The sequence below is a fragment of the Aulonocara stuartgranti genome (genome assembly GCF_965226115.1).
Source record: "Aulonocara stuartgranti genome assembly, chromosome: 9".
NCBI lineage: Eukaryota > Metazoa > Chordata > Actinopteri > Cichliformes > Cichlidae > Aulonocara > Aulonocara stuartgranti.
In genome coordinates this window covers 15,480,477-15,552,565 of record NC_138960.1, presented here as the reverse complement: position 1 = coordinate 15,552,565, position 72,089 = coordinate 15,480,477, and the positions used below count along the sequence as shown (strand labels likewise).

The 72,089-nt window shown below is 40.4% G+C and overlaps 3 protein-coding genes and 2 long non-coding RNA genes across 5 annotated transcripts in view; 3 read left to right on the top strand and 2 right to left on the bottom strand.

Moving 5' to 3' along the window:
• Positions 1–21,811: 21,811 nt before the first annotated feature.
• LOC309713685 lies at positions 21,812–24,090 on the top strand. Its single transcript, XR_014278644.1, has 2 exons — positions 21,812–22,313; positions 23,146–24,090. It is a non-coding gene; the product is annotated as an uncharacterized lncRNA (long non-coding RNA).
• A 3,713-nt stretch (positions 24,091–27,803) lies between these two features.
• LOC309713993 (histone H1-like) lies at positions 27,804–29,601 on the top strand. The gene has a single exon (XM_082546011.1). It carries the CDS (start codon positions 27,836–27,838, stop codon positions 28,220–28,222), a length of 387 nt encoding a protein of 128 aa, XP_082402137.1. The 5' UTR covers positions 27,804–27,835; the 3' UTR covers positions 28,223–29,601.
• A 12,186-nt stretch (positions 29,602–41,787) lies between these two features.
• LOC309714819 (serine/threonine-protein kinase pim-2-like) lies at positions 41,788–47,444 on the top strand. The gene is made up of 9 exons (XM_082547526.1): positions 41,788–42,018; positions 42,647–42,889; positions 45,070–45,204; positions 45,322–45,416; positions 45,558–45,605; positions 45,709–45,927; positions 46,035–46,215; positions 46,302–46,472; positions 46,562–47,444. The coding sequence occupies exons 1-9, from the start codon at positions 41,958–41,960 to the stop codon at positions 46,651–46,653; spliced, it is 1,245 nt and encodes a 414-aa protein (XP_082403652.1). The 5' UTR covers positions 41,788–41,957; the 3' UTR covers positions 46,654–47,444.
• On the bottom strand, positions 45,787–66,678 carry LOC309714820. Its single transcript, XR_014279040.1, has 4 exons — positions 66,604–66,678; positions 66,160–66,337; positions 47,897–48,055; positions 45,787–45,873 (listed from the first exon to the last, which is right to left on the bottom strand). It is a non-coding gene; the product is annotated as an uncharacterized lncRNA (long non-coding RNA).
• A 4,625-nt stretch (positions 66,679–71,303) lies between these two features.
• The window catches only part of mc4r (melanocortin 4 receptor), a 1,673-nt gene continuing 887 nt past the window's right edge, over positions 71,304–72,089 (bottom strand). The window contains exon 1 of the mRNA XM_082545486.1: positions 71,304–72,089. This exon is cut by the window's right edge and continues 887 nt beyond it. Within this exon, the coding sequence (XP_082401612.1) occupies positions 71,579–72,089 (511 nt within the window). The 3' untranslated portion in view covers positions 71,304–71,578.

The window sequence follows — 72,089 nt, the reverse complement described above, 5'->3', positions numbered from 1 at the left end:
ATTTATGTTTGTCACAGGTGACTGCTTCATCAAAATCTTGAAACAAGACACTTTTTGATGATGTCCTGAGCTTGTTAGCTAACTTTTTAATTTAGCTGCTGTTTGTCTCTCTCATTGATATCATCTTTGGGAAAGCTTGCATCTTAAGGAGTTCACTTAAGTGGCAGTAGCTCAATACAAAGCCCATGATGATCAGTGGTAGCTCTACTTGACAACAATTGCTTTTAGGTCGTATATTAGAGTTCAGTATTTCAACAGAAACCATAGTCTTGAAATCTTGAGAGATTAAAATATTTTAAAAAATGCAAAAAAAAATTTCTGTTACATAAACTGTTTAATTACTCTAAACTGAAATACTGCATTTCTTCATCTCCACAGGTCTCTAAGGCAATACACTTATTTGAGTTGGGGAATGACCGTGACAACATGTTCTGATCTCGGGGCATTAAATCCTATTCGAGATGCTGCTGGCATCTCACAGTTACGCACAAGCTGTCCCTGGACATTAGTGCCTTGACGTACTGGCTGCAGGAATATTGGACGCCTAGAGATAGGAGTCTTCTCTGCAAGAACGACAAACTCAAATTTGGAGGTGGTCACAAGTTAGTCAGCCGGGAAGCCTTGGCTCGTTTTGCTTTGCTTTCACTGGATTAATCATTTTGGAGGTTAAGTTTAGGCATCAGAAACTACTTTGTTAGGTCAAGGAAACATATACCTCTGCATGTTTTGTCACACAAAATGTGATGAGGAGAATGACGCCCATTTTACTTTTTGATATAAATACTTAAATGCCAAAAGACACTTTCTGCATATCTGCAAGATGCCAACAGCTCTGACAAAACAAGAATTTTTGACACCTCAGGAATGATGCTTAGCCAGGCATAAAGGAGCAGAGCCAACTGTGGAGAGGAGCTGGTTTGGGTTTATCCAAAGCTACATTTTTTCTGCAGCAGCTTGATAGTGAGGACACACAGAGAGGCAAACATCAGCTTCATTGAAATTTTATCTGTGTGCCTCAAGCCCAACCCCCACCTACAGCCCAAACTTATACATTTGTTTGGCTCCTAAGGCAGTCAGCATGGCTGACTTGTTTTCATGTTTCTTTCATCAGTGCATAATAAGTAAGGAGTCTATGCAAATTTTGTTGTTCAAAACTTCTCTTTGTTGGCTGCGCTACCACACCCACATGAATTAGAGCATGTCATAAATAAATATAGTTTTTGCAGTGCTGAACACAATCAATGTACAAATAAGTTTGAGCATTTTTAAAATCATATCATCTTAATCTGTGTATCATGATGCGTGCTGGAAGCTTCAAAGATGCTTATTTCATCCTTTGTTTTGAGCATCATGTGCTTCAGTGACAAAACTGTCCGTATTTACTGTTTGCAGAGACAAACCAAAGCAAATCAGTGCTCTAGTGATTCAATGCCTTCCTATTAAACATTTCGTTTTACAGAAGTTTGTTGATAATCAGCAGTGTAGGCAGCCGTGCATGACTACTCTGGAAAAACAGGAAAAGAATGCAAACAGGGGAGGATGATCAGCATGCCAGCAGCGTAGACAAGAGAGCAGCACAAGGGGGGAACTCACATGTCAGTCCCTGTCAAGAAGAAGAGGAGGGATCTTGTGCCTGGTGACCTCTGGGATAGAGGTCAGACTCCTCCAGATTTGCTGTGAATTCTGAGCACGGCAGTCATGCAGAGAAACAGAAGCTCAGCAGAATGCAATCAGGTTACCTACTGAGGACAGGCTCACATTATTTGCTCCTCATCTGTTCAGACAGGGAAAGTAGAAGGTGATAACATATTGGCTGATGATGCTAAAGTAAATATTGACTAAACTTTGCAGGCACTATCTACTGCCAGAATGACTTGGCGCAGCAGTTGAAGGAGGTTATTATATTTTCACTAAATATAATAACTTGTCATCCTTTGAGCATTTCCGAGCCCATTCTGAGGAAATTTAGTTTCCTCTGAGAAAAGTGTTTTGTTGGCGCTTGATTTTGGGGTTCCATCTCAACGATATTAATATTAATATCACTCTTTCTCCTCCATTTGCTTTAATTACACAGATGTAAAATGCCAGATGGGAGATAAAAGCTTGCGAATCTTCTCTTTTTCTTGTAACACAGCTATGCACAAACAGAAAGTCTGTGATTCAGCAACTACAGATTTGATCAGACTGCATCCCTTCTGACCTACTTTGATAAACCACCAAATGATATGAGTAAAACAAATAAATAAACAGAAAACCAAGCTTATTCGTTTTAGTATGCCTGGCTTTGTCAAAAAGAAGCAGAAAAATAACAAGGTTTTCTCATTTCAGACTGTCACATAATGCCACCCCGGATCTGTCAAGGCACCAAAGCTCTGTATTATGAAGCAAGCTCAGCACATCCAGCACACCTAATTTCCTTATCTGGCTTGACTTAACCTAACACTGACATTCAGGCTAAGCGGTCACAAAAAGTGGTTATCAACTTAATAAGTCAGGCTTTTTCAGTCTGACATCTGACCAATCACAAACGTGGGCATGTCCACTGGCAGCACAGCAGCTCAGTTTAGGGAGGAAGATAAAATCACAAAGTCTTCAGATGCTCTTAAATAACTTTAGCACCTCGGACGAGCTTTGCATAGAGGTCCAAGGACTCTTCAAGGAATGGTGAGACTATCTTTTGAAAAACTGATCAATGGGTGTACCTACTGAACTCTAATTTCAGCTCTAACTTTGCAGCAGGTCTCTGCTGTCACAAGTTTATCAGTCAGAAGACCGTCCTTTCCTTTTGACTTTTCCTTTTATTTCCCCTTTGCCATTCACAGATTTTTGGATTTCAACTTGATTTTTTCTTTTGCTTTCACTCATTCATTATGTTTAAGCAATAAATATGTTAGTGTTGGTTAGAGTTTAAAGAACAATCTCAGTTTGGATTGGAATTTGTCCCTTCCCTCCAGTAACCATGTAGAGTGGCTTGCAAAAGTATTCGCCCCCCTTGAACTTTCCCACATTTTGTCACATTACAGCCACAAACATGAATCAATTTGATTGGAATTCCACGTGAAAGACCAACACAAAGTGGTGCACACGTGAGAAGTGGAACGAAAATCATACATGATTCCAAATATTTTTTACAAATAAATAACTGCAAAGTGGGGTGTGCGTAATTATTCAGCCCCCTTTGGTCTGAGTGCAGTCAGTTGCACATAGACGTTGCCTGATGAGTGCTAATGACTCAACAGAGTGCACCTGTGTGTAATCTAATGTCAGTACAAATAAGGCTGCTCTGTGATGGCCTCAGAGGTTGTCTAAGAGAATATTGGGAGCAACAACACTGTGAAGTCCAAAGAACACACCAGACAGGTCAGGGATAAAGTTATTGAGAAATTTAAAGCAGGCTTAGGCTACAAAAAGATTTCCCAAGCCTTGAACAGTGATGGTGGGCTCCCACTTCAGGTCCTGGGTGATGGTGGTACCCAGGAAGCGGAATGAGTCCACAGAGGTGATGGGGGTGTCAGTCAGGATGATGGGGGGAGTGGGGCTGTGTGCTTCCTGAAGTCCACAATAATCTCCACTGTCTTCTGGGCATTCAGCACCAGGTTGTTGTGGCTGCACCAGGACACCAGACGTTCAACCTCCCTCCTGTAGGCAGACTCATCCCCGTCCGAGATGAGTCCAATAACGGTGGTGTCATCTGCAAACTTGATTAGCTTGACAGACTGGTGGGTGGAGGTGCAGCAGTTGGTATACAGGGAGCAGAGCAGAGGAGAAAGAACACAGCCCTGAGGGGAGCCGGTGCTGATGGTCCGGGAGTCCGAGACATTCTTTCCCAGCCTCACATGCTGCTTCCTGTCCGTCAGGAAGTCAGTGATCCACCGGCAGATGGGATCAGGCACATTCATCTGGGAAAGCTTTCCTTGGAGATGGTCTGGAAGGATGGTGTTGAAGGCAGAGCTGAAGTCCACAAACAGGATCCTGGCGTAGGTTCCTGGGGAGTCCAGATGCTGCAGGATGAAGTGAAGGGCCATGTTGATGGCGTCATCTACAGACCTGTATTATGATGATTGTTGCACTCACTGTAGAGCTCAATACAGAACAAATAACAAAATCTACATATATAACCATAAATGGCTTAAAAGTATTTATGACACAAACTTCATTGTAATAAACTCTTTGATATTTATACTTTGCATCCAGAAATGCATACACTATTATATATTGTACATATATTTATTAGTTTCAGGTTGGCCATTCTTGTATTTTGCTCGTTTGTGTTGTTGTGTTTGCACATCTCTGTTGCTTGTGGGGCTCGCACACAAGAATTTCACTCGCATGTGCTGTGCCAGTGTGCCTGCACATGTGATGTGACAATAAAAAGTGATTTGATTTGATTTGATTTGTTCTGATGGGACATCGATTACGTATGAAAACAATGTCGACATCTGTCCATCAACAGTTTAAGTTTTCCATTACTCCCAACTAATTTTTATCCAGGACAGAATGATGCCATTTCCATCATGTTTGCTGGGACTTTGCACATAACACAAACCACCTTCTATGAAAACAAAAAACATTATTCTTTTACCCAGAGAATGAAAATGACCTTAAAACCCTTTCAAAAATGTCATTTTATCCTGACATTACATGTGATTTTCTTTCATGTACTATCTCACGCAGTGTGCATTTTGTCTGTGGTCTCTCTGTGCTCTGCTTTTTCTCCTCTCATCTCTTTCCCCTTAAACCCCAACCAGGCACAGCAGATGGGCGCACCTTCCTCAGTCTGGTTCTGTTGGAAGTCTCTTTCTGTTAAAAGAGACTTCTTGCTTCTCACCATATCAATTGCTTACTCATACGGGGTAGCTCTCTTGCTTCTATCAGAGGTGTTGCTTTAATGAATGAACTACATGAGGCCTCCGAGTCTTAGAACAGCTTTAAATTGCTAAAATCAAACATTTTCCTTTGCAGGGAAAATGACATTTGCTTTCAACTTGTTTTCCATCTGGTGACTGATATCTTTTCCTTAAATGGCCTTGGGCTATTTTTTGTACCCTTCTTTTCAATCACAAAATGCTGACTACCACACAGCTTGCAGCAGTGATTTCCTACTACTCTTTTCCACACCTGCATCCCGTTGCTGTAACATTCACTGTATGTTGGTTCATGGTCCTTTCCCTCTTTCTCAGAACCAAACATAAGCTAGCAAACAAGGACAGAGATACACAAAAGTTTTCAAATTCCCAAACTTTTCATGCTTTCATTTAGACAAACACACAAAGGCTCCTGATAGGGCTGCATCTCAGACTTCGATACCTCTTTACTACTTTACTTCATACATACAAGATGTATATAAATACTATCAAAGACTTACACTTCTCTTTCCACATACATGGCTCACTTGGCTTTTGTAGCTGCATGTGTCTATGTAAACATCTAATTTACCTGGTACATGATGATCTTAGACAGCCTCCTGCACCCTGCCTTGATTCACAGGAATTATTCATATTGTATGAATTCGTTTGGTGATTATTATGGAAATGAGCGGGTTGAGAAGACAGTTGGAAGACAAAAGAAAATCCCAGATAAAGCGCTCAGGACAGACCGTATTAATATCAAACACTGCTACCTGCAGAGATGAAGTTATTAATTATGATATCATGTTTTATGTAAAAATGTAAGAATTGTTTTGCTGTTATTGTCACCTTTCCAAAAAGCTGATACAAAACTAACTTCATATTGTGTCACAGGCCTAAATGCATTTTTTCCCCCTGATTTTGACTAAAAAAACAAAACAAAACAGACCATAAAATGTTTAAAAATGATCAGATTTCATGAGCAGGTAGTCAAAACATATTGCTGTCAATCCAAAATGTTTGTTTATTAACTCTGTTCTAATTCTCACACACATTTACAATTCAGTTTGATTTCAAGCCAATTTTATTTATATAGCGCCAAATCACAACATCAGTCACCTCAAGATGCTTTGTAATATAGACTATGTGCACGTTAGCATGTTGTCCATAGACAGACTGAGTCCACTCTGAGAGTAAGTTCATAACCAAGTAGTTTAAAAGCATACACAGATACACACACCTTATGAAGGGATATTTGTGGTGAATGATGTCAAAGGTAATTCTCAGTTGAAATGTTTTTAGTAAAATAAATGCCACAAAGTATACAGTGTAAAATTAGTGTCTGATGTAACTAATACTGTTTAGATCTTTATCACTTTCCCTTTGTCTGCTTTTGGTACGGTTTCCTACAGCTTGGAACAGAGTCAGAGGACATAGGCGCAACAGAGGAGGGAGATGAGGATCAGTCCACTATGGGAATTGAAGAAGATGTCCTTATGTCTTCAAACACCACTAGCCCAGTTTCAGTGAGCCAGGAAGAGGAAAACACCTCAAACAGTCCACCAATCTCAGAGTCCACAGGTCGGCTTGTTAAAAGACCTAGAGTGCAAAAACATGCACCAAAATCAACAGAGCACAGCACTGAGATGACCAAACTTTCCCTGCTTCAGCAGGTCCAGCAAACGCTATCAGCATCTAATGCAGATTCTGAGGAGCTGTTTGGCCAACAAGTAGCCTCAGAGTTGAGAAACATAAAGGACAGAGCTCTACAGAGCTGCGACTCAAGAGAAACATCATGAACACGATTTATGACACGCAGGAGGCTGAGCAGGGAGGCCACCATTCTCAATTTGCAGGTTCGCAGGTTAGGCCACCTTGGTATCCCACCCAACCTCATCAGGTCCAGCCCCCCCCAGACTGCCAGGCCCCATCAACCCAGCCAATGTCCTTTCTGAAAATGCTCAACTCTGAGTAACTTAAATAATACATTTCAAACAGTTATATCTAAGAATATTTTTGAGTTTACTAGTTCAACTTTACTAGTTCCTGCTGTAAACACAGTCCATTGAAATTACAGCTTCATTCAAATGTTTTAAATGTTCCAACAGTTAATTCAAATTGTACATTAGAATTTTCTTGGTGACACTATTACTATGTGTCTTTCGTACCTCAATTTTGTGGAGTGTTGCAGAACTATTTGCACAATTTGATGGAAGATATTCTTGTATTTATGTAATAAAGCAAACCATTTTTGCAATTTCCCAGAGGTAGATTTATTGTTGTCAGTATTTACAAAGGGATTTTTTTTTTTTATTTAGTAAATTTTGGAAAGTAAACAAGGCAATTTAAACAAAAAAACAAACAAACAAAAAAAACCTTCTGTCTTCCTACACCATGTCTTCTTGCCATGAAACACTCCCTCCAGGTGAGACAAAGTACTCGCAAAGGACATCTCGTTGTTTCTTTGCTTCCACTGAGGGGTTCTGTGCAAGGCCCATTGAAACTGACTGAAGCTCTCCCTCCCTTCTCCATGCACCTTCGACCAGCTGGTGGTTGGCATCCTCAGAATCCACATAGCCAGGTGGTACATAGGCGTCAGATCTGTGGTCCCGGAGATAGTTGTGCAGACAAAGACACGCAAAGATAATGGTGACAACCTTGTCTGGGTCCAGGCAAATTGTTGTTCTGAACACTCTGAAGCGATTCACCAAAATTCCGAAAGCGTTCTCCACAACGCGACGTGCTCTGGACAGACGGTAGTTGTATATTCTCTGATCGGTGTTAAGGTTTCGAAATGGATATGGTTTCATGAGATCTGGTCGGAGGGGATACAGTAAGCATCATCTCCAATTAGCATGTGTGGCATTATAGCATCAGTGCCTGGCAGGGTATCAGCAGGGGGAAAGTTCAGCGTGCCTGTGTCCCTTGCTTCTTTCAGGTCTGAACACTCCTGCATCAGAGACCCTACCTTGTGTCCCTGCGCTTGCATACACAAACTTGTAATTGGCATCAACAACAGCCATAAGAATGATGGAAAACCTGGACTTGTAGTTAAAATACATGCTGCCACTCTTGGGAGGGGGTTGGATGAAGATGTGTTTACCATCTATAGCTCCCAGGCAGTGTGGAAATTGCCACTTGTTTGCAAAGTCTCTGGCAATGGCCTTCCACTCAGACTCGGCTGGTGGTGTCTGTGAAAGACAAGTAGAAAGTGATACAGCAAAAGAATATCTGGTGAATTCATGATTTCCTTTCTTAACCACACATTCAAGGCACTGTCACACTATGAGTTCACTTTACTTTTTTATATACACGTGTAACAAAGACTGAACAAATACATTTGTGACTCAGAATTGTTTTTGGTGAAAACTTGCTGTATTAACTGACAATGTGCAAGTCAATCTTTCAATAGTGTGAGCATGGGTTGTTAGGTATTTTAGTACCATGGTAGCATTTACTGGATATTGTTTTATAGTGACATTATGCAGGAAAACTCTGTCATTCAATAAGGCCCCTTTGTTTTAGTTATTTTTCTCTCTGACCCAAGAATTGATGTGTAAGACTCACAGGCTGGTACCCCAAGGTCGAAAACACCACAGAGATGAGACCACTTCCTTACTCCCATCCTCCCTTTTTCTTTATCTCCTGGAAAAGGCTCGTTAAAGGCTAGGTGGTTTGTTTCAGAATTCACTAATGAAAGAACTCTGTATTTTATGTCTAGGAGTGTATTTTGCTGGGATGATCATAAATTATAGCTGAACTGATAAACTACACACAGGATACTTCTTTGCTCACAAGGCAGGAAGACGTTTCCTTATTTGGTCTGTACCGGTTTGAACTGGGAAAGCTGACACACGAACCTTTTTTTCATCTATATAAACTGCTGTGTATCAAATAAACCTTTGAGTCGATTGGGAAGGCAACCTAAAGCAGTCTCTGTTTTCTTGTTCTCCCAAGCTGCTCCCGAGCTCGTACTAACACGCTGAATGGCATACCTGAGTGTTACTTTAAATAATTAGGAATCTTAGAAGGAAAGGACAGAACTCTGCTTATCGCTCACGCCACGGAGGAAACCCGGGAAGGCAATTTCCTTCAATTTTGGTGTCAGAAGTGGGATGGCTGACAGAAGGTAAATATGCGTCTTTCATATTTATATAGAGACCATATTATACCTCTCTCAGTGATCGATCCATAAAAAAAACGGGATATGCTGACGAAGTTTCACTTAGTGATCCAGAGAGATACACTGACGACTTCCTCAGTCCCCGAATAAAGTAAATTAACCCTTGTCTGGTGTTGGTGGACACAGGAAGTTGCCTGTTGTCTTGAATATTTTAATTTTGTTTAAAAAAAAAAATAATAATAATAATTAATTGTTTAATTAAACGTACGTTAAAAAGTGAGAAGTTGCTCACTCAAAAAGAGTGACACAGGAAGTTGCCTGTTGTCTTAAATACTTCTCGTTAAGTGAGAAGTTGCTCAGAAAGAGTGACACAGGAAGTTGCCTGTTGTCTTAAATACTTCTCGTTAAGTGAGAAGTTGCTCACCAAAGAGTGACACAGGAAGTTGCCTGTTGTCTTGAAACGCACGTTAAAAAGTGAGAAGTTGCTCACTCAGAGAAAGCTAGTAAATAATTAAATTTAATTTTGTTAAAAAAAAAAAAAAAAAAAAAAACGAAAGAAAACTGAAAACGGGTCTCACAGACCCGATTACCATACAAGGGTTAAAAGCAGTAAATTAAAAGCAGAAAGACACAGGAAGTTGCCTGTTGTTTAAGCGAGAAGTTGCTCGTTAAGCGAGAAGTTGCTCGCTAAGTGAGAGTTGCTCACACAAACAAAAAATTGCTAGCAATAAATTTAAAGTGACCTCAGCTGTGCCGCAGCGAAAATACTAACATAAATCCTCCTAGCGTGTAAACCCCTCTGGAAATCACTGAACATGGGTCAGAATTATTCAAAGACCACAGACAGGTCCGATAAAAAATCTAAAGTACCTGTAAAACCAAAAATTAATAAAATACAAAATAAAGTCTCAAATAACGGCTCAGTATAACTCCCATTTCCGGTTACGTGTAACCTACGTCCGCGAATCGGTGAAGACGTCCATGATCACGTATCCAGAACATGCGGGAGTGCTTATGTGACTGACTTTGTTTACAACTTAAGAAGTTCAATGCATTCTAATTTATTTCCGGAGCCTTATCCCGAACGATTATCGCCAGAAAACAGGTCAGTAGAAATGTTGAATATCATTTGTGATAAGAAAAGTAGTCTGCTTAAAAAGTCCTGTAGAAAATATATGATAGAATGCCGCGACGTGATGCATCAAATGTTACCGCTATGGACAAAAGGAGGGTAAATAATGACAAAGTCGCCGATTTCTTTAAGAATCTAAAGAAATTCCTGCTAACAATGTCCAGAGACAAAATTGACTTAAATGCAGTAACTATGTGTAAACAGAAGCCTGATGAATCCATCCTAGTATTCATAAAACGCTTTATGCACTGTTGGACAAGCTAGAGGTGCAAATTTAGCTCAGTTTTCCAGCAGCCGCAGACACCCAAAGCAAAAATGAATTTGTGTATTTAATTTAACATAAAGGGTGAAATGTTTGCTGACACTGATAACAGCTTATGTTTTCTCTGCCCTATGTACCGACATGATGGAGAAGGAACATCCTCTGTGTCAGCTGGACCCTCAGCAGAGAATGAACTCAACATCCTTTTGTCCGGTACTCTATGTCACACACTGTGCCAAAAAAAAAAAAACGTGTACAGACGCCACTAACAGGTAATCCCATGACTGGGAGCCACACTTTTGTTTCTCTCACACTGTTCAACAACATGATAACTGCTCACACAAGTGAAGGTCAAACAGTGATTTTGTTACATAACTCAGACATAGGTTACGAAATATGTCGACACATAGATCTAACCTACCCTATCCACTGTACTATTTCTGCAGTTACATTGCCAGCTGAATACCAGAATATGACATTGTGGTCTAAAAGTGAGAATGATATAGGATTTATTGACTGTACACTTTATCACGTACACCTATTAAAACACAACAAGCTAGTATATGTCAAGCAACATCCCCTTTCCACGGAAAAAGCCGCAGCTCTAGATGTCATCATAGGAGATTTATTGACTACAGGAGTAATAAAGCCCACACTCCTGTCAATCCTGTGCCAAAGCCTAACAAACCTGGCGTATGGCGTTTCATACAAGACTTAAGGCAAATTAATGCAGTCAACATTCCTCTGCCACCTCTCGTTTCAGATGTTCACAGCATATTGACATGTATTGCATACACATTTTCCCGTGGTGGATTTATGCTCCGCTCCTTTTTCTCATGAAGACACACAGCCGTTATTTGCATTCACACATAGAAATAAGCAGTACACTTGGACTCGTTTGCCCCAAGGCATGATGGACAGCTCTGCTGCTTTCTCAATGGTGCTTCACTCCTCCAGGGCTGCACCCTGATCCACATGTGGATGACCTCCTCCTCTGTGCTGAAAGTGAAAAACTATGTCAAACTGCTACACACATGCTTCTCCAGCACCTCCAAAAGACTGGCCACAAAGCATCAGCAAAGAAAATGCAGTACTGTCAGACTTCTGTTCAATATTTGGGATTCACACTGTCTCACGGAAAACGTTCCATGACTGCAGACAGGGTCAAAGCTGTGACCTCTGTCCCTCGTCCCACTACACAGAAGGAAATGTCGTCCTTCTTAGGCATGGTGAACTATTGCAGACAGTGGATACCAGACTGTTCTTTTCATGACCACATTCTGCGTGACTGTTGTAAAAAAGACAAGCCTCCTCGAATACTGTGATCCACAGAAATGACTGTCTCTTTCAATGCATTAAAGGGAGTGCTGACCTCCGCCACTCAAAGGTGCTGCCTGAATTGTTCAGGGAATGCCGGCCTGCCTGAGGGCAGTAGCAGCTTGCTCTATCATGATAAGGGACTGCGAGAAGCTTACACTCTCACATGACACTATTCTACACACCAATCACCAGGTCACGACCATTCTAGCAAACATAACTACACAACACATGCAAATCTCACTATAAAAGCGAGCAGCACACCTGATTCGCCAGCACATTTATTGATACTATTCTGTGTTCTTCTGACCGACAGGATGGCTCGGACAGGCTTGACGATCATGACTGCATGACACGTATACAGGAATCCACAGCACCACGTCCAGATTTAGAGCAAACACCTATCCCAGACTCAGCCACGGTTTATGTGGACGGGTCCTGTTCAAGGCCGAATGACAACTCATTTCTTTGTGGCTATTCAGTGGTAACAGTGCCTGACATCATACTAGAGGCTCACTCATTACCATTTCACTCAGCACAAAAAGCAGAGCTCATGGCTTTAATACGCGCCTGTGAGCTACATTTGGATAAGCATGTGACGATTTACACAGACAGTCGCTATGCATTTGGCGTTGTGCATGACTTTGGCACATTGTGGAGACAGAGAGGATTTAGATCTGCTGATGGAAAATAAATTGCTAAATTGTGATTTTGTTCAAAGACTTTTTCAGGCTATACAGCTGCCATCGGCCGTTGCAGTTGTAAAAACGAAAGGACACAGTACAGCTGACACAGACGAAGCAAGAGGTAATGCCTTAGCAGACGTGACAGCCAAGGCTGCAGCTGCATCACAGCTCCCACCTCCGCAGGAAGTATTATCTGTGCCCCTACAGCTGCCACTTGTTACACTCCCAGACTATTTAGAAACAAATGTTGATTTAAAATTCATACAAGAGCAAGCATCTGCCTGTGATTACACCTATTGGGAGAATAATGACTGTACCTTAGATGACAGAGATGGCTTATACAACATCTTAAGGGTTTGATTGCCCTCTCATATTCCCTGATGCCAGTCCTTGCCCGACATTTTCACTGTGTGAGTCATGTCGGACAAAGAGGGGTAATAGGGGCAATAAAATTAAGATTTGTAATTGAGAAAACATCACATGCAGTAAAAGCATATTAGCAACCTGTCTAACATGTGCGCGAACTAATGTAGGTAGCTCAAAAGCAAAACATCAGCATTTACCACAACCAGATTTTCCATTTCATACATTACAAATTGATTTTACACATATGCCAGCACAAGGAAGCATCAAGTACTTACTGGTAATAGTGGATCAATTTAGTAAATGGGTAGAAGCTTATCCAACCTCAAAAGAAACTGCAGAAGTAGTCTGTCAAAAGTTGAGCAATGAAATAATACCCAGATTCGGAATACCTCACCAGATTAACAGTGATAGAGGATCTTCATTCACATTAGAAGTAATTCAAAAGTGTGCTAAAACTTTAATGACCTGGGTCAAATTACTTCCTCAAGTCCTCTGTGAGATTGGAATGACTCAATCTGCAGTAACCAAATTATCTCCATTTGAAATAAGATTATTTCCAACACCATGGTCAGCTTCCAGAGGGGCACCGCTAGTAGAAGGTGATGTATATTGCATTGTCCACTGATGTTCACAACCTGATAGAAAAACTGAATAATAACTATCAGAAAGTTTGTCTCTCTCAGCCTTTCCCCTCCACAGTTCCACCAGTGGAGACAAGGAGACGCATGTTGGAGAAGCCACTAAAACCAAGGACTCTCTGGGAGGCCGCGCGTGTTCCAGCCCCAGACTGTACTGGCAGTGACGAAGAACCAGCATCCTCACAGACGGACAACCTCAGTGGATTCATGCCAGCAGGGTTAAGACCAGCCCAATCGGACCATCTCAGGCGTCGGATCAAGCAGACGACATCTCCGGCGAGCCAGCACCCGGATCCAGAGCAAATAAACACACGGGTAGATGACATCTCAGGCGAGCCAGCGCCAGGATCCAATGTACATACACACACAATCACTGATTAACACACAACGCCTGAAAGAACAACAACAAGGTACTCAAACATCCAGCAGGAATAGAAAGCCAAAAGTACCACATGATGTCTAACCTGATAAAGCCAGACTCATTTCATCCTGATAATGGAGAAAATGAAATGCCCATTGTCATCATACGACGCTTATTCAATGTCTCTCGAACCTGGGACCAGGCCAGGAGACGACTGAAGAACTGTTTTTCTTATATATTGTCTTATATATTTAGGTTATTTATCATATCTATCGCATTAACCTTAGGATTTTTCTTTGCTATTTTGTATTGTAGACTGCAACCATGTTCACATTTCTGCAGGTCATATTTTGCTGACTATACCTCATGCTCCATTTTGCAAGACACCTACTTAATGCACTCCTCACGCTCCCTAAAATCAGTAAATAGCAACATAGACGCCACTAATAAACCATTTTATGCACCCTCTAGAACAGGAGCTAACGCCTGGTATGAAAATGCCAGAACAGCCGCTCGTGATTTAGGAAACAGTAACTGTTATGTCTGTTCAAAGGCTAATCCAGAACAGGTAATAGTAGGATACCCCATATCCGGTTTCCCCCTCACTGAGGGACTAGAGAAAATCAGCGGAAATAATGCTCTCTTTAAAGACGCTTTACAGTTGACTCTGAGCCCTCTCGACTGCTTACTTAGACACACACACACACCAACTAACCCTGAGACTCCATTAGGCGAATTATTGAAGTTATCTAATGACACCGCAGGGACCTGCGCCCCAATGAAACGCCCTGAGAATAGGTTAAAGCCCTCACTGCCCTTAGGACAGATCCCTCTCCATTTTAATACTAGTATGATATGTCTGCGCAGACTAAAGTTAACTGGCCCAGACACACACATAGATTATACAAAGGATAACTATACATTCTTCTCTGACTCCCCAGGTGCACGCTGTAATGAGACATGGCTAGCTGTCTCTATGGCTGAAGTTGTATCATATCTGGAGGAACACACACACAGTTCAAGTTCGAGCAGAGACTCGATCATTGTTCCCCCAGACGGTGTATTAAATGACACTGACTGGGGGGAGTTAGTTAAATCACACATGGTCACGCGCCTGACCAGACCAATCCCACATGCTTATTGGTTGTGCAATAATACCCTTAGATTAGCTTTACCTGTTGATTGGACCGGTACCTGTGGTCTAGTAACCGTTGATGTATGCTGTACTTTCATTCCCAATAACACCGCCCCTAACGGTTCATTCACACAAGCTATGAATAAACTTGAAGCATTGCAGATAGAACTAATTGCCAATACAGGTCACGGTCAGTGGCTACATAAGTGGCTACATAAGTGGCTACAGGACACGTTTGGAAGATGGAAGAAACTAATTGTAGCCTTTGTAACCGTTGCAGCATGTTTTTGATGATTATTGTCTGTTGTGTGGTACCCTGTGTACGTTCAATGATAACCCGTATAGCTACTAGTACAGCTACTTCAATGTATTTGCAATTGGCACAAATTGACCCAGATTATGTGTCAGATGTTACCAATGATGTTCCTGATGTGTATATTGAACATTAGGTTGTGAACTATTACATTTTATGATTTGCTTTTTATATTATGTTATTACATTTGTGATTTTTCCTTTCTATTTGAGTTATTATTTTTAAAAATAATAAAAGAGGGGAACTGTTAGGTATTTTAGTACCATGGTAGCATTTACTGGATATTGTTTTATAGTGACATTATGCAGGAAAACTCTGTCATTCAATAAGGCCCCTTTGTTTTAGTTATTTTTCTCTCTGACCCAAGAATTGATGTGTAAGACTCACAGGCTGGTACCCCAAGGTCGAAAACACCACAGAGATGAGACCACTTCCTTACTCCCATCCTCCCTTTTTCTTTATCTCCTGGAAAAGGCTCGTTAAAGGCTAGGTGGTTTGTTTCAGAATTCACTAATGAAAGAACTCTGTATTTTATGTCTAGGAGTGTATTTTGCTGGGATGATCATAAATTATAGCTGAACTGATAAACTACACACAGGATACTTCTTTGCTCACAAGGCAGGAAGACGTTTCCTTATTTGGTCTGTACCGGTTTGAACTGGGAAAGCTGACACACGAACCTTTTTTTCATCTATATAAACTGCTGTGTATCAAATAAACCTTTGAGTCGATTGGGAAGGCAACCTAAAGCAGTCTCTGTTTTCTTGTTCTCCCAAGCTGCTCCCGAGCTCGTACTAACACGCTGAATGGCATACCTGAGTGTTACTTTAAATAATTAGGAATCTTAGAAGGAAAGGACAGAACTCTGCTTATCGCTCACGCCACGGAGGAAACCCGGGAAGGCAATTTCCTTCATGGGTAATGTATTTTCTGTCAAAATTACCTTCAAGTAATCTTCATGCAGTGCACAGGTAAGAGCTGTGCATGTTTCCATGACAATCCTGCTCAGTGTGGTGCTTCCAATCCTATACTGGAAACTTAATGAGTTGAAGATTTCACCTGTCAAATAGAACAAAGTGTCTTAAATAGTGTCAGGTGGATAGTGGACATGGATGCAGCTTCGTAGAGTGACAGAGTTTAGGTGACAGATGTAGAATATAATGCAGTAGTAGCAGCTTATGTAGTATGAATTTTCATGTCCACACACTTGCCTGTTGCCAAAAATCGTTGGGTAACTGAAAGCCTTTCCCTGGGGCTGATGGCCTTCCTGAGGTGTGTATCCTTCTTGATGATAGCAGGACTAACCCTCTCCAGTAGATAGTTAAAGTCCTCTGCAGACATTCTGAGAAGGTCCCGAAAACCCCTCATATCATCTACCTGTTTACACAGAACAAAGTCAAAGTCAAGAACACACACAATAACAAAGCGACATAATAGTGGTTGAATGTTATTGATAATTAAAGAGTCGGACTGATATTTAACCAATGTTGTATAAAGATGTCCTAAAAATCACTTTGGTAGATGTTCAAGTCATTCACTAGAATGCTACTCAAGTAAAATGTAAAAGTACTGTAGTTAATGGCCAGTAATCCAATTAAATAAAATACTAATAGGCTAAAATTAAATGTTGCCTACTGAAAGTAGAAGCATCAGATGTCTTCAAACATTTACCCATCATCATGCAGATAAAGTCCTGTAGGTAAGTGCAATTTAGCTGTTGCTGCTTACCTCCAGTTCTCGTTGTAGAATTGACAGACCGTACTGCCCACGTTTTCCTAGCCATTTCCTTGTCCATACACGCAGTCGCTTTTTATTTTTAGATCTTTCTGCACACAGAATGGCACACATTGCTAAGGCAGTGCGTTTCTCTTTGGTGAGCATTTTCAAATTTCCCGGATTACAGTCTCCCCAGTTCCGGATTCTTCTTCTTCTTATTGTTTATTGGCGGTTGACTTCCGGGTTTTTCTTCCGGAAACAACAACACAACGTGTTGTGCATGTACGCACAGTGTGAGCACTCAGGTCGCATCAGAGCATCGGGCCGTATAGTGTGAGACCCTGCATCGTGACCTATGAACTTCTAACCCCTGCGAGTCAATCGTACAGTCTGAGCAGGAGCTGAATCGCGCGACTGAAAAAAAAAAAATCGCACAGTGTAAGCCCAGCATTAGACAAGTTAGACATCCAGTCACACCTGGGAAAGGTCCCCTACCCCAACTCCAGGTAAGTGGTAAAGAAAATGCCTCTTTGAATGGACGGATGGATGTCCACTGATGGTGAGTTTTTTATTTTTATTTTTAAAGGGAGAACAGCATGTATTCAGAGACTAATGCTTCTCCAAAAGATCACTTCACCTATTTTATATAATAAAAAGTATCTTCGGGTTTTGTAACACAGTAGAAATCTTTTGAGGTGAATTAAAAATCCTGCAATATAGCATATGAGGAGGGAGGAGGTCAGGGTAGCTGGAGGACGAACAAAAGCTTTAGCACTTTAAACCCACAGTTAATGGTGCGTATATTGTACTTGAGGTAAGTTGTTTCTTCACACCAGTGGTCACTTTTTCAGTGGACAATGAACTAGACCTTTCTGCCAAAGTCTTGTGTTTTCATTGCAAACTTAGTCCAATTTGTTCCAGTCATGTAGGCTCCTTTCAAGACCTAAATGGTAAATGGGCTGCATTCATGTTGTGCTTTTATTCAGCGTTCTCTTCAGTTATATCTGTCATTCACCTATTCAGACATAGACATAGGTCTATGGGAGACGGCACTGGCATGACCATCTGCACTGTCTTTGCTGTGTTTTACTTCAAGGACACCAACACGTGGATGGGAAGAACATGAATCACTAATTAGTTACTGAAAGACTCTTAAATCTCTTAAGACTATGTAACTATAATAAATGCTATCATAACAAAACTTGACTTTAAGGGATCCATTTCCACTTCCACATACGGCAAGCTGTGAAAATAAAATGTAACGTTACATTTAATCGTCACTCAGTTACACTAATACTGAATTCTCACTGCATAGCCAGGCAGCAGCAGAAGCAGTGGGCATTAGCATCAACCGTCAGCTTGCAGCATTAGTGGCAGTTCATGCCCACGAATCTCATGAGGCGTTCCGGAAATCAGCTGGGACACACTCTTTAAACTATCTTATAAATAACACTGATTCCCCTTTGGCTTTCATTAAATGGAGGTTGTGAAGTCTGTGCTCCAAAGCAGTGAAAATTATCCATTCTGAATTCAGTCACTAACTTCATTACATGTGCAACATGTACCTTTATTATCCGTCATTTATTCTCCGACAGTGCGGCTGAGTGTGTGCAGCTTTTTCATCTTCCCGTTGCCGTTAGAGATCCAAACTAATGACCACAGTCTGACCACTAGTCATGTCTCAGTGTGAGTCCAAGTCAAAGAGGGTCTATTGTTTTACACCCACTTAGACCAGAGGTTCAGGAGCAAGGTTTAAATGACTCAGGCGTTCTGAGATACTGAGGTGTGCTAGACAATCTACAGCCAGTTGTACTGTGTCGAGAGACTGCAAGGTTATGCCTCCTTCAGTTCAAATCTTAAATTGGAAGCTCACCATAATCAGTTTGATTGTTCAATAATTCACTGCATAAAATAGTCACTTTGGGAGGAGGTTGATGAGGGGAACCAGGCTGCACTAAATCCCCTTAGAATAATTATGCATGGTACAAAACACATAAAAGCAGTAGAATAAAAAAATCTCCATATTACATTTTAATAAGACTTTATACTGTTCTTTTTTTTAATCATTATTTATCAAGAGCCTCCAAATGTTCTTTTTGGCTTCTGGGGGACCTCAGGTTTATAATAGAGGAGATCAAGAAGTGTCTGTATGATGTGAACATCTTAATGAGCAAAGAAACTAAGCAACGAGGAGTATAGCAGAATGTAAATGGCTATTAGTGAAGTTTGACCCTTGTTAACACCGCCATGACAAATATTTAAGCTAATTATAAACCCAGTTGAGAGTTAAGTACTTGATTAATTAACTGCAAACACCAACGCATGACATTTACCGTGTGAAGTTTAGACAGCTTTTACTTTAGTATTAAAACTATAGACAGTGTAACTGATAATGATACTGGCAAAATGAGACTAAAATACTAACCTAAGTAACTGTGTAACCAGTATTATTAAAAGTTCTAAATGGCACCAACATGACAACTACAGTGATGAGGTTTATTTTAGTAATGGGGTAGATTAAGTGTTGGCACACTTGTCACACAGAGGTGATTCCAATAGGAAATTATACTTTTGTACTAGGTTGGGAACATGTTTATATCTGTGGGGTTGTCACACATCGCTCTCAATTAAAATCAGTTTTATTCATATAGGACCAAATCACAGCAACAGCTGCCTCATGACACTTTATATTGTAAGGCGCTGTATATTGTAAGGTAAAGACCCTACAAAAGCACCAAGACAATTCTAACAATGACTCGGATGACAGTGGCTACACTGATTAGTAACATTATGATACATGATACATTAGAGAATGCAATGCAGAATTCTTCTACCTTGTTGTATTGAAACTATTGTTCTCCTCGACCTCTCCAACCATGTTGTACACACTCTTTCTCCTCTTTCATTTCTATCAATTGTTGATATCAACTTTAAACTCACCGGCACTGGCTGTGCACTCCAAACCAGCATATCAATCATCGTGTTTAGGAAATTTCATCTTTGCTGTAGCTGTGTTTAACTTCTACCAACTGTGGTTGACATAACCAGTTTACACAATGACACATGTCACGCTTTAGGACTTTACCAAAGACTCATTCATTAAATAAATAGATATAGAAAATTGGATTTGGTGTTTGATTTTATTCAGAAAAGCTAACATTTGAGTTTTTTTAATGACTCTGTTGGCTTTGTTGGAGGAACTGACACATCTGTTTTGGTTTAATATTAAGCCCTTTCTCAAACTGATTTTAATGCAAATCATTTCATTACAATTTTCTTCGGTGTATTTTTTCCATTCTTTTTTTTCCAGCAACAATTGAATCAATAAGACACTCGACTCAAAAGTAAGACTTTACTTGAAACTGAATTTAAGTACACATATATCAGTCCATACAGTCCTTAAGAAGAAGGTAGGTCTGGTTACCATTGCCACAAGGAGAACAGCCAGCTTCTTAAACACAAAGATGCTGAGATGCTGAGATAACGTATGCTTACTCACGTTCTCTCTCTTCCTTCGACCCAGAAATAATTTTCCCTTGAATGACTGAGGATCTTCTAATCAACAACACATGGCCGATGGGGGAAATGTAATAAAGTAGGGCACAGGTGATTCTAATTAGGAAGAAACACATGAGGGCAGGAAATGAAGTCCTCTGCAATGTGACCAAAGTTGAGAGTTTCCTCGCCATGTGCTGACAGAAATGTAGTTACATTTCCTGGGGAGGTGCATGTCAGGCTACGTGGAAGCATCATTGACACATCAGTCTTCACATCTATTCCAAAATTCTGGTTAAACCAATCAACTCTGTGTATAAACTTAAACTAGGAGTTAATTAAAAGAGTTGATTAGAGTTGGTTCAATAAATAAGTTCTGTATATTCACCCTCAATTAGGCTTATGTGTGGGCAATGGAAAAAAAAGCATCTACATTAGAGCTCCAATGCATGATCATTTTACATGGCAACAGGTAACTAAAGAGCACAGCCTCTATTTTAATCCAGTGGACTGAGAAACACGAATGCACATCAGTGTAGGCCAGGCAATTTGTCTTTAAAAAACAGGACACAGGAAATGAGTCATTTTAACCAGCATTATCTGATCCATCATCTTTTAGTGAACTTGAATATGCTTTAGTAGATTAAAAAAATCCCACCACATACATTTTAACTGCATTTTTGTATGTTTTCAGTAAAAAACAGCAAATAAAATTAGACACCAACAAACTAGATCTTCACTGATGGATTCCATACATGTATTAAGGTCAGTGATTCATTTTTTTTAGTGACTCTTATTGTCCATTATATTTAAAACATTCACACGAGTCATATCATGACTCACATAGGAGTCATATATACTAGTGGGTAGACTGCATTAACCAATCAGCTGTAATGAGACATAGGCCAAATGCTGAGGGCAGCAAATGAACATGAGAATACTGAACCAGCAGGTAAGACAGTCTGCTTATGGTAGAGATGGACCGATCCGATATTACGTATCGGTATCGGTCCGATACTGACCTAAATTACTGGATCGGATATCGGAGAAAAATAAAAAATGTAATCCGATCCATTAAATATCACGAAAGCACCTCACAAAACTTGCAACACGCCGTAACTCACCTCAGAACGTTAGCACGTCGGAGCAGTATGCATCACGTGATAGAGCGGCTGTGGCATGCGGGACCTGTCGGTGGTCTGGATAGTGTGATATTATTCTGTTATCATATCTTACCTTATATATGTAATCAAAAGTAGTTGAAGTATGATACTGCTGTAGATCATATTATACCCTTTAACATAGAGTGTGTGATCAGTATGTAGTCTTAGTTTGCATTATACTTCTGACCTAAAAGAGTGTGAAAATCATTAGATCTATTGGATTGACCTGTATTACTCGACACTGTTGAATGTGTAACGGTGTGTTCACACCGAACGCGATGGACGCGAATAGAGCGTCAGGTTTACATGTAAAGTCAATGGAAAGGCGCGATGACGCGCGATTGCGGGTCCCGCGAAAATTCGGAAGCAGATTTGCGTCGCGAAAACGCCAAAACGCGTGAAACGCGCGTCAGTGTAGCGCGTCTGGCGCGTTTGACTCGCGAATAAAACCACGCGCGTGAGTTTTTGTGTTGCATTTTGTGCATACGCGCGTTTCGCGTCTACCGCTCGAGTTGGAAAAATCTGAACTCCAGCGTCAAATTGCGCCGCGACAACCAATCAGGAGCCTGGTGACGTGGCTGTTACCTAGGTCAAAGGGGCAGATCCAGCCAAAGCCTTTCATACTTCAATGGAGGGGAAGGCTAATCAATGCGGTAGCAAACAACTCGGAGCTGTACAACACCAGCTGCTTTCAGTACCGAGACAGGAATAAAAAGGACCGAGCTTGGAGGAAGATATGTGAAGAGATCGGGCAACCTGGTAAGTTCATTCATTTCTCTTTTGAAAGTTTTCACTGACCCGGGGAAGCCGCACAAAAGCTAGCAAGCCACCGCTATTTTCCCACTGACGTACAAATACCGTTCTGCTTTTATGCATGTTATCATTTAGGAATATATTTTATTGTTTATTAATAAACAGCACACAGTGGTCCCGCTGTTCATCCGTCACTGCTTTGCTTTTTCGCTGATTTTTTATTGCACAGTACAGCATTGCATTCTGCAGCCTGATTGACAAATCTCCTGCGCTTGCCAAATTTATCACGTTTGGTTTTGATAACCATCGCGTCCAATAGAAAAAACAGCACAAAAACACCCATAACTATGAGCCTCATTCGGAAATAGACACCTGCACCGTGAGGGAAAAAGGCGCACGAAAGTGGCGGGCAGATGAAGACAAACCGCGGCATAATAATACTTTTACGTTTTGCAATCTACAAAGGTTTGCACTTTGAGAATCAATTGTGAGAACTGTGACCAGGGGCTAGTTATTCTGAGAACCCCTGCAATAAATGAGGGACCACTGTCTACTCTACGATTATTATATCGAACCTGTTAACATTTAATACTGTATTGATAGAACCAACTGATTCTGCAGCAGAGCATCCCCAGTCCCTGAGCTCCTGCTGCTGCACCCACAGATATGTACAGCAAGCACTGATACCTTTTTAGTCGGTGGGATTCCCTTGTGATCACCTTTACTAAATATCTACAACCAATCTGATTATATCCTGTTATTGTTTTGTTTTTTTTCAATGTTGAAATTAAAATCTAGTAGCAGCCTTCTCATTTCTTTGTTTTGTGCTGTTTTACAGGCCCACAGAGTAGGACGGCTCCGAGGCAGATGAGGGACGGGTCCCAGGACGGTCCATCGGCGGTGGAGCTGGCCATCCTGGAGTCCCTGAAGAGGCCACACCAGTCTCCAATGGAGCATTTCCTCCTCAGCCTTGTTCCTGCTCTGGAGAGCAGCTGGTCCTTTTTATTCCTGTCTCTCTGTAAATTCTTATATTTTATATATTTATGTTTAATGTTTTTCTGTTTGAGACTTTTAATATTATTTCAAATAAATGTTTATAATGACTAATGTCTCAGTTCTACTACACAGCAAATGTTGGCACACGACTTGACACATGTAGAATTTATTTCATATTATACTAATGACAAAATATACTGATACAGTGGGATGCAGAAGTTTGGGCAACCTTGTTAATAGACATTATTTTCCTGTATAAATTGTTGGTTGTTACAATAAAAAATGTCAGTTAAATATCATACAGGAGACACACACAGTGATATTTGAGAAGTGAAAAGAAGTTTACTGGATTTACAGAAAGTGTGCAATAATTGTTTAAACAAAATCAAGCAGGTGCATCAATTTGGGCACCACAAAAAAGAAATGAAATGAATATTTAGTGTATATCAATGTGTGTGTCTCCTATATGATATATGGGGTGCCTTTGTCTGGATGTGCTTCCCATCCAGAGCTGCACAGCACAGAGGAAAGTTCCAGCGCTCCTGGAATCCCTCTGTGATGGAGCGCCAGTCTCCAGGTGAAGGCACAGCCATGAAGTCGTCCACTAGACAGTCCCAGATGGACGTCGCTGCCTGGGGGGTGATCTGGCTCACCGTGGACACACCGACTCTGAAACTGAACGCGATGGTCCTGAAGGAGTCCCCGGTGACAAGGAACCTGGACAAAATTGTTCAAAATCAGTATTATGTGTACTGCAGTTACAAAATACATTATTCAAATTCCAAAATACTTTTGTGATGTCAGATTTAAATCACAAAACATGAATCTTACATAAAACCTTTTGTAATTATAAGGATAATTACAAAATGTATATTAGATAATATCTAAAACAGTTGTGTTTTGTTTTAACTTTAACATATTATAATTTGATTGGTAGCAACTTTTGCCACTACAGTGAGCCAATCACTCACAATTCCTAAACATGTCAATCAGGTAGGAATGAAGTAAGACATTAATAGAAATAAAGAGTTGTGTGTTGACATGTAGCCCTTTCCTTGCTTAAATCATTAATATTTTTGAAAAATTAATCTGTGATAAGACAGCTTATCAAGATAGAACCATGTAACTAGAGATGAACCAAACTGTTCACAGTTTTATCTAACTCTGTTTTAATAAAGGCTGTGACCCCTGCTATAGAGTCTGACAGCTGCAGGGATTATATACAAATATTCAACTATCCCAGAATTAAACCAGGTCTAAATAAAAAGGAGTGAGTATCACTACAAAGGTTAACTCAGTGGTCCTAATGCTACAGTTTGATATCAGCAAACACCGAGCGCATACATTGATGTGACACCACAGCCATGCTATCATGCAAACACTGATAACAGCATAAATCGAATTAAATCGGGACTTGATGAGACCTTCTGAGTATCACTAGAAATATTATAAAGAGTCGTCTCTGTACCACAGTTTGCTTTCAGTAAACACCGACAGCATTCACTGTTAGCATAGCACATCCATTGTTAGATTTGTATTGTTGATTGTCATTTATGCTTAGAAATATTTACTTATATATGCTTAGAGTTTTGTAATTAGTTGTAGATTGGTAGAGGTTTTGATCCTTGATAGTCTGCAAACTTTGTGTGTATTAGACAGCACTTTGGGAGCATGAGAGGTCATACCGTGTCTTATTGTTTTATGGTAGGATTAACGTAGCTACGTCTGTTCTAGTCTAGGTGCTCTTTGTTTAGATGAACTGCAGGACTTCCTCACCGTGTTATCTAGGATGAACCATCTAGGGTGAGGGGGAGGCTACCCTCTTCCTGACCAAGGATGTTTGACCCTTTGATCAGCAGTCCCCACACACACACACACACACACACACACACACACACACACACACAGGCCACAGGCAAGGTACTCTTTGTTTGTATGTAGACGTCGTATGTTAATGAACCTATGCATATTCATGTAACCTCAATAAAAGGACAGTGTATGGGAGAACGGACGAGACCAACTGGAGTCAAGCGGTTGTCCGGTTCTCTCCCGTGCACGAGTAACATGAAGAAGTTTGCCTACTTGCGTCTTGCTTGCAGTGTAATTATATTGTCTTAACGTTCCAGCGAATAGGTTTATGCTACAAACCTAACATTAATTGGTCCTTCGATGCCAGAGCCCTGGAATCGCATTCACCGAGGGGAGGAGGGACACGCTGAAAGACTGACGTCAGCCAGGAAGTTCCTGTGGATTCGCTGTATGTCTTTTCTCCTCGATGAATGGCGATTGGCGGGATTCGAGGCTGATATTACACGCTAAGCAACACCGAGTAAGTTTAGAGTCCAACTCTATAACTGTACGTCTTCGCCGCTCAGTGGGGCGTTGTCCGTGGCCGCTTAGTGGGGCTAAAATTCGCCGTCTAAGTGGGGCGATGTACAAAGCCGCTCAGTGGGGTTTTTTGTACAGAAGCATTAAGTCGCAGAGTTGCGCAGTTCGAACTTTTTTTGGTTCGCCGTCTTAGTGGGGCGAAATACAGACCGCTGTGTGGGGTACTGTAGTGAGTTCTCCACCGCTCAGTGGGGTGTTGAGAAGTTCCGCGGGGTCCAGATTGTGCTGGACAGTAGGCCTATTTTGTGTTGTTGTCATTGTCGTCGTCGTTGTTGTTGTTGTTGTGTGTGCGGAGCAGAACATGTGGTCTGTGACACCGACTGTTGTTGTTATCATGGGTTTCTAAGCAACCAAGAGTGAGTCGGAGGGAGACAGACGTTTGTGCTGGACTTTGCTCCTGGCAGCACAAAGTATTTATGTAAAAAAGAGAGAGAGCGACGGCTCCACAGCTGCGCGGGTTCACGCGAGCGCGGTCACGCGGACCTGAGCCGTGCGGTTAATCGCAGGCTTATAAATGGAAGAGATTCAAATGTTAGAAGTTTTCAGAAAACACACCAGCCTTGGAGAGCTGTGGAGAAGGCCAGCCCACATCAGCAGCACTTAAGATATGCTCTGGTGAATGGCTTTCCCCCCACCCCTTGCTGATACAATGTTTATTCTTTAGCTTGCCCTGATCGACAGCAGCCTGTGTGCCAGACCATAGATTTAATTGAGGTGGATAGTTGTTAAAAGTAATCTACATTAAGCTTGTGGTTGCTTAAATTCAGTACAATGACATGTGAGGTGAAGGGATATAGATAAATATTTAAACTCATGAAGTGCATAGAGGCACTTGACCTGTGTGGAAGACTGTCGTCTTATTATGAGCCATTGTTGAGATATAGAGCACATCTGTGAAAACAACTAATATGCTCAACCCTGTATGAAACATCTAAAAATACATGATGGAGAAGCTGTGTTGAATATGTAAGTGTAAGACTTTGCCACTATGGGCAGAGCATGCAACTACTGTGTGATGTCGCGTTGCAGTTTTGTTTTTGTTTTTTGAGCTGATGAGCAAACTACACATTATCAGATCAAGAGCTGTCTGAGAACTACTCAAAGAGAGGGAAACAGAGAGTGTGCAGCGTTTCCATGAGCAGTTTTTCTGCTCCTTGACTCGTGTGTGTGTGTAGCATCAGCATCATGTTTTTGTTTATTTGTTTTGTTGGATTAAAAATAATTAAATAAACTGGTGATCATGCTTATGGATCACCATGGCACATATCTCCAGCCATATGATTTATTTATGCAGATGAAAAAGTGAGTGTGAATGTGTCTGACATCACAGTGTTTTTGTGCACTGTGCAAAAGTGATTGCCTCTGATTGTGAGTGAGAGCGGTGATTTTGCAGACCACCAGCTATTGTGAAGAAAAAAAAAAGAGTGAAAAAGAGACAAATTACATTGTAGACGAAGAGAAATAATCATAGGAAAAAGGTTTTGTGTTGATCAGCCGAAAAACAACTACAATGTCATTTTCTGCTTTTAAGAAAGGATTGTTCACACAAACACAGACAGAGAGAGAGAGAGAGAGAGATGTGTGTTGATTAAGCAGTGATGATAATAATGAACATGTTTTAGTTTGTCACTTTCAGGTGAAAAGCAGACCTGAATCAATTTTCCACATGCAGCGGTCGGAAGAAAGTTATAGTTTAACATCATTGGAAACATGCAGGCCAAGTTTCTGGCTGACTTATTTACAGTGCCATGTGTTTCTCAACCTCACAAGCGAGCTCACTCCTCCCTGAAGATAAGGAATGCAGCTCCATGATAAAGAGACAGCAGCAAGTCCTGAGCACAAAAAGTCCCAGCAAAGCAGCAGCAATGTGGACAAACAGCAGCAGAAGAAAGCAAACCCATCTTCCTGTCTGATTGGATGAATTCCACGGAGGGGCGAGCAAGATGGCGGTGGCAGCATGTTGAAATGCTCAAAAAGGACTGAGTGACTCGGGCAAGCCACATGCAGCTAGCATGCTGGCTAGCGACATGAAAGAAATGGACCCTTCATGATGCGTTCAACGTGCCAGCGCTGTGGTGGGAAAGGCTCCATCATAAACACGCCCTGCGCCCTGCACCGAGGTTCAGGCCAAGAAGAAGAAGACGATGACTTCCAAGCCCAAGAAGGTCAGCCTCAGCGTGGGCGAGCTGATTGTGAAAGCCGTGGCCGCTTCCAAGGAGCGCAACGGCCTGTCCGTGGCCGCCCTCAAGAAGGCTCTGGCTGCCGGAGGCTACGATGTGGACAAGAACAAGGCCCGTGTCAAGACCGCCATCAAGAGCCTGGTGGCGAAGGGCACTCTGGTGCAGACCAAGGGCACCAGGACCTCCGGATCCTTCAAGATGAACAAGGCTACTGAGAGCAAAGCCAAGAAGCCCGCCGCGGCCAAAGCCAAGAAATCGGCAGCAGCTGCTAAGAAGTCGCCCAAGAAGGCAGCAGCAGCACTTCAGCTACTAGACAGGACAAAGCTGAAGGAGAACTGCCGGGACTGTTGAAGAGGGAGAGGACAACAGAGTGAGAGGACAACAGAGTGAGAAGACTAGGTGAGAACACATAGGAATTATTTAATGTGGGAAATCAAAATTTGGGTTAGCAAACCTGGGGAAAAGAAAACTGACTGCTTAAGTTGGAAAATTGAGACGGAGTCTGAAACATTGCGAAAATAGAAACATATACAAAATCACACACACACAAGCAGAACATGCATTAACCCTACTAACAATTCCAAACACAAAATGACTCATGAAGACTCATAGCACATTAGTTAAGAAATGATTAAATAATAGCAGAGAAATGTGTAGGAAAGGCAGCTTTAAGAACATGCTCTGCTGGAGATGCAGCTCCACAGACATGCATTAGACCTGCCTAATAACACAAACCCATGCAATGAAAATTAGCTTGTTATCTTTCATCAGTGTTACAATAGTGTCAATTTAGCAGACACTTGTTATCAAATACTGAATTTATCCTAAAGGAAAAAAATTGACTCTACAAGTTGCAGGACAACAATTTAACTTTTGTGGAAAAAAAAAAAAGATCCTGGTTTGACCAACCAGTGATCAGACAATAAATTTAGTGTTAAAATGGTAAATTGGGAGAAGCTTCCTGCTTGATTGAGGCAGCATAAGTAATTTACTGTATGAGGGAAATTGTCTTTTGTGATACTATTTTGAACATGCTTTTCTGTCGTCCTGTCAACTTAGTGGGTTAATAGCTGATATGCAAATTAGTTGATCGGTTTTAGATTAATGAAAGGTGACTGAATTCTAGCACGAGTGAATGAGATGTGTTGGAGTTTGTTGTGTGTTGAGTAGAGACTCTAAAACACTGAGTTTCCTGCTTTGATGTGCGAGTGAATCCTGTATTTAGATACACAACTCTGAATACGTCAGAACAGACTGTTTTGTGAAGTGCATGACAGCATGTCACATGTTTTATGATGAAGGGAAAAAGGAAAAATTGAATAAAATAGATCTGTGGCTTAAATGAGTGAAGAGCACAGACCGGGTGATTAAACTCATAGCTAATATGACATTAGGGTTATGTTGTGTGTTGTGCAGCTGATGGTTGATTTGGAGTGAATCTAGCTGATGATTTTTCTTTTGTTGTGAAGTTGAGCCTGCCGATTAGTATGATGGTATGATAAACCATGCTAATGGTATGATTTACCCTCCTGAGATGAGGAGCTTGTGTCATGACTTAACAAGGCCTTTTTATTTTGATACTTTCACAGTGCACTGAGAGTTTGGTTTGATAATCTCTGTTATTTTTTATTTTTCATTTTTGAACAAGCACTGATTTTTGCTTGTGAATTTCTTTTCTTTGAGCAGATCTGCAAGTCGGGAATTAAAAGCGTTACACGTCGTCAAGAAAATTGTTGCAAGTGAGTTTCTCCACATTTAAAATGGGTTCAGGAGAAAGCCACTTATTTGGGACAATTAGGAAATGAGAGTCCCCCCCAAAAAGGATTCAACGAGGAAATCCAGTCTAAATTATTTTTCTTTTTGAAATAACGTCGTTTTGCTGAGCGTGGAAACGAATGCGATGATAATTTCCACAATTAGCAAAAGAAGGAACCACTGAGTGAATGAGTAAGAATTTTAAAATAACTGACTGACTGACTGAACATGATTGTGTGAAGCTAACCCCCACCTGACAAAGGTGCAGATGAACCCATGTGTTTCCTTTTACAGGAGCAGAAAGATGACAGCAACACTCGAGGTTGCATGATGATTTAACCTTTTAAATGCCATTTTCTGTGTCTGTGCATTTATCAGGTGTGTTATTCATAGGCTTGAGTTGCTCACAGAGATATCTGTGACAAAGTATGCATACGCCTGCGCAAGCGCTAATATTTGCATTTTCTTTTCTTACAGCGTGCCAGTTCTTCATGTGAATTGATGATGCGATTTATACCAGGACAACTGGTTGATGTTTTTTCCTACTACAGGATTTCTGGGTTTATGTGTGAGGAAAACTGTGTTTACAGGTTATGAGTGGTGATGCTGTTGCATTGTGTTGATGGGAAAATGTGAAGGTTACTTTGATAATGTGAATAACCTGTGTGAAATTTCCTGTGTTGAGAACTGGTGTTACTTCTTTCCACAGCTAGGGTTGACTTTATGGTGTTTTTATGGCACCTCTGGAACCTGTTGACCTGTGTCTGACCTCTGTCTGACTACAGTCAATGTGTATTGCTAATGTTAATTTCTTTGAGAATGCTGTGGAAGGTTCAGCTGAAACGGACAAGTGACATGAGTAAAACAAATAAGAGATACAGTGTTTCTGGGATAGTTTGATATGGGCTCATTAGCTGGCCACTTTTGAGCCCATAGTAATATATAAGTGGAGTGACTTTGCTTAAGAGCAGTCACCGATTACATTAATGTTGCCTGAGTACATGGGATGATCCATGTCTGAGGCGACTTATGAAAATAATTGTAGTTTACTGATTTGAGAAAACCTGCACATGACACTTGTCTTGCTGATGTTGAATGCTTCTTGTCCTTATGATACAATTGTTTACAGGTATGGAGTTTGATTTTACTTCCAGATTTTGTTTTCCAGGCCATGATGGTGTGTATGCAGGCTCCTGGGAGAGCCAGGTGTTAAGCAAACTTAATATGCAAAGCACACTAACATTTTCATTGCAGGATTATAGGTCCAGGGTGGTGCTGCTCCAGGGGAGGAGATGCCCTGATGTTGCCTGGGATATGATCTAGCTAATCTTTTTCTTTAAGACTGGAATCCAGGTTTGGTGAGTTGACGCATGGGTGTGTCCATGCGTCAAGAGGAGGGGTCCAAGGATTAACATTAAACAATGTTTTTTATTATTGTTGCAGTGATTTGTGTGATTAGCCGTTTATTTACAAATATTAAACCTATGCAAGTGGTGCACCCATGTTCAGATGAGGCTTTGATGGCCTATAAGTGAAGTTCACTGAACTAAAGAATGTGGTTTGATGATTGTTGACATGCTCTCCAAATAGAAGTTTTTCTTCTTAGCAAGGAAATACAGGTGCAGCAGTAATCTCCTGAGAAATCTTCAGAGGCCCAGTGAGAAGCGTGAACCATTCCAGGCATAGCTGACAGCCAGGCAGTGGTTGAGGTCAAAGGTCAAGCTGGTTGGGGCCCATCATGAAATCAGACCTTGGAGCCACAGCAAGGACCATGAAACTGCCTGCAAAATAGAGGAGAGGATCGTCCACAAGATGGGAGAGAGGCTTCAGGAGGATCAGAGATCATCTTCAGCACAGCAGACATCACACAGAGAGCTGTGCTACTAAGCTTCCAGGAAATCAAGAGGAGACTTCCCACAGCAAGATTTTAAATAAAATGAAAGATTCAATATTGACGCTGAGGAAGACAACTAAGGTGTACGACGTGCTCTGCCTTAAACCTTCAGCAGCGTTGGAACATGAAAACTCGTGGGATGAGGGGAGCGTGCCAAGCTCCATCGACAGCGCAGAAGGAGTTCGAGGATGACATCATGATTCTGTGAAAGCACAGGAACCAGAAGCTATGGTGGTGATAACAGCAGTTTCCTATGAACATCACCTAACGCTGTGCCACTGTACTGTGCATACGATGACACTCTGAAGGCTGCTGGGATCATAACAGCAGTAAGATGACGGAACCCAGCACCCTTTCCACAGAGAGCTTTTTCTGCAGAGCGTGGACAATTAAGGAGTCATAAATATCCCCCTCACAAGACGAAGGTCTGAAGTCAGGTGATGGGGGCTGGTAAGAGGCCATAAAACTAGAGTGCTGAGAGGTCTGCAGCTTGGAAATAGCTGAGACCCATGTTGACGAACCACAAAACCAACTAGTATGTTTGAATGTCTATTCTACATACATTTGGACTCTGGTCCTATGGACAGTGATGGAAACAACTGGAAGAGACATTCATGACGCCCTGCAGAGCTTAAACCACTCTGCAGAGAGACATGTGATGTGCACACCCGGAGGAAGCACCACCAAGTTGAGATGTTTTTGAAAATGTTACTTTTTTAGTTTCACTATTAAATTAACAATTTCTTTGGTTGCTCGTAAGATGCAGTTTGCCATGAGATGAGCTCAATGAATGGGGTAATTGCTAATACATTTATTAAACTGTGTACCTTTCAGTAATTTAGGGTGATTTGACATATGCTGAGTATAAAAAGGTTTGCATTGAAACTGTCAGACATGAGGTATTCATACCTGGGAACTTTTCAGGCATAAAGGTCAAAAAGGGGGGAAATGTTAGATTTGTATTGTTGATTGTCATTTATGCTTAGAAATATTTACTTATATATGCTTAGAGTTTTGTAATTAGTTGTAGATTGGTAGAGGTTTTGATCCTTGATAGTCTGCAAACTTTGTGTGTATTAGACAGCACTTTGGGAGCATGAGAGGTCATACCGTGTCTTATTGTTTTATGGTAGGATTAACGTAGCTACGTCTGTTCTAGTCTAGGTGCTCTTTGTTTAGATGAACTGCAGGACTTCCTCACCGTGTTATCTAGGATGAACCATCTAGGGTGAGGGGGAGGCTACCCTCTTCCTGACCAAGGATGTTTGACCCTTTGATCAGCAGTCCCCACACACACACACACACACACACACACACACACACACACACACAGGCCACAGGCAAGGTACTCTTTGTTTGTATGTAGACGTCGTATGTTAATGAACCTATGCATATTCATGTAACCTCAATAAAAGGACAGTGTATGGGAGAACGGACGAGACCAACTGGAGTCAAGCGGTTGTCCGGTTCTCTCCCGTGCACGAGTAACATGAAGAAGTTTGCCTACTTGCGTCTTGCTTGCAGTGTAATTATATTGTCTTAACGTTCCAGCGAATAGGTTTATGCTACAAACCTAACATCCATGTTAGCAGTGTATAACTGGATGGATTAGCATATTAGCACAGATATCAATAAAGGACTACCGTATTAAATAGTTTTACTAACCTCAGGCAGACGGACAGGCGCTCTGCAGGTGGGATTGAGCGTCTGTAGTTGGTGTCTAGGCGGGCAATGCTGGGACCGACGAGGGAAAGCAGGTCCTCAAACTGGCCGACGGTGATAGCGCTGGAATCGGCCGTCATCCAGGCGCAGCTCCTGGAGCAAGTGGTGAAACTCACCAAACTGCTCATGCCTCTGGAGGACCTGATGGACCCAGGTACGGCGAGGACGTCTTTTACGCTGCTGCTCTGCTCTCCACAGTACATAGAGAAGGGAGACTCTCTCTTCAAGCGCTAGCTCGATAGCTGCCATCTTGCAAAGATACCGGTCTGGCACAACTCCCTCCCACATTCCTCCCACATTTCCGGTTCACGATGGATTTTTCTTGGACACGCGTTGAGACGCGAATGTACACGCGTCAAATTAGGGGCGTTCTATTCGCGTCCATCGCGTTCGGTGTGAACACACCGTTACACTGTTTCTTGACATTTCATACTGCTGAATCATGAAGAGAATGTTGTGTGCAGAGGACCTTGTGCCGATAATAGAAGAGACAGACCACATTCCACACCCCCACCTTACAGAAAGCAGAGAAAGACAGGGAGCCGAGGTCATAACTTAGGCGCTGTAACAGAGAAAGAATGTGATGTTTTGGCTTTTACGACTAGATGGGGGCCACTAGAGACTATAAAAAGCTGAGCAACCCGTCACCATTTTGAGACATGTGCCTGACCCTCTGGTAGCATCTCTCCCGACCGGACGTTGTAATGCTCTGACTGTTGAATTGTATGGAAATAAATGATTGTTGATTGAGCATTGATACACCGAGTATTGTCCTTCCTTCAGCCCAAAGATTCAAAGAATTGGGAGATTTCAACAATAGCATGTGGAGCTTCGCTAGCAACCCGGCATTTCATCTCCGACAAAGTTATCCCCGAGAGAAGTAAAGCAAGTGTGTAAGTCCATCTCTGAATGTTTGTAAAGCATTCCTGCGTTAAGCTTAACGAGCGACTGCCTCTCGCTCTCCGGCTGCTACTTCAATCATGAAACTGCTTAATGATCAGCTGATCGGCTTTTCTGTCGGGAGTCCGTCTCTCTGGTTTGTTTTTGGCCCACTTTGCACCAGAAAGAGGAAACCAGCGGCTGAACAACAGCAGAATGTTTAAGCTTGATAAGCTGTTGTTAGAATTTATTTAATCTTACTTTCTACTCGAGGATCTTTTTCTACGTAGCTGACGGCTGGTAACTGTGCAGGGGCGGATCTTGCAAAGTTTAGCCAGGGGGGCCGATAGGGCATGAACAGGGAAAAGGGGGCACAAAGACATACTTTTCTTTCTTATTCTCATTTAAAATGTCGAGCTTTTAATAAATAATTATCTGACACCCAAAGTTTTAATTTGATGTAAAATGAATAGAAGTCAATTACTGTATATAGTGACTATTAAGTCTAATATATATACCCTAGTAAGCTATAGTACTCTTTACTTTGGGAAGGTACCATCTGTGCAGTCTGCAATTTTGTTGAAGAAAGATGTTGAATCTATTTAATATTTCTTGAAAAATAATTGATTTCTGTGCATTTTTTTTCGCACTGCATCAAATTAAGGTTGATTACGTCGATTAAGCATCATGAGGTGGAGCGTGAGGGGTGGTTCCCTATTTTTTATTTATTTATTTTTGTTGTTGCTGGGAGTTGGAACCCTATTAGTTAGGTTGCTTAATATTTACACTAAGTACTCTTTAAAATACCAGAATAGGGAGGATGGTGTAGGTTTAAGTTTATTAGATTGATCAGTATTGCTGAACTATGAAATATTTTTTTTGTATACAGGTATAACAGAATAGCTTTAGTGTAGTTGTTGTTTTAAACTTGAGTATGAACTTGCAGACTTGCAAAATGCAGCAAGATATTTTAAAAAACAGTTTTGTTGGTTAAAAAACACTATATCGGATTCATATCGGTATCGGCAGATATCCAAATTTATGATATCGGTATCGGTATCGGACATAAAAAAGTGGTATCGTGCCATCTCTAGCTTATGGATCAGTGTATTAGTTAGACCAGTGAACAGAGAGAGAACAACGGAAGCCAGAGATTCAGGGAGCACTGAAATAAAAGAAAAAGGAGAGCAAATTACTGTGAAACTTGCTCAGAAAGCAGCTGAAGTGCAGCAAAAGCGGACTACAGAAGAAGACAATGTAGAGCAAATTGTCCAAACTCAAAGTCAAACTATGATGGAAATACACAGGAAAATAACAGAGGTGCAGAGAAGGAGAGTTCAGGAAAGCTCAAGAAACAAAAACAACTGCAAATGAAACAGAGGACAGAGGTAGTCAAATGTTGATAGAAGATTCCTTTAAAGTTTCTGTCAAAAAGAAAAAAAATCAGAGTGTCACTAGCACTCAAATTGAAAATGATGTCACAGATAAAATAGAGATGAAAGCTCAGGAAAGAATCAAACAGAATCTGATAGTGATAGAGGAAGAGGATGAAGGTGAAGAGGAAGGCTGGACTGAAAATAAACCGGCCAGTTAGACCTATATATCTTCTGTTAAACAGCAGAAGAAAAGTTATAACCCCATTTTCTGAAGGTCATGAACAACAAGAAAAATGTACAAATATAGGATTTCTTTCCAGAAAAGAAATTGTTTCTGTTGTATGTGAGATCACTGTTGAGCTATAGTGTCCTGGCACTGCTTTGTTATTAGATGCAAACTTTAAGACAGCTTTAAGATTTTTCTGGAGAGTGTTTAAATCTAGGAAAGATGATTTTCTGTCTTTATGGCAGTGGTGGCAAAACTTAAATCAAACAATTTTGTCAGCAGTACACTGTCACTGTCTCTTTGGTTTTAGCCAAATCTATGAGAAATTTGGAGACTGAAATAGTGGAGCTGCAGGTGTCTGCAAATTCCACAGGAAACTGAGGTTGGTTTGAGAACCTCAAATCTAAATAAGCCAGGTTGGCTTAAAAAAGGCGGTGCTTTTTTTGCCGAAAGAAGAAGGTGGACAAGGACAAGTTCACCGAGAGAGCAGAACTGCAGCTTTCAGATTGCAGTTTATTCAGAAGTACTTGATGGGAGGGGAAGATGATGTTTTCTGGAAAACAGTAACTAGCGTTATTTTAAGATTAGTAGGAGAGTTGGAAATGGATGCTTCAGTGTTTTTATTAAGCTGTAATTTAATATGTTCTTATGAAATGCTAATGTTTTATAAAGACCTTTTTAAAGCTTGAACCACTTTCAGTGGGAAAAGACTGGAACCAACTTCTTCATTGTTTTGGCTTCTAGAGACCGCTTGAGACAAAAGTTCTTAAATTGAGACAAATTGTGGAGGTGGCTGGACCAGACCTTCAAAACACAGAAACAGCATCTTTGACTGGTTTGAAATCAAGCTGCATGCATTTTGAGGAGTATTCTGGACTTTCGGCATAAAAGATTAGCTTTAGTCAAAAAGAAGATGCTCTGAGATTATAGTTGTGGATTAGAGATTCCTGATGAATGAGATCCTTTTCCAGGAATGGGATTGAATATTGAGTTTACAGGCTTGATACCAATGACTGTATAAAACATGGACGACGCGACAGCTCCCCAAAAATGAAGCCAAAACGTCTCTATCGCCCCCTGGTGTCTGGTTGCAGTATAGGTCATAAACCCCGCCTCCTCCATGTTAGCGATCAGACTAAAAGATTTCCAAAGATTCTTTCTTTTGTTATCAATAGTTCTCATCACGCTGATTGATGTCCAAGGGGTCTCCTCTCCCATAAGTTTGATTCTAATTCCTACCGCAGTGATGTTAGATTGGGGTGAAACGTCATCATAAGAGCTTTGACTGGCAGCTGCAATCACGGAGAAACTTGCGTATCTCTGTTCGGGACAGTGTTGCCAACTTAGCGACTTTGTCGCTATATTTAGCGAGTTTTCAGACCCCTTAGCGACTTTTTTTCTAAAAAAAAGTCGCTAAAAAAGACGTGAAAGCGCGTATCGCTTTTACTCTCAACAAGCAGCGGGTGCTGTAACACAGTCAGTTCTTCTTTTACTCATATGCTGTTTTGTGGATCACAAGGTTTAAAACAGCAAATAAACACACACACACAAAGTAACTCCACCAGAGTGCCTATTTCAGGTCACTTTTGCCGGTCCAAGTCCGGGTAAAGGAGCAGGGTTGGAATTGTGACATTAAAAAAAACAATTGCTAAAAGAAATTTAATTTGTAGTTCTAAATAAACTCTAAATGCATTTAGGACGTTTTTTACTCACTTTATGTCTCTTCCACGATGTTATTTCTCTCTCCAACAACATAGGTTACAATTAGATTAGCATGACCAATTATGCAAATTAGGCGATGACGTCATTTAGCGACTTTTAGGACAACCAATAGTGATTTTCCTTACTGAGGAGTTGGCAACACTGGTTCGGGAATAGCAGATAGAGCGTAGGCTCTGAGAGGAGGGCCAGCGTTTACGCTACGAAAACACGACCGAGTGTTTTAACCTGACAGCCTGAGGTGTTCTTCCGTAAACTGGACTACCCGGCAGAAGGACCCGAGGCCCCGCTGCATGTTTAAAATGCCCAACTATTTTCCGTCCCACTGCTATAGCATCAGCTATGCTCCTCTGTGCTAATAAGCGTGGGTAAACTCTTTGTACTCGTTGTTATGTTGGGATTTTAGGTGCTTGATTAAATTGCTTGTGTTAAATGCGCTACCTTTAGAGCCTCCTCTGGACAATTTCGCTGAGCACAATTTGCAGTCCGCCTTTGTTTTCGGGTCTTCGTTCACTTTGAAATAGTTCCACACAGCTGATATGTCTCGCCTCGCTTTCTCCCCGCTCTGAGCTGCAGCCGGGGCCTGGGGGCGGGCACTCGGCGCCTGTGATTAACCCCTTACATGCCGCTCAAACATAGAAAGGTCTCAGACCGTGGTATCGGTCCTCGGTATCGGGGGACGTTTAACGAGTACTTTAGAAAATGTGGTATCGAGGCCGATACCCGATACCGGTATCGGTGCATCCCTAATGGCTAGTATTGCCAATACCAATACTGATACATTTAACTTTTAATAAGCAGCTTATGTATCAAAAAGCAGTGTGTAATTATTTATGAGATGAAGCATCATGAATTTGCATTGAATTCTAAATTTTAACAACCACTAAGTCACTGTGATTTTTAATTTCCACAATAATTAGTTAGCACAACAAAACACACCATTCAGCTTTTCATGTATTTGAAACTGTTTTTTTGTTTGTTTGTTTTTTAAACATGAAATGTATATGTGCCTGTTTCTAAAGCACTCTGGGTCAACTTCTGTTGTTTAAATGTCCTATGGGATATAAATAAAATAGATATGATAGTCGACACAAAAAGGTTCAGATATTTTTCAGAGTGCATGTCTGAGGTGTATCTATTTATTTCCTAAAAACAACTAATTGAAGACATTCAGTGGGCTACATGCTGCTGAACTTAGAAGGCAGAAACAAAGGATCAATCCTATCACGATACTCTCGCTCTGATACCATTTCCAGCGTTGGTATTAATACTGTCAATATCTGGATGGATCTGCTCACCTTTAGTATTTTCCTCATCATCCTATGTGGACATATTGTCTTAGTCTCAATCTGCTCTTTTTGTTCTCCCTCATGGTTGGTTCTCTCTTCATTGTGTGAATGAGAATTAGTTGAGCTGTTATTATTTTGTGCTTTGGTAAAGGCTACGCAATAAAGCTGCTTCTAAGTTTACCTCTTGTTTCCCAAGTCTGGCGTTTTAGGTCCAATTCCTGCCTGCTGCACAGCCGACCTTGACCTATTCTGGTTGGTTAAAAAAATGGAAGTGTACTGTGAATCTACTCGCTAGTGGGACGGCTGGTCCATTGTCAGTTTTAATGACCTTTTCTCATCGTGGTGCAAAATACAACACCAGACTATCAGATACCAAACCACTGATGAGATGGGAGTAACCAGTACCTCTCACTAATGTTATAATCCAGTGCATCAGGGCACAGACTGCTGTGTTAACTAATAGTTCTCTTGGTTTTCTTTTGTTTTTCTTTTGACATTGGGTGACTTTTCACTCATTTTCAGTGAAATGTTTATTTTAGGTTACTCATAAGTCACTTAACACTGACCTATGAGTAATTCAAAGGCAGCTAATTCAAGGGATGAACCAGCGTTTTGTCTACACTCAGACAACTTAGTGAAGACCCATTTTTAAATTGTATCTTTGGCATTTTGTTAGTAGCATCCTGTCATGAAAACACATCATTTGTTTCCTTGTTTTTGGTTGAATCTATGAAAAATGCCAACGGTAACACAGTTTAAAAGGTATAATCGTATTTAAGTAATTCCCAAGTAGCTCAGTAAACTGAAAATTAACCTAATGCTAACATATCTCAGCATGCCTCAGATAGTTGATTCTGTCCATCTCACAATGAACAGAATTGAGGAAGTTCAAGGAAATGGAAGAAAAGAACACTATATGAAAGTCATGTCTTTAAGAAACAGGTAAAAATCCAACAGAGCTGACACCGAACCTGAGAGATTCATCTGGCCCTTCAGCTGATCTGTTCACTGATGCCTCATCAGAATTAGCCTAAGTGGAAGGGTGGCTGTGAAGACCGGAGATGGAAAAAGGTTCAAGTATGCCAAATTACACAAGGATGGCAACAGGTCTCATCTTTGGATCTAGTGTGCTCAGTGTAATTTTTTTAAAAGTGTTACTTTTGTCATTTAAACAAGTGGACGGCCTGGTGCATCTGGGTTTTGTTTTTTGTTTGTTTTTTTGAGAGGATGAAGAGAATTAAACTTTTCTACAGTGTGTTGGTGGCTCCTTATATTTTGTGGCCTGTGATGTAATTGCACTTTTTGTTGATTTACATGTTTAATGACCTCCATTAGGTTTGAGCCCGTCTCAGATCCAAAAGTATGTTTGCATTCTTACTCGCATTGTGCTACAAATTGATGAATGGAATTTTTTCTGTAGTTTTCACTGATAAATATAAGAGCAAATTAAAATTTGGTGATATTTTTGTGACAGTTTGTGGAAGCATAAGAAACTTCTTAAGATATTTTTGTCATTTATACTGATGCCTATTGACTGAGTGCGCAAAATTAATAGATGGAATCAATATAAAAAATAAATAAATGAATACAAAGATCAAAGGTAAGGTTTAACTTGACTTAAAAAGAATATATTTTAAAATGTTTAATTGTATTTGTATAAATAAATAAAAGCTAATCACTGTAATAACAACAATTAACTTTACTGAATAAATACTAAATTTCTATCAATAAATATGGAATAGATTATTTATTACAAACAAATGCAGATTCATAACTGATCAAACAACCAGATAATCCCCTGTGAGCAAGTGACTGGCAACAACGGATAGAAAGAACTCCTTTTTAACAGGAAGAAATCTCTGACAGAACCAGGATCAGGGAAGGGCAGGTATCTGCTTGTAACTGGTTGAGGAGATGCAAAGAAAGAGAAGAGAGAAGATGACAGCACTGAGAGTTACATAGTGGAGGAGAACCTCTGTGCATCCTGCACTCTGAGCCTGCAAAGCTTAAGGGATGGTCACTACCTGACAAGTTTAACTGTCTTCAGAACATTGCAGAGGCCTTATTGACAGTATTTGGCTCTACATATCTGTGTGAGCAGATTTTCTCTCACATGAGTGTCCTCAGTTAGCGGTCTGCATGCTGGACACTCGTAGGCCTGTGTCTCTGAGTGGGAGACCAAAGATCACATTAACATGTCCATCCCTGTATTAACAAACATGCCATATTGGCCCAGTTTATTTTTCTTATCATTGTTTTGAGGAGACCATAAATAGCATTTACATTTTCTGTTGTACAGTTCATTTGCTGTTATGGAGTTCTTGTTACTGATAAAAAAAAAAGTATATTTTTTGTTTCAAAATAGCTGATCTGCTCTATGCCAACATCTGTGAACAAATATAATTCTATAAAGTTGGTCTATGTAGTGTGTAACTGTTGATATAGAGCGTTATTAAATTTATTGCTAATGCAATCATATGGCACGTTGACTTCTAAGGAAATTTTAGATGGCACTTATCATCAGAAACGTTGCTGACTCCTGGGTTAGACCTTCATATTAAATTTTTCTTTTTTAAACTTTTTTAAGAACGCATTTTAACATTGGACTCAAAAATAAATAAATCCCCCCTAACAAAAAAGGCACTTCAAGTGCCAAATTGCTTTATATTTCTTCACTTAAATATACGGCCGCAAGTAGGGCTGACATGGGCCCCAGGTTTGATGTGTTCTGCAGTAAACTGGACAAACCAACATAAGGATGGAAGCCACTGTGGGACATTTTCAGTAAGTTGAGCATGTGTTTTATAAGTTGACACATGAATTAATGTACTTTAATAGAAAATGGAAAGGTGATACAACCTCAAAAACGTGGTTGCCTCTAGATTTAAAAAGAGAAACAAGGTCGAGTAGTTACACTATATAAAGAATAAATGCACAATTTAAAAAACAAAATTTATAGGTAGGTATATCGACTTCTTATTAAATTATATGAATTATTATGGATTTGTCTGCCACAGTGTTTTTCTTTAAACTACTTAGGAGCAGTTTTACTGGCAGTTGGTGATGTCACTGAAAGGCAAGGTTCTGTTGCCATAGTCTGAGTTTATTTTGAAAGCTCACTTATGGAACTTGCTTAAACAGCTTAGAAAAGACAAGCGCACACATTTGAAGAAGTATTTCCTCATTACGGTGACATTTTCCCTTTTAAAAGGTCTCAAAAATTAACATGAAAAAGGAAACGAGAAAAAATACAAATTCAGGAGATAAGAAAGATCCAGGAGATCAAAGTAAGTAAACAAATACATCAAATCTGGGTAAAATCCCTCAAATAACAGAATCTACTTTTCTAAAAATGTTGACAGTCTGTGTATAAAATGAAACATTTGAATCCTACCCATATGGAAAAGATATATATAAATCTTATAAAGTTTGTATCTGTCTTGTGTGAAACTTGTATGTTTTGGATACTTACTAAAACAATATATGAAAGTAATGAGAAAGTGGCCACTTTCATGAGTAAATCATATAAGCCTGATATGATTCACTGTATGAAGTAGGCCACATCTTATGCAAGTCTTTTATAAATTTGTACTATTTCTTTTCCATATGGGTATGTTTGACTGAAAATAGCATAATTACAACACATCTAATCAAAGAAAGGTTAATGGGGCACTTTGTCTTTTGGTAAAATAATGTGACAAGTTTATTCTTGGACTCAGCAGTAAAAACAGATCAACAAGTGTCATGAAGATCTAAGTCTTAGTAGACCTAGTATGGACTGGTGTTGCTCTGTTTTTTATCAAAAGGATAAACTTGTTATTATAATTTAACCAATACTCCCTTAAATGGCATCAAAATCCTTCCAGTCCTGATGTCGAGCACTCTTTTTCACTACTGTGTTGTTGTTGTTTATAGACTCTAAGAGCAGGATGGCTAAAAGAAGGGCCAGTCCTGAAAAGAAGACCCCCGTAAAAAGAAGGAGGGTCACTGAGCAGGCTGCTCCTTCCACCAGCTCAGATACACATCGGGTCAAAGCAGTGAAGCGTAAGGCCCAGCAAGATGGAGCGGGCACAACCAGTCCACCAAAGAAGATTAAACTTGCTGAGCCTACGAGTGGAGACAGGGAGCAAGCGTCTTCCTCCGTGGACGCTGGTAAAGGTAGGCTAATTAGTTGAGTGAGGGGTAGATTAAGTGCACAGCTGGTTGCTCGGTTTAAGATATTAGTGTTTGGGAGATACTTTTCTGTTGTACAGTTCATTTGCTGTTATGGAGTTCTTGTTACTGATAAAAAAAAAGTATATTTTTTGTTTCAAAATAGCTGATCTGCTCTATGCCAACATCTGTGAACAAATATAATTCTATAAAGTTGGTCTATGTAGTGTGTAACTGTTGATATAGAGCGTTATTAAATTTATTGCTAATGCAATCATATGGCACGTTGACTTCTAAGGAAATTTTAGATGGCACTTATCATCAGAAACGTTGCTGACTCCTGGGTTAGACCTTCATATTAAATTTTTTCTTTTTAAAACTTTTTTAAGAACGCATTTTAACATTGGACTCAAAAATAAATAAATCCCCCCTAACAAAAAAGGCACTTCAAGTGCCAAATTGCTTTATATTTCTTCACTTAAATATACGGCCGCAAGTAGGGCTGACATGGGCCCCAGGTTTGATGTGTTCTGCAGTAAACTGGACAAACCAACATAAGGATGGAAGCCACTGTGGGACTTTTTCAGTAAGTTGAGCATGTGTTTTATAAGTTCATCAGTAAATTAACACCAATAGCTAGTTAACCCATAGCTACTCACACAACAACGGGGTATTGGGTAACTATGATGTTGTTATTTTAGAAAACAAAGTACACATGAATTAATGTACTTTAATAGAAAATGGAAAGGTGATACAACCTCAAAAACGTGGTTGCCTCTAGATTTAAAAAGAGAAACAAGGTGAGTAGTTACACTATATAAAGAATAAATGCACAATTTAAAAAACAAAATTTATAGGTAGGTATATCGACTTTAATTAAATTATATGAATTATTATGGATTTGTCTGCCACAGTGTTTTTCTTTAAACTACTTAGGAGCAGTTTTACTGGCAGTTGGTGATGTCACTGAAAGGCAAGGTTCTGTTGCCATAGTCTGAGTTTATTTTGAAAGCTCACTTACGGAACTCGCTTAAACAGCTTAGAAAAGACAAGCGCACACATTTGAAGAAGTATTTCCTCATTACGGTGACATTTTCCCTTTTAAAAGGTCTCAAAAATTAACATGAAAAAGGAAACGAGAAAAAATACAAATTCAGGAGATAAGAAAGATCCAGGAGATCAAAGTAAGTAAACAAATACATCAAATCTGGGTAAAATCCCTCAAATAACAGAATCTACTTTTCTAAAAATGTTGACAGTCTGTGTATAAAATGAAACATTTGAATCCTACCCATATGGAAAAGATATATATAAATCTTATAAAGTTTGTATCTGTCTTGTGTGAAACTTGTATGTTTTGGATACTTACTAAAACAATATATGAAAGTAATGAGAAAGTGGCCACTTTCATGAGTAAATCATATAAGCCTGATATGATTCACTGTATGAAGTAGGCCACATCTTATGCAAGTCTTTTATAAATTTGTACTATTTCTTTTCCATATGGGTATGTTTGACTGAAAATAGCATAATTACAACACGTCTAATCAAAGAAAGGTTAATGGGGCACTTTGTCTTTTGGTAAAATAATGTGACAAGTTTATTCTTGGACTCAGCAGTAAAAACAGATCAACAAGTGTCATGAAGATCTAAGTCTTAGTAGACCTAGTATGGACTGGTGTTGCTCTGTTTTTTATCAAAAGGATAAACTTGTTATTATAATTTAACCAATACTCCCTTAAATGGCATCAAAATCCTTCCAGTCCTGATGTCGAGCACTCTTTTTCACTACTGTGTTGTTGTTGTTTATAGACTCTAAGAGCAGGATGGCTAAAAGAAGGGCCAGTCCTGAAAAGAAGACCCCCGTAAAAAGGAGGGTCACTGAGCAGGCTGCTCCTTCCACCAGCTCAGATACACATCGGGTCAAAGCAGTGAAGCGTAAGGCCCAGCAAGATGGAGCGGGCACAACCAGTCCACCAAAGAAGATTAAACTTGCTGAGCCTACGAGTGGAGACAGGGAGCAAGCGTCTTCCTCCGTGGACGCTGGTAAAGGTAGGCTAATTAGTTGAGTGAGGGGTAGATTAAGTGCACAGCTGGTTGCTCGGTTTAAGATATTAGTGTTTGGGAGATATTTGTGTGTATGATCTAATACGCTGATGCGCTTTTGGTGTTTTCCACATCTGCAGACTGCAATCAAAACACAAAAGGGTGCACAAAAAATGGCAGAAGGAAGTCTGCGGGAGACAGCAAAGAGTCACCCAAGAAAAAGAAAAAGGACAAAACCAAAAACGTCGTCCAAAATTCAGTAGTCAACCAGCAACGTAAGTAGCAAGCAGCTTGGCTTTTATACTCAGGTGAAGAGCAAAATGAACATTTAGGGTACAGCAGAGAGTAATTTGTGTCACAGCTGTAGTAAAACAACATTTGTGTCTTTTCAGGGGAATACCAAGCCAGATATGTGCAGGAGCACCATCTAGGAAAGGGCGGCTTTGGAGCAGTGTTTGCTGGCTACAGGATAACAGATCATTTCCCAGTAAGTGTTCAGATGGTGGGAGTAAGACAGGCAGTAATGCAGATAACGGATAATATCGTCAGCTGAGCATTAAAGGTGCCGTTTTACACCTTTAATGATGTCATACTGAGGAAATGCTCACCAATGCTCTGTGTCTTTTAGGTAGCCATCAAACACATTCCCAAGGACAAAATCCCCATCCAAGTGACGGTAAGTGTGCAACACTTGAACTGTTTTTACATTCCTGGACTGAGTGCAGCGTTCACCTGTGAAACGTCTGTTCCTCATCATCCACTTTGTTGTAATATATCAGGATGAAAACGGGAAGGAAGTCTCAGTGGAAGTGGCCATTTTGCTGAAGCTTGCAGCTGAAGCAGATGGATCAGTGGGAACGTCGGCTCCTGTGTCTCTGTTGGACTGGTTTGACTTTGGCACAGAGCTGATCCTGGTGCAGGAGAGACCTGTCCCCGCGGTGGACCTGTTTGAATACATAAGAGAAAATGGAGGATGTTTACCAGAAGGAAAGGCCAAGGTAAGTTGACTGGAAGAGCCTTAGACTGTACAGCATTCAATCAAAGCATAGAGTATCAGAGAAGCATCAACCTGTTGACTCATTACTGTCTTTTTCATCTTTTCCAGGTCATTCTGAAGCAACTGGTTGATGCAGCAAAGGACCTGGAGGAGAAACAAATCTTTCACCGGGACATCAAGAGTGACAACATTCTGATTGAGACCGGCTCAGATGTGCCTCGAGTTCGTATCATTGACTTCGGACTGAGCTGCTTTGCTACGGAGCGATCGCGGTTCCGCTTCTTCTATGGTAACATATTCAGCTCCTGCTCTTCACAGATGTAGCAATTTGTGCCTTTTGTTTTAGAAGAAATTGTAATTGTGTCTGTTTATTAGGTACACCTATCCACAGCCCTCCCGAATGTTACTGGGGCAAAAAATACAGGCCTGGACCCACCACGGTGTGGCAAATGGGAGTGGTGCTGTACGAAGCGCTTCATGTGGGGGACTTTAATATCATGACCTTCATCGACAACGAACTGAAATTCAACGAGCATCTGTCCCCACGTAAGAAAACATCACACTTCAAGATTCACTGATGGCTTGGATCATTGGAACCATCATCTTCATCTTCTCTCTCCTTTCTTTCTTTCCAGACTGCCGGAATTTCTTGGATGCGTGTTTAACCGAAGTCCCGGAGAAGCGCCCAACGCTGGGGGACCTCCAGCGCCACCCCTGGCTCAGATAAACCCATCTCTCACACACACACATTTCATATCTTATCATATAAGTGTGATACATGGCCTAACTTTCTTTTTTTTGTCTTTCTTTCATTTTTTTTGTTTTTTTAACAGGAAAAGATTGTTTTTTGGGTTTTTTTGGCCGATTCTAAATTTTGCTATCCTGAAATTCCTGTAACCCCCCCAGCCATCCCAGGAAAGGGGATCTCTCTTTGAATTGGCTTTCCCGAGGTTTCTTCCCATCATTCTGGCCCCCCGGGGAGTTTTTCCTCGTCTTCATAGAGAGCTTGGGCTGGGTCAGGAGCTTCATCAAAATTGGCATTATTTGATTAGGTTAATGTAATAAAACACGCTGATGTAATCAAAATTAGTAAAGATCAAAAGATTTAACTTAAACTTCCATTAAAACTTGTTTAACTCAACTTTGCTGAGAATACTCTTTTATTACCATGTCAAGGATTGTTTTTTTACTCATGATGCATTTTGACAAGTAAGAAAACTGAAAACTAAATCAGGTTAAAGTATGCACAACGAAAGTCACACTGTCACTGCTCTGAAGACTTGCATCTGTTGCCCTAACCTCTAACGGTGTGTTCACACCGAACGCGATGTACGCAAATAGAGCGTCAGGTTTAAATGTAAAGTCAATGGAAAAGCGCGATGACACGCGATTACGGGTCCCGCGAAAATTCGGAAGCAGATTTGCGTCGCGAAAACGCCAAAACTTTTTGACTCGCGAATAAAACCACGCGCGTGAGTTTTTGTGTTGCATTTTGTGCATACGCGCGTTTCGCGTCAACCGCTCGAGTTGGGAAAATCGCACCGCGACAACCAATCAGGAGCCTGGTGACGTGGCTGTGACCTAGGTCAAAGGGGCAGATCCAGCCAAAGCCCTTCATACTTTGAGGGAAGGCTAATCAATGCCGTAGCAAACAACCCAGAGCTGTACGACACCAGCTGCTTTCTGTACCGAGACAGGAATATAAAGGACCGAGATAGGAGGAAGATATGTGAAGAGATCGGGCAACCTGGTAAGTTCATTCATTTCTCTTTTGAAAGTTTTCACTGACCCGGGGAAGCCGCACAAAAGCTAGCAAGCCACTGCTATTTTCCCATTTTCCCAGCCATATTTTTTAATATCCATCTATACTCAATGTGAATTCGATAAATTTAATAAATTTGTTTGACTGATCACCTAATGTGTGACAAAAGAATCCACTGTGATGCTAATGACCGTCTGCGCTCTCTTACCTGTCTGTAAAAGTTGGCCTTGTCTCTCTCACTCTGCCTTCTCTCACTCGTTTCCCGGTCCAGTGATGCCTCTCTCCTCTGTTGCAGAAGTTCCAGCCCGTGCTCTTCCTGTGTTCCGCGTGCCCGACTGTTTCTCTGCCCCCTGGTTTCCCACGGCACCTGTGCAGAGTTTCTGTTAATGACCGTGCTCCTGTTTAAGTTGATTCCTCTCATGAATAAATCTTGTAAATATTTCAAGTGATTGAGTCTGCTCTTAGGTCCAACTGCACTCTCATTTCCAGTTTGTGACATGGGCTTTTCTTCCTTTCTTTCCTTTGCATTATTGTCAGGTCTTTACCTTACAATATAAAGTGCCTTGAGGCAAACATTGTTGTGATTTTGGCGCTACATTAATAAAAGTGACTTGAAATTGAATAAGTGCAAGAAGACACAGCTGAGCTCAATCTAAATAATAGAGCAAATGAAAATAAAACTAAAGGCAAAGTACAAGAGACAAAAAACTGAAAACAGAAACTGAACTAATTACACACAGAGACAAGAGACTAACACTCAACTAGTCATAGAATCACAGGGGAGGTTACAGCTAATCAAAACACACCGATTAAAGTATCAAATTCAAAGAATTCTTCCCCTCAACCACAACCGCTCACAGCAGATGGCTGCCCCTCTCTGAGCAAGACATGTCCTTCAATGCACATATTAAACAAATATGTAGGACTGCTTTCTTCCATTTGGGCAGCATCTCTAAAATTAGAAATATCCTGTCTCAGATTGACGCTGAACTAGTTCATGCATTTATTACTTCTAGGCTGGACTACTGTAATTCATTACTATCAGGAAGTCCTAGAAACTCCCTGAAAAGCCTTCAGTTATCCAAAATGCTGCAGCAAGAGTACTGACAGGGACTAGAAAGAGAGAGCAGATTTCTCCTGTATTGGCTTCCCTGCATTGGCTCCCTGTTAAATCTAGAATTGAATTCAAAATCCTGCTCCTCACATTCAAGGTCTTAAATAATCAGCCCTTATCTTATCTTAATGACCTTGTAGTACCATATCACCCTATTAGAACACTTTGCTCTCGCTCTGCAGGCTTACTTGTTGTTCCTAGAGTATTTAAAAGTAGAATGGGAGGCAGAGCCTTCAGTTTCCAGGCCCCTCTTCTGTGGAACCAGCTTCCAGTTTGGATTCGGGAGAAAGACACTATCTCTACTTTCAAGATTAGGCTTAAAACTTTCCTTTTTGCTAAAGCATATAGTTAGGGCTGGACCAGGTGACCCTGAATCCTCCCTTTGTTATGCTGCAATAGACATAGGCTGCCGGGGGATTCCCATGATGCATTGAGTTTTTCTTTCTAGTCACCTTTCTCACACACTATGTGTTAATGTGATATAATTTGAAGCATGTGCGGTAACGATATATATCGTGATATATTCTTTTCTTCTGCATAACGTATTTTTCGCACTGCACTGCTTGATGGATTGTCAGAGAATTACGGCTGCCGTAGTAGGCGCTTCGCAGAATACTCTGGGTCCAAAACTCCGTCCATTTCAGGTCCCAAAGTCAAACGAACACTGAGAGAAAACGGTCTAAATTCTTTAATCCTTAATAAAATCATCAGCGTTGCTGCTTTACCAGGTGTAACAATTAAGTTTAACATCCAGGCATCCATGAAAACAGAAGTTATTAAATTTAACGGAGTTAGAAGTTAGCTCGCTAGTTTCCACCTAAACATGACATACCATGTTCTGACTGAGAGATTTTTGAAACTAATTAAAACGTACAGCTCTGCTACCACTTCCGACATAAATTTAGACAGAAAACTAAACAGCAGTGGCGTTTGTATGGTTACTGAAGTTCGACTACCTGGAATATAATGTTGTGCTACGTGATTGCTAGCGACACAGCTATGTTAGCATAACATTAGCACAGTGAAGCTGGAGGATGAACGCCAACTTTTTTTCACACTCGATAAAGGTTAACGTGAGGGATTCTGGTGGTCAGGGACAAATGCAATCGCATAGCAGGATGCTATACACGGGGCAAACTTAAGCCAGGATAACAACTGAGATCATTCATCCACAATACGAGGTTAGTTATTAATATACTGCAACAACATGGGAATAGAGCAACTGCGAGAGAATTCAACATTAATGTATCAATGTTACGGAAATGGAGTAAGCGCAGTTTTTGGCTTTCCCCATATTTCAAAAGTGCTTCATCTCTTTGCTATGACTGTGAGCATAATTTGCAGATGATAATGGTTGTAGCCACTGCGATGCTTTCGACCAAAACAGGCGCAGCTTGATGACATCATCAACATCCGCTATCGCGATAGGGCGGGCGAAGCTCTCATAGGAAGAGACAGCCAATGCTTACTGCGCACGAGACGCAAGGTCGTAACCATTGACTGTAGAAAACATGGACGACGCGACACCGCCTCCTACCATTGTGCAAAAATGAAGCCAAAATACCCTGCTTATGGAGGCTGCCATCTTGCAAATTTGGAGCCAGAGTCTGCGCAGTAGTGACTTGAGGTGGAGCGACTGTGTAACGCTCCCGCCCACACACCCGCTGGATGTGACCGCAAACACGCCCCCCTACACTTTTTACGTAGCCCGGCTGGTCCAGTTTTTTTGCTGGTTTACCGCGACTGACGACTCGTTTAATTAAGGTAAATACAACCATGTCACTATTATAAAAAAGACACACAGCTTATCATCTTATAGTTCTAAAATCACTCTGTTGTTAATTCGTTAGTTAGATTAGCCGCTAGCATATGCACTGTGTTGGAGGCTTGTTGCTAGCTAGTTAGCGATGCTATACACCTGCTACTCTTAATAGTCTTCAACACTTATGTTTTTTTAATCCATTTTTAGACAGCGATGAGATCAGCTGCACACTCTACAGAGGCCCAGAGTTACTGTTAATATCAAAAATATAATGCTGTCCTTTGAGATTTTAAACATAAGACTGTGAGTGTAATGGATCTAAAACTGTTTAAATCTTCAGAGCCCTCTACAGCCTGGTAACATGGAGACTTTAAAAATATCAGCAGAACGTTTCAGTAGTGTAGTCTAATTTGTTCTTTTCATTTAATAATAGAGTCCATATTATATCAACAGCTACATTCACCCTGGAGAGAAACTAGTGAGGGAGACCATCAGGACCAAGCTGGTTTTCTGGGTCCAGAGGTTTGGAGAAACTTCTTCCCTTTCTTTCATCACAGCTGTCCTGTGCCATAAGTTCTGTTGACCCACTGAAAGAGGCATCATTTAAGAAACACCAGGAAGACTGAAGCTCATGGCATTGATCAAGCAGGACTCATGATCTTCACCAGCAGCTCCCTCACAGGGAAATCTTCAGCACTCCTCCGTAGGCCCGCCCCAGGAGATGGATAAACCCAGCATTTCATCAACACTGTGATGGAGACCTTTGGTTTGTGTAATGTTATAAATACTCAGATACTCCCCAGACTTTTACATAAAGATATTATATTCAGTCCTGTAGAAAGTTATATATTTAGAAATATATGATCCTCTCTGGTTACTCTGGTATGAATAACTCTGAATCACTTTATGGTAAATAACCCACTATCTGCAAAAAACTGTGAAAGAATTCCAGATGACAAGTTTGTAGTTCAACATACAAGTGACGACCTTTGACCTTCATCAGGTTTTATTTAATTGTGTCAGAGAAACTCAAACGTGCTCTTCATGCAGCTGAGTACATCAAGTGTTTAAAACGGAAGCTGTGCAGGTCTGAGATCAGCAGCTTTGTGAAACACCAAACTGAGGTCCTTTTAATGCTGATATTAGATTAGATTAGATAGAACTTTATTAATCCCTCGGGTGGGTTCCTCTGGGAAATTCGATTTCCAAAAAAGCACAGCACCGACAGAAGTTACAGAGTTACAGAATATATATATATATATATATATATATATATATATAAAAAAAAAATACAGAGACAATATAAATAAAATATACGAAGGGGATAAATAGAATAAATAGGAATAAAAATAAAAATACAAGTGAATTGCACATTTCAAGTATTGAGTCTATTGCACCGTTGACTATTTACAAAAGTATTGCACAAAATGTATTGCACAGTGAGGTGAAGAGGCACTACAGCTTAGTTGTTCCCCCCTCCTTTGTCCTCCTGTTTCCCCTCCAGGGAGGAGTTAAACAGTCTGATGGCGTGTGGGACAAAGGAGTTTTTAAGTCTGTTAGTTCTTGTCTTTGGGAGAAGCAACCTGTCACTGAACAGACTCTTCTGGTTGTTAATGGCTGTGTGCAGAGGATGTCTGGCATTGTCCATAATGTCCATCAGTTTCTTTAATGTCCTTTTCTCTGCCACTGTCACCAGAGTGTCCAGCTATATAGTGACACAGTTACATGAGTGATTAATCCTTTTGTTTTTTTTGTCTTTAACTTTATCAATAAAACAGCTGCAGCTTTCACTACAGCACGTGTGGTACTTTAACCTTTGTACTGTTTTCATCAGTTCATTTTGCAGTTAACATGTGAACATGTTGGATGATCGGTCTGCTGTCACTGGGTGGTGCTGAGGTCTGAATCTGAGGGCAGCTCCTATAATCACAAAGACAACAGAACCATCAAACTCAGATATAAATTTTATCCCTCAATATTGAAATAAAGCTGATTCTTCTGTCCTCACACACTCAGGAGCTGAAGTTCTTCTCTTACATTTTTTTCAGTATTACAGTACACTACAGTACTTTAATCCATAGTTCCTGATTAATGAGGAGTTACTGAAGTACAAGCTTTTAAAAAAAAGTTACTGTCTTTACAGATGTGGCAAGAGACTGAAAACATGCTGTTGTTTGCACATATTTAATATTCAGCTCTGCACAGGAGCTGAAGCAGGATGCAGCCTGTTGCTTTTACAGTATAATACTTGTAATAAAAGTACAGTAACAGTAATTAGTGACTGAGCAGCCCGGAGCGTTTCTCTTGATTTCTTTAGTCGGTGTAAATTCATTCACCTGCACAGATTAGCTAAACGAACCCTGACAGCCGAGTGCTCATTTTAGCTAGCTAGGTCTCAGGACCGAGCTAAGGACGGTAGTTACGGATTAGCTTACAAACACGTTTAACTTACCGAAAAAGTGCAGAGGGGCCTCGGGTCCTTCTGTCGGGTAGTCCAGTTTACTGAAGAACGCCTCAGGCTGTCAGGTTAAAACACCCGGTCGTGTTTTCGTAGCGTAAACGCTGGGCGTCCTCTCAGAGCCTACGCTCTATCTGCTATTCGCGAACAGAGATACGCAAGTTTCTCCGTGACTGCAGCTGTCAGTCAAAGCTCTTATGATGACGTTTCACCCCAATTTAACATCACCGCGGTAGGAATTAGAATCAAACTTATGGGAAAGGAGACCCCTTGAACATCAATCAGCGTGATGAGAACTATTGAAAACAAAAGAAAGAATCTTTGGAAAAAAATTATCTAAGGAGAATTAATTTATTTTAGTCTGACCCCAGTCCCATCCGCTAACATGGAGGAGGCGGGGTTTATGACCTATACTGCAGCCAGACACCAGGGAGCGATAGAGACGCTTTGGCTTCATTTTTGGGGAGCTGTCGCGTCGTCCATGTTTTCTACAGTCAATGCTTGATCCCCTGCTCATGAATCAAAAAGACTCAGATTTTCACGTGCTGATTGGAAAACTGTTGCATAAAATGTATGCTCAAGGGTTAAATGAAAGGCAGTTGAGTGGAAGGACAGATATTTGTGTGAGGAGACAAGTTAAAAGTCAAGGAATGTCAAAAACCTATATGGAGGGTCTTTTATAAACCCTTGCTGAATAAGAGGTCAGGTAACCCATATGGAAAAGAAATAGTAAAAACTTATATGTGATTACTCATGAAAGTGGCCACTTTCATGAGTAAATCATATAAGGCTTACATGATTTGCTCATGAAAGTGGCCACTTTCTCATTACTTTCATACATTGTTTTAGTAAGTATCCAAAACATACAAGTTTCATTATATAATTTTTCAAGGGATCTTATATCTGTTTTCACTCTTATATGCTTTTCATACAAGTTTCACACAAGACAGATACAAACTTTATAAGATTTATATATATCTTTTCCATATGGGAATGTACAATGGAGGAATTTGCATAGGGGCATTGCTGTTAATAGTTTTGTGCCCAAGGTTAAAAAAGATGCAAGTGAATGATGTCCCTTTTATCCAGAGATATAATTTTTTTTAATGTTTCTTGAATGTAAATGGCTTGAACCACTGTGTATTATGTTAAAACATGTCTTTGAAAAGTGCGGAGTGGCTTAGTGTCCATTGGCATTTTTGTTTGGTGCCAGTTATACCCCCCCCCCCACACACACACAAAATAAATAAATAAATAAATAAATAAATAAAATTATTGCACTGATTTAGGTTTAAGGGGTCACTTCTATCATATGTTTTTTTTATAATTTAACATGATTCTGCAAAATTGGGGTGTAACATGTTGACTCAAATCTTTGATAGACAGTTGCAGTTGCAGCGAAATTTGTGTATCTGATTGCAGCTAGAGTAGGGACACTGGGAGGAGATCCAGTGTGTACTTTCCATAGGTAAGGTGGGAAGTCCTTAGCTTTCAGGGGAGAAAGCTGGTGTATTTTCCTTTTAGAAATCATTACTTATTTCCAGAGGGTCACCAAGTTTTCCCTAAATCCAGTTTCTGGAACAGGGTTCACAATGTAGAAATGACCCTGATTTAACATCAACTGTTGCCATGTTGCCATGCCTCTGTTTTTCTGTATAAGCATATTTCAGCTTTTAATAAAGGTCAGTGATTGCAGGTTATTTTGGTTTTAACCTTGTTTGTCTGCAGAGTATGCCCTGTGTATGCAATTACCGGTTCAATCCAAACACCCAGCTTGTTTTTAAGGGTAATTAGTCTCAGTGCTGTTAAATAACATATTGATGGACTGTGTTGATGCAGCATGTTCTCACACATTTTTTTGGGTCTACAATGATGAACTGTCCCTAAAAATGAAAATAAACAGTTTTTGTTTCGAGTTTGGTAACTTGACACCTTTTTATAAAACAAAGATCTGAAACCATTCCAGTTTTAGCACTTCGCTGCTTTAAATGACATTCGTCCACGTAGACCTATTTGCAAATCTGAGTGTCTTTGAAAACCCCACCTGGTGAAGTAAACACTGAATCAGTGGCATTTATTAGCATACAAATTACCACCTGTGAATCTGTTCAGGTTGGAATTCCCAAATGTTTAGTCCCAACAATACGACTGCATTGATTCAAACAACTTACATTTAATCTTGCTAAAAAGAAACGTTTGCATTCGTTTCACATACATGCAAAACCAAAAAGGATAAACACACAGTAATGGCAGCAATCATTTATCTTGAAGAATTGTTCTTTCAAATGAAACAGAAGGAAACATGAAAATAAATAAATAAATAAAAAGGTTAATGTTAATTGTTTTGTGGTTAAAAACTGGTTCTGAAGCACATTAGTCATGAATTCCATAAAGTCATCTAAATGTGTGTGAGGTCCATTACTTACCTCTTGATTTACGGCTGTTTTGTTTTCTGATTATTTCTAGATTTCACTGATACTGTTTCATTCATATTCAGGTCCTCGCCGAGCTTTTGCAGCACAGATCTGAGACATTGCCACAAAGTTACAAATAAAGGACTCAAAAATATTTCAACCACGGATATTGCTCTTATTTGTGTTTTTGTGTTTCTGAATTATTCATTGATTTTATACCTGTATAAATCCAGATATTTGTAAAATAAAATTGGTGTTGGATTGGGTTGAATTTGCATAGAATAAAAAACACTTAATATTAACCTATGGTTACGTTTGCATGCCCTTGATACACTGAATCATACATGAAAAATCAGGTTCACATGTGTTGACATCTGAATGTACCTGTACCCACTGAGTAATTTTCTTGTTTAGAGGTCAAAAAGATGACTAAATGTTACAAAACCATCAGTGCTTAAATTGATCTTGTTTGAAAAGCTCAACAGAAAAATGTCTATTTTTCTTTTTAATATGACTTATAGTATTAAAAATAAACAAACATGCATATCTATGCACATCCACTGGCCACTTTGGTAGGTGCAGCTTTTGATCTGAAATATTTAATCAGCCACGTGGCATTAATGCATGTAAGCATGTAGACATGGTCAAGACAACCTACTGAATTCCAAAACAAGCATCAGAACTGGGAGGAGAGGTGATTTAAGTTAAGCTGTTAGTGCCACATGAACTGGAGCAAATATTTCAGAAACCACTGATCGACAGAGATTTTCTCACATAAAAAGTAGGCCCTCAAAAAAGAAAATATGACGTTTGTTGGTAGAGTGCTTCAAGCTGAATTCAAAAGTAACACAAACCACTACTTGTTAGATCCAAGGAATGCAGAAGAGCACCTCTGAACACACGTCATCTTAAATCTTGAAGCAGATGAACTACAGCAGCAGAAGACCACACTGGTTTCCACTCGCTACAGTGAAGAACAGGAAAGCGAGGCTACAGTTCATGTGGACTACCCAAACTGGACAACAGAAGAGTGCTAAATGTTGCCTGGTCTTGTGAGTCTTGAGTTCTGCTGCCACATTTGGATGGTGGTGTCAAAATTTGGCCTAAACAACATGAAAGAATGGATCTATCCTGCCCTGTATCAACAGTTCAGATTGCTGCTGATAGTTTTGGAGATATTGTCTTGGCACAGCTTGGTAAATGGACTTCTTATATACCTTATACACCTTATATATCTTATACACCCTTTTACTCTCCCAGAGCACTCAAAGCACTTTATAGAAAATGCCTCATTCGCCCATTCACACTTTTTTCTATGCTTTCGTGCTTTTTATCTAACGTTGACACGCATTCATACTCTGATGGATGCATCAGAAAGCAACTTGGGGTTAGTATCTTGCCCAAGGGTATTTAGCCTGCAGACTGGAGCAGCCAGGGATCAAACCTTTTAAACATTATATGGCCCGCTCTCTCTCCTGAACTATAACAGTTTGGGTACCAACTGGGCATTGTTTAAAAACCACAGCCTACCAGAGTATAGTTGTTAATCAGCCTGTTCCTTTTTGACAACAACATACTGTCTAGAGACGGGTTTCTGTATGTTGAAAGCAAAAGAACCAGGGTCATGCAGTTTAACCGAATCAATATCTCTCCTTCTCTTGGGATAATAAATGTATTGGTTGGGTGATGCACTCAATACTAATATGAATGGAGTTGGCTCAATAGAAGCAAAATCAATTGGTCCCTCAAATCAATACTTATCTTGATTTGGAAGAATGCACGTATAGTCAAAAATCCTGGGAATGTGATTGGGTTTATTCTTATTCAAGATAATTTATGAAAAGGAAAGTGGCAGATTACATAACACAACTTTTCTGAGACTAATCACAAATACCTCAGTATATTCTCTATTCTACAAATCCTTAAAGTTCTCCTTGTATCTGTGTGCTCAGAAAGTGAAATGAAAGGAAATTTTCTCATTTTGAATTTATATAGTCAAGACACCTCGCTTTCTCCAGCATTATTTTAAATAATGATCTCAGACTTCATTTTAATCTCAAGATCTATCTCAACAGTGCACTTATGTTTGATTAATAAACCACTCTGACCATAAGAAAAACTTATTTGAGCAGCAAATAACTCATTCACTAGTGATATAAATATTAAACAAGCTTAAATTCAAAACATCTGCCTTGTGATTTCTTCCCAAATATACTATTAAAGATTGAGTGAAGAATAGCCAGGCACCACTAGTGTTACTTTCATGATGCTAAGATTAAAGCAATTGCAGAGCAGACTGAAGCAAGACCAACACTATTTTAGGTATTTATAGACTAAATAGCAGGCCTACAAAGTCAAACATGCATCATGGGATTGTGCCGTCCCTGAAGAATGAGGTGAGCAAGAAAGATAAAAGTTCAGTTTCAAAATTAAATCCCAAGCTACAATATAACTCCTTCATAATGGGCAGCAAAATCTAATAATTTGTTTAGACTTTGCGTGGATACGTAGCTGTTTCCATGCCAAAGAAACTACAGTTTGTATTGATTGTAAGTTAGTTTTTTCAATTAGATGTCAGATGTAAATACAAAGACCAAGGGATGGGATATTAATAGTGCAATCCTGTCAGTGTAAGCAAGGAAGGCAGTGCTTGCCCAGTGAACTCTGACAACTGACATCAAAATCAAAGTGCAAGCATTCTCTCACCTTTTATCGATTTGTGATGTCACCATTTGGTCTGTGGACCACTGTTTTAAAGGATGGAGTTAAGCTTTTTTCCAGTCATCATCTTCATTTTTTTCAAATTTGACATGATCATAATTGTATAAGGCAGTTAGTGATGATTAGTTAACAACCAACGCTACTCCTGAGCAGCGAGCTTGGTAAGCAATGTGTGACATTAGATTGGGATTCAAAAATAAAAAGAAAGAGACTGAAAACTAGATGAAGGTACCCAAGAAACTGAACAGCGAACTTCTTAGAACAGCAAAGACAAAACAGCACCCACCTGTCACTCAAACTGGCACACCTAAGAATAATTTAATGATTGAGTAAAAGAGCAAACATTTTTATTCACTTTCATGTCATTTATACTTCATATCTCAGCTCTCACAGTGGGCACCTGTTTTGTACTGTCAGTCAATCCCTCCAAACTTTAGCCTACCTCCTTGTTAAACCACAATAGCCTGTTTTTTCCCCTCCGTATCAAAATATGTCAAAATGTCTACACATCAAATACTAGAATTGAAGTATTAAAGGCACCTGACAGATTTTCATCTTGTCCAGCCTTGGCCAAAAGCGTTGTTGGCTGTCAAATCAGCCGTCTTAAATCGAAACAGACTAGACAGATAAAGGTTTGTTAGATTCGCCTCCTCTTTATGCATTCTTCTACACTCACAGTACAAAGCTGTGTTTTTACATATGTCTACTTTTATAGCATTTTCATCATCAAGGCAGTTTTGAGAGGTCATAGGAGCACCTATGTAGGACCTAGTTACATTTTCCTAGGGCTGCTCGATTATGGCAAAAATGATAATCACGATTATTTTCACTGAAATTGAGATCACGATTATTTGACGATATTTATTTAACCCTTTAAGACCTACTATAGAACCAAGTCCACCAGAGCTTATATTATTTTTTTTACATGCTGTAGTGCCATTTGTGGGAGCATTTCAAGTTGCTATACATCAATACAACTGTTATAGCCCATATTTTAATAATATGTATGCATTAAGTCCATAGTAATTACATAAATTGCAAAAAAGTGCAATAAACTACAAAAAAAATTGAAAATCGCTTTTGTTTTGTTTACATATATTTCTACTTGGAGAAATTTAAGAGGTTTATCCCTCAAAACTTTAAATACAATAAAGTTGCAAAAAATAGTTTCCCACCACAGGAAATTTATTTTGAGTGTCTTCATAGTTTTATTTTGGAGATACAGCAATTTTTATATACTGCAGGAAAAACAAAAACAATCCTATGATGCAAATTTGCAAAGAAAACAGCATGTGCATCATTTCACTGTGGGAAGTGTTACGAACAGCTGACAGGAACGGCAAAGCGTGTTTCTGGAATATTATGTTTTTGTTCCTGCAAGCGCTTTTTATGCAATTTTTGCAAAGCTATATGTGGAACGAAACCGTGACCGAGGACAAGCTGATGGCATCAGATGTAAGTACAACTCCTCCGGTTTCATATGCAAAACAAATTATTGCGCTAGCTTACGCGGTTCAGGTTCTACAGGGATTTAAAAATAGTTACGCAAAACGGAGCGTGCTGCTCTGACCGGCTTTAAAGGGTTAACAATGACTTTAAAAAATAATATAAAATAGTGTGCAACACCACTGAAGTTTTTTTTTTTTTAACTCTCTTTTCAACCAACGGCAGTCACTCTCCAAATAACTTCTGCTTAGCTTTCCGAGCTTCCCTCGGGTCCTCTTAATCAGCGGTCTCCAACCTTTTTTGCGCCACGGACCGGTTTATGCCCGACAATATTTTCACGGACCGGCCTTTAAGGTGTCGCGGATAAATGAGAGAGGGGCTAATAATCGGCTCAGTCATTTTTAATGATCGTTGAAAGCCCAGATCGTAATCGTGATTAAAATTAGATTAATTGAGCAGCCCTACATTTTCCTCCACACGTTTTAAATGGAGGAAAAGAACAAATGAAGCCACTCAGTTTTTTCTTATGTGTTGTTATCAGAATCAGAATCAGAATCAGAATGGGTTTATTGCCAGATGTTGAGGTTTACAACATTAGGAAATTGCTGCGGTGCTTCAGTGCAGACAATAAGAATTAAAGTGCTATGTAGAAAGAAAGATATGTGCATGAGATATACATGAGATATATACATGAGAATAAGAATTATGAGTGCTACGTAGAAAGATATATACATGAGTGCAGGTGGTGATCAGTGCCAAACATGAAATGATGCAGTGACACAGCGTAGGGTCATGTGTTAGTGGCGGGGACAATCATGTGGTTATTGTTCATGTGTCCAACAGCAGAGGGGAAGAAACTGTTCTTGTGGCGAGAGGTTCTGGTGCGAATGGACCGGAGCCTCCTGCCTGAGGGGAGCAGGTCAAACAGACTGTGTCCAGGGTGAGAAGGGTCAGCTGAGATCCGGGCTGCACGCCGCAGTGTCCTGGAGGTGTACAGGTCCTGCAGAGATGGGAGTCTGCAGCCAATCACCTTCTCAGCAGAGCGCACAACACGCTGCAGTCTCTGTTTGTCCCTGATAGTGGCTCCAGCGTACCACACGGTGATGGAGGAGGTGAGGATGGACTCGATGATTGCAGTGTAGAATTGCATCATCGTCCGTGTTGGCAGGTTGAATTTCTTCAGCTGCCTCAGGAAGTACATCCTCTGCTGGGCTTTCTTGATGACGGAGGTGATGGTGGGCTCCCACTTCAGGTCCTGGGTGATGGTGGTACCCAGGAAGCGGAATGAGTCCACAGAGGTGATGGGGGTGTCAGTCAGGATGATGGGGGGGAGTGGGGCTGTGTGCTTCCTGAAGTCCACAATAATCTCCACTGTCTTCTGGGCATTCAGCACCAGGTTGTTGTGGCTGCACCAAGACACCAGACGTTCAACCTCCCTCCTGTAGGCAGACTCGTCCCCGTCCGAGATGAGCCCAATGACGGTGGTGTCATCTGCAAACTTGATTAGCTTGACAGACTGGTGGGTGGAGGTGCAGCAGTTGGTGTACAGGGAGAAGAGCAGGGGAGAAAGAACACAGCCCTGAGGGGAGCCGGTGCTGATGGTCCGGGAGTCCGAGACATTCTTTCCCAGCCTCACGTGCTGCTTCCTGTCCGTCAGGAAGTCAGTGATCCACCGGCAGATGGGATCAGGCACATTCATCTGGGAAAGCTTGCCTCGGAGATGGTCTGGAAGGATGGTGTTGAAGGCAGAGCTGAAGTCCACAAACAGGATCCTGGCGTAGGTTCCTGGGGAGTCCAGATGCTGCAGGATGAAGTGTAGGGCCATGTTGATGGCGTCGTCTACAGACCTGTTGGCTCTATATGCAAACTGCAGGGGGTCCAGGAGGGGGGCCGTGAGGGTCCTGAGATGGGAGAGAACTAGGCGCTCAAATGACTTCATGACCACAGATGTCAGAGCCACGGGTCTGTAGTCATTTAGTCCAGTGATCCTAGGTTTCTTGGGGACAGGGATTATGGTAGAGGACTTGAAGCAGGCAGGCACATGACATGCCTGCAGTGAGGAGTTGAAGATGCCAGAAAACACTGGGGCCAGCTCGTTTGCACAGTGTCTGAGGGTGGCAGGAGACACGCCGTCTGGGCCGGGAGCTTTCCGAGCATTCAGGTTCTTAAACTGCTTCCTCACATCTGCTTCATGAATATGAAGAGTTGTGGTGGGAGGAGGTGGTGTGAAATCCTCTTTTGTGTGGGGTGAGGGGGCGGGTGTTGCAGGTGAACAGTTTGAAGGTGGTGATGGCTCTATGGAGGGGGGAGAGGTGGGGGAATGAGTGTCCAAAGTGCCCCTATTGTTGGGGTCGTTGGAGGTGTGAAGGCTGCCTGATGGCTCGTCAAAACGGCAGTAGAAGTTGTTAAGGGTGTTGGCCAAGAGCAAGTCATCAGTGGAGTGGGGGGTTTTAGGCTTGTAGTTTGTGATATTCCTAAAACCTTTCCACACAGAGGCCGAGTCATTCTCTGAGATCTGCTGCTGCATCTTCTCAGAGTGCTGATGTTTGGCAATGTCCACTTCTTTAGTGAACCTGTACTTGGCCTCTCTGTAGCAGTCCCTGTCTCCGCTTCTGAACGCCTTACTCTTTTCCAGCCACAGCTTTTTGAGTTTAGGAGTAAACCAGGGTTTGTCATTATGGCGACTCCCATCTATTAGCTCCCCACTCTCATTATCACACAGATGCACCAGGGGGATGAATAAATGCAGTTACGCAATATAAAATCATGACGATAAGATTTTAAATGAATACATACTGGATACACTGAGTAATCATCACATGATGCTTTTCTTTTTAACTGGAGAGTGTTTTGTACTTTCTGAGCTAATGTGGGTCCTTGTATGGAAGGCTGATTACAGTCATAGAGGATGTTAATTTCACTGTCCACTCTTTTTTGTAATATTAAGAATTACATATCATTTTTTTCTATTTCTGTTGAACAATTACGGTTTTCATTTTCAAGGACGCCACACATTTTTAACACTTCAATTTAGTGCATTAATTGAGCTTAACAGAGGAAACCTGATGTGGAAATAAATTCCAGCATTATTTGCTGTGACTGGGGATGGCAAGAGGAGAGTCAACATGGACTAATTTGATGCAAGCAGCTCTGTGCACAAATCCCCAGGAGGCCTGGATGATAAGCACTGACAGAGCCACTAAGAGCCTGAGGCGAAGCAGTTCTAAAGGCCACACGGATGGAGAAAATGAAGGGGGTGGATGGGAATAAAAGAGTATTATCTACTTGTAATCAAATGTGAAGAATGGTTTAACAGTAAAAAAGAAATCTACACTGAAAATTCTGCCGTTATCTGCTGACTCACAGTATGGAGTGTGTACATGATGCATGGGAGGCAACCGGTGATGCTGTCTGGGTGAATTACTCTCTCAAGCATCGTAAAATACAACTGAAACCTGGACTCTGCTTCTCACTGCAGTCTACGGTTAACCAGAGAAATGGAGCATTACTCTAGGTTTGGTGAATTTTGAAAAGTTTCTTTAGAACACAATAGAATGCAAATTGATGAAAACACAGGGAATTTATGGATTAAACGACAACTGCTTAACTCCACAACTGTATTTATCACTGTAGGTGTGATCTCAACAGTAAGAAGGACTAGCATGCAGTCCAGGCAGGTAGGAGAATTTTAGGCTGATTGATTTAAAATCAAAGGCAAAGCAGATGCTTACAGGCAGATTGTTGGTGCAGGTAAAAGAACCCATCAGAAGGCTTTACAGGCTCAAACTGTAAAGGTTTTGTGTGCTCTCAGAATCAGCTTTCTGTGCCAACTTTCATTTGTTTGTCCTCAAAGACAAATCAGATGCTACTCATAAACTGAAACTTTGGTTTTAGCCACAGATTCTATGACAAATAGTGTCCTTGATTTTGTCTGTATCAGTTAAACTGTCTCTCCCTTGAAATACTGGTTTTCCATCTAAAAAGCTGAAATGAGTATTTCACTCTCAAAATATGCACACCCCATTGTTTCTATTGTTATTCAGCCATTTTTGAACACAGCACCTGAGTGTTCTCCCTGGTTCTTCTCTTGTATCCTGGCTGTGACACTTCGATGGCAAATGTCCAAAGCTATGTCTACATAGAAAGCAAAGGGTGAGTACTACATTAGCATACCAGCAGCAGCAAAAGCAACAGTCCCCGGTGAGTCTACACAGGAAGCATTCAAGCTCACAATAACTATAATTACACGGCTACAAAACAAGAAACTAGCATTAACAGTTTGTGGTGGGAAACTCATTCAAGGTGCAAGGCTAATGGAAAATTGCCACATGCTGAAAATGTCAGATTCTGTATAAAATCTAAATGTTTACATGTGAGATAATAAAAAATTATCTATTCTGAGGTCAGATTTATAGTTGTCTATATATTTAGCATTCTGTTATTACTTGGATTATATTTGTTTGCCTGTTTTTCTTTCAGACATATGCACAGGTCGTCTAAAATGTCCACCAAAAAGAAATGGGAGAAGCATAAATCACAGGAGACTGTGGTTTTTGTCACATTGGAGAAGATTGCATCTTGCACTTTGCTTTGCTCTGTTTGGATAGTTTAGGGAAAGATTGCAGTTCAGGTTAAAGCATTGGTTTGTAAAGTTTCCACTTGTCAGTATGGCAGTGTTTTTGTTGGTGATGGCCAGGAAGAGGTAGATGGGCATTTCTGGTTCGACTGCTGAGGGAATAGGAAAAAACCCATAAAGCAATATAAACATCGACTAATAGTCAATTTGTGTGCCTTCATAGAGCATTGTGAAGGCTTACCTGTTACACCTGCCTTAGGAAAATGATCTCAAACATAGGCTGTGTACATATTTGTGGTGCCATGGGAATGAGAACAGACTGGAACATCAAGCCCAGTGGCGTGTCTAGAAAAGTTTTGATGGGGGGGCCAGGTAGGGGTACAGATTTGGAGAAGGGTGGCAGATGTAATTGGCAGATAATGTTAAAAATAAATCTACCAACCATTAACCATAATTCAATAACCCTATAAACCTAATGACTGAATGCGCTTTTAACTCTGATTAGAATGAGGTTTTAACCACTACGGTGCAAAGTTTTTAGATACTGCGTTGATAAAGTACAAGAGATACAATCAGTGCTTTGTCAGTGTTTACTCAGCATTCAAGGACAGCAATATTTGCATAGTATTTTTACTGACATATAGTGCACATATGTTTTGGACAAAAACATTTTTGAATATTAAAATACGAACATTTTTAGCCGATGCAAATGCAAAACTTTATCTGCCTATTAAAAAAAGAAGATAATCTTCTCACAAACTGGTGTTTGATTTTGAAGCAGGAAAAAAGTGGAGAAACAAATGAAAAGACTAACATTTGAATGAAACCTGAAAGCAATGATGATGAAATACAGTCAGCTGGCATGGGGACACTGCCAGTATTGACCTGCAGGGCTGGACTGGGACAAAAAAATCGGGCATTTTGACTACAGACCGGCCCACCAGGTATTAAAGCCATAAAGCCTTTGAATGAAAACAGACGCTGTTGTGACAGTGATGTACACTGTCTTGTTGGTATATGTATGATTTCTATACATTTTACGTCAGATAAAAACTTTGTTCGCAAGATTCAGATAATTATTTAATAAAAGCTAGATATTTTAAATGAGAATAAGAAAGAAAAGTATTTCTTTGTGCCCCCCTCTCCCTGTTAATGCCCTACCTGGCCCACTGGCATAACTTTGCTAGACCCGCCCCTGCACAGTTACCAGCTGTCAGCTACTTAGAAAAGGATCCTGGTGTTATTTGTCTCTCAGAACCTGTTTCTCCATCACCTGTTCAGCTCTGATGATTCAGTAAGGACATCTCCTGGTTTCATCTTCATGTTTCCCTCTCACCACATATCCAAACCGATATCATGACCAGCAGCTTTTACAGCTGTGGCTCCAGCAAACATCAGCTGATACTAGAAATTAATATTAAATAAATTCTAGTATCAGCTGATCAAGCTTAAACATGCTGCTGTTGTTTAGCGCGACATCCGCTGATTTCCTCTTTCTGGCGCAAAGTGGGTGATAAATAAACAAGAGAGAAAAGCTGATCAGCTGATCATTGATCAGTTTCATGATTGAAGTAGAAACAGGAGAGAGAGGGGAGAGAATGAGAGAAGAAGAGGCAGCTGCAGCGTAAAGACACAGAATAACTCCAGCTTTGTGTCTTTTTTCATTATAGCGAAAGTACGGGACAAACTGCGTCTCTTCTCAGCTCAATACCAAACGCGTAATATTTTCTCTGAATGAGGGACCATTCCATTTTTTTAAGGAGCCGTTGGCAACTCTACTAACTAAACTTATGAATAAAATAAAGTTCACTATCAGTAACATCAAAGCACCCACCCAGCTGTATAGAAACTCCGTCATGCTAGCTAGTACGCAGTACGAATTACTGTAACTGACTGTAAAAAGTCAGCACAATGAAAATAAACTATCCCTAAACTTGGTTTATATCTGACCCAGATAGACTGCAGGTCATAGCTTCTTACCTGAAGTTCAGTTCACCTGACACTCAGACCGGCGGCCGCTTCGGGTCTCTCCTCCTGCTTCCCCTTTCCTCATCTACCTGCTGGCCTCTGTGGAAGCTCCGCCATAGCCACCACCAAACAACTGAGTTATTTTTACAGCATCTGGACAATCCACCACCTCTCATTGTTCATGCCGTTACTACAAAAAAAAAAAAAAAAGTCATTAGCCCACCGGTATGCCCGATGGCCAGTCCAGCTATGTTAACCTGCAACCAGATCTGCAGCTCCATACAGCAATGTTACGACTTATTATATCTTATAACTCATAACTCTTATGCTAGCTCCCCCCAGTAGCCTACTGTCTGAAATATTCGAGGGTTGCAATAATTCTTTAAGAGTTATTTTTTCCTTGGTATTTTAATTTCACCGAAGTTTACTAAACTCAACAAACTTAATATTACTTACAGGGACATTTATTCTCTCCTCATTTTCTTTCGCTGAAAATTTGTTTTCTGCCGTGCTCTCCTACCTTTGCTAACGTCATGCTCATAGTGCAGAACCCGATGCTGCATTCATGTACACTCGGATATCTGAGCTTCACTGTGAAAACATAATCGTACATTTCATATTTCATTGAGTTTTAGCTTCGGGGTAGCACCCCCCCCCAACCCGCTGGACACGCCACTGATCAAGCCAAAAATATACAGCATTGGAAGCAACAATTACTTGCATACAAATATTACAGCATTTTCTGAAGCAATATCTCAGAGGACAGTGCTGCTCTTTGCCCAACTTTAATGAGAAGTCTGTTCATTTTTCAGTCAGCCATCTGTTTTCTTCCTGTGTCACGAGCACTAAAGTCTTTCAGGGCCAAATGCACGGATGGAAAATTTTGTCTTGTTGCGCAACATGGAATAAATCAACCACTTAACAATTTAAGTAAAAATCCTTCCTGTCTTTGCTGAAAGTTCCAATGCACAAAGCCTGAGGATACACATCATGTAAACTATTTTAAGACACCAAAATACAATAACGGCTTCTTATTTTATTTAATAAGAATATGTATTAAAAAATCATTTTTTCCCTGTTTTTGTTTTATTTTTCTTTGAGTTTTTTTTAATTAAAGCAGCACTGAAAGACAAAGTGCAAAGTATATTTTTTAGTAAAAGGAAAGCAGAAACATTTTGCTCATCCAGAACAAAACAAAGGTAATGCCAATCTAGCCTCAAACGACTTTGTAAAAACAAGTGTTCTTCGTAAAATTGTAAGAACAGGTGTCCTTAATCTCAAGAGCTGCTTAAAGTAAAGCTGAATGGAGAAACATCTTTATGAAGGCTGTAAGCAAGTCATCAATGTGTGCTTTGTGTTGTGTTCTCATATCTGTCTGCACTTATCAGCTCTTCCTGCTGTTCTGTTTTTTTGCTTACCCATAAATCTGTAACATCAATCTAGTAATCTTCTTGCTGCTCTTTGTCTGTTCTGTTTAAAAGTTACTGTTATTCTGTCATTCAGAAGGGATGTTTCAATGATTTTTAAAATGGCAAGGGTTGATGAGAGGTTTAGGATTGGAAATCAGAACTTCTGTTACAATGAAAAATGAAATAAAAGCTCTTGAAATGTGGTTAAAAACTCATTGGGCCATGCTGATTTAAATGTGCAGAGACCTTCAGCTTCCATAAAATTGTATTAAGAGACGTCACTGCCCCATAATTATATGGCCGATTCAAGATTTAATACTGAGTTAACTGAGCTAATATAATATAATCTGGTTACAACAGTAAATATGTTTAATTTTACTGAGTGGTAGAAATAAATCCCAATGTCTCACATATCCTTTGTTCAGAGTTTGCAAAGTAAATGAACTTGGCAATGGTAGACAGGAGACCAAACCACTATGAGATACATGAGGGGGTCATGAGTCTATCTAAACCCGCAATGCCAAATATAAGTCCCGGGGGCACAACAGGATTCCCGCTGGAAGGCTTTGGAAAACATCCTTTTGAGAAGGACCTTCCCTATGACCACTCATGCTAAACCAATAAAATTAAGTAATATTTAACCAATTAAATGACAGAAAAGTACATGATTTTCAACATCTATAGAAATGTTGATTTAAAAAAAAAATAGAACAGTCTGCTCCTTAAGCATGAAGAAACCACAGGAGGAGGAGCGTCCCAAACAGAATCTAATTCTCTGTACTTCCAGTGACCTTTTAATAGTTATAGTTTGTTAGTCAGCTGCAGGCGGTGTAAACACTTCAGTTCCAATTACGCTGGGTCTTTTCGATAGTCAGCACCAATCTGAGCTCCTCATCTAACTCTAATATCTGATGATTATATTCATGAACTTGTTTTTTCAATTAGTACTCACTGCTTGTATCCACAGGTGAGGGCAGGAACAGTGATTAGTAAATCCTTTGGGCTTAGATGTCTTTTCACCTCAACAGACTGGTACATCATTGTTTTTAGCGCAGATGCTGCATCAATCTGTCTTTCAATCTGCTGCTCCACACATGAACATGACAAGATACTCAAACCTCCGCTTGGGACATTTCATTCCCAATCTGAAGCTGTCAATTTCCCTCCATTCTGGATGAGAAGTATGACCTCGGACTTGGAGGTTCTCGTTCCCACCCTGGAAACTTGTAAGTCACTCGCAAACCACTCTAGCTGAAGTTGGAAATCAGCACCATCAGGAAGACATTAACTGCAAAATGGCCAGTCCTTGAGTCCAATCCTCACGGGTAAAAAACGAAACACCAGTATGTGAGAGTGAAGAGGAGAGAGACGAGCTATTTTCTGCTACTTTATTCCAACTTCACGTAACAGCCTGTTGTGATTAATGAGTCACATGTGCTAACTCAAGTGCAATAAAGAAGTTATTAAAAGAAGATATTAATAGTAAAAGAGTAAAAGTAAAAGAGTGACATTTAAAGAGTACGAGAATTATGCTATGAATCTCAGTGCTGTTTTTATATCTGAATGTTGCTTAGACACACAAAATTGTAACACAAGACATAGAGAAGTGTTTTGAAAATTTATGGGCTTTTTTGCATGTTTCTTTAACACGTGCTGTAAAAAAATCAACATCTCTGTGTGTCCGTGGTATTGGATTTGTGACGACAATGATCCATATGCATTACTTAACGTTGGGCTAGCACACCCACTGTAACCCCCCCCCCCCCCCCCCCCCCCCCCACACACACACAAAATCAATATTTGCCAGAATATGCTGAGGCTGGTGGTCTGGCATAAATGTAAAATAGAGGCAAATGATGCGTCACCCATATGTATGTATATGAATATATGTGTTCATATATTTATATCTACACATATACATAAAAACACAGAGAACAACCGTGATATCTTGCAGATTGAATATTTTCTTTGAAATAAATTAATCAGGCCCGTCCTAAACGTCTGTTAGGATTTAATTAAACCTGGAATGAAATCCATTTGTAACACTGATTCTCCCCAAGCAATATTCAGCAGCTGTTTGGAATATGGCCCAAGGCTGCAAACTGAATCACAGAAGAGTTGTTTTTCAGAGTTATACAGGTTTTGTTTACCTCAGTTTAAATTATTCAAGATAATCGAGAAAACAACCCTGTGGGAACTTCTGTTGCACACCAACTTTGGCTTCTTGACTGTGCAACCTCTCTGCTTCTTGCAGAGACGACAGGTGTATGTGGGCCTGAAATAAATGCATTTGTAAATGTCTTTCCTCTTCACTTAAGTAGTTTTTTAATTTAAGTTAATGACCTCATCTTTGCGTAGAGGTTAAAGTCTGCACTGCAGAGAAATGCTGATAAACAGACTTGTGGCTGAGGTGGCATTATGATTTATTGAAGCTCCTCTGCAGCAGTGATTCACACAGTGGTCAAGCAAACACCTTCATTGGCACGCATGAATCAAATTGCAGGCGAAGCTTTGGCCAGAAAAATACAAGGCTGCTTTTACTTTTTTTTTTTCATGTGCATATAAATCAGCTTCAAGTTTAAAAAGACACAAATACATAAGGCAATATTTAAAATAGCATTCACTTACATAGTAAATCTGTTTGTGAAATACTGTCACAGAGGATACAGTTGTTCTTTTTTGTCACAGTGCAACATATTTAAGGCAGCAACAAGTTACACAACACATACATAAAAATACATTCAGTTTAGTCTGTTTCATTACATAAACATGATGAAAATAGTTTTTTATAGTCACATGTACATGCTGAAAGTGAGAGAACAACCCACATCTGCGAATTCACAGAAATATCTACACAAGCCACAAAGTCAAGGAGCTTTGATTTAAAATCAGCACATTTTATAAGTGGACTTTCATCGTTTCCACATTGAGGCTCTTTTTTTGGCTTTTTGCTCAGAGGAAATCATTAATAACAACAAGTTAAAGCAGCTTTCTACTCATTTGTGGTTGTTGCCCTGCATCAAATACAGGAACGCAATCATAACAAGAAATGCTATTATGCCTGAGAAATACACTGACCTTTTTATATATATTTTACAGCTGTGCCATCCAAAATTTTAGATGATCATCGACAAATTCTTGTGCGCAAGCATTAGAAAAAGGTTCTTGACATGAGAATCAGCAGGTGAACAAAGCACGGAGGTGTGGTATTTGTTGCTGGTATTCTTCTCATTTCCAGAACAATCTTGTTTGAGTGCTCTTATCCTCTATGAATGGCTCAGAAATTCTTGTGCAACACCTCATTTCTTCAAAATAGCTTTTTTGAAACAAGCTGTTTTAGCCTGTTTTCTATTTCAGCATTGATTGCTTTGCCACTTTAGCAAATTTGTAGTTTATAACTTGGAGAAAAACTCGTAAAACAGTCCAGATGTAGACACAGTTCCATGGAGTGCATGAGAAAGAAATGTACTGAGGGTTGAGGACTTTTATGCATATATATATATATATATATGCTTTCAATATGCACTGTATATGTTTTGAGGAGAATGGCACTCCCAAACCTGGAGGTAGTCTGTATATACTCTGTTAGATGTGCCATATATAATTAATTTACTGTGGCATTTATGTTCTATGCTGCCACAATACTTCAGTGTCATAATCCTGCACATACAAAGTTAATAACAACAAGCAATATGTTAGCTCTCTTGACTGCAAAAGGTAAATAGAAAATATTTTCCGAGTGAGAAAGAGAAGCAATCTGCAATTGCTGGTCACTTCAAACTTGAAATTGCACTTATGAATGGCATTCACTACAAAACAAATTAGCACTTGTCTGAAGAGCAATGTGCTATATTACAAGATGTTTGTAAACCTACCTCTTCAGCAACCTGAAACCAAAGATGGGTGCCCAAATAAATCATTTACCGGCAACATGTGAGATATCATACTCTCAGAGTCCATGTTGGCCAGGTTTCGATTTAAATTGCAGGCTGTGGGTTCACAGCGGACCCTTTACAGGCAGCTCACACATACAGCAGAGCATGCGAGCAGCAGAAAATCTCTTTGAAGGTTTTTCTCATCTCTTGGCTGCGAAAAGCATAGATGATGGGGTCAATGACAGAGTTGCACATGATGAGGATGAGGTACATGTTGAAATGGGACATGAAGCAGGTGCAGTAGGGGTTCCTGGGGCAGCTGATCATAAGGATGAGGTGGAGGAAAAAGGGCGCCCAGCATACCACAAATACCCCAAGGAGAATGGTGAGGGTGATGGCCCCCTTCATGTTGGCACGCTGCTGGATGGGAGCGTTGCCCGGTAGGGCTGCGATCCGCTTCATGTGCAGGCGAGCCAACAGGAACATGTGGACATAGAGTGATGCCATGAGCACCAGCATGGTGAAGAACATGGTGATGAGGCAGATGAGTACAGTGGTGCTTTCCGAATAGATGATGAACAAGATGCCGGAAATGGTGCAGCACGTCCAGATGCTGCTGATGACCAGCATTGCACGACGCAGGGTGACAATGTTGTGG

Coding starts and splice junctions, on each gene's coding strand:
- LOC309714819 (XM_082547526.1), top strand. CDS start 41,958: ATGAAAAAGGAAACGAGAAAAAATACAAATTCAGGAGATAAGAAAGAT. Junction 45,417..45,557: donor GGATAACAGATCATTTCCCA/GTAAGTGTTCAG, acceptor TGTGTCTTTTAG/GTAGCCATCAAACACATTCC. Junction 46,473..46,561: donor CAACGAGCATCTGTCCCCAC/GTAAGAAAACAT, acceptor CTTTCTTTCCAG/ACTGCCGGAATTTCTTGGAT.
- LOC309713993 (XM_082546011.1), top strand. CDS start 27,836: ATGACTTCCAAGCCCAAGAAGGTCAGCCTCAGCGTGGGCGAGCTGATT.